At 34.4% G+C, this 72,089-nt stretch overlaps 1 pseudogene; it reads right to left on the bottom strand.

Moving 5' to 3' along the window:
* Positions 1-35,408: 35,408 nt before the first annotated feature.
* LOC112860797 (protein SET-like) lies at positions 35,409-50,996 on the bottom strand (annotated as a pseudogene).
* Positions 50,997-72,089: the final 21,093 nt, after the last annotated feature.

Here is a 72,089-nt window from a genome sequence, read left to right as displayed (position 1 = left end):
AGAAAGTGAGAGTTCATGAAAGTTGTGCTAATTAAGTATTAAAACTGGTACCCTGGAGAAGACAGAATAAGTCCATTGATCTGTATGTAGTTGAATAAAATGAGTTTCATTGTTCATTGATCAGGAAAGGGTCTTCACTTTATATCAAGTAAGGGTTTGTAGTCTCAGAGTTGCTCAATAGACATGTTCTTTACAAGCCCCAGATGATTAATTCTGTGGCAAAAAAAAAAAAAAAAAAAAAAAAAAAAAAAAAAAAAAAAAAAAAAACAACCCACAGTAGTCAGTTTTGATATTTCCTAGACAAGGACTGCTGTGAGCTGTTTGTTTAAAGTAAGCAAAGTTTTCCTTACAGTCCTTTTCCTTAATCTCTTTTGGCTGAGATAATAGAATGATGACACAAATGACAGACAAATCACGGATTATTTGGTCAACATTTCTATCTTGCTTTTAGATTTTTAATGCATAGTGTTGTGTTTATGTAGAAAATAGTCTCCTTTTCATGCACAGCCATCTGATATACAAACTTTACATGATAGCAACTCAATTACAATATGTAAGATCCTAATAACAATACATTTGACAACAGCAACAATTACTAATGTCCTTTCATTTAGTGATTGTTATACAACAAGATCCTGCCTGAGTCCTTGAGATACTTAATACTTCTTCCAGAATACTTAATTGCTTGAAGCTTGTTGCAGGAACATCAGCCAAGAATAAAAGAAAAAAACAAATAAATAAAAAACATAACATGAAAAACAAAAACTGCCTATGACTGTTAAAGCTGAAAGAACCTAGTGAACTTGTAGTCATAAATAGTAACAGAGTGTTGAAAAGTAGAATCATCTATATAATACAAATCAAATTATAGGGATTTGCTCACTAATCATTTTAGAGTAACAACCGACAGTGGAAGCATTGACAAATATTTAGTGCCCTTTTTTTTAAGGAAATTCTATTTAAATTTTTTTATTTTTTAATGTTTATTCATTTTTTGAGAGAGTGAGAGAAAAAAAACATGAGCAAGGGAGGGGCAGAGAGAGAGGGAGACACCGAATCTGAAGCAGGCTTCAGACTCTGAGCTGTCAGCACAGACCCAGACATGGGCTTGAACTCACGAATTGTGAGATCATGACCTGAGCCGTAGTTGGAGACTTAACCAACTGAGCCATCCAGGTGTCCCTAGTGCCTTTAAATGGTATCATAAGTTTTTTTTTCAACAAATAAGAATATTTAGAGCTAGAAAACAAATTTGTCCTAAAACAAATCAATCCGTAGATATTTATTGTATCAGTATTTTTACAGGAATATAAGTATAATTTTTTCAATATGAAAACAATGCATTCACTAAAGCATTACGTGACTATCAAGTTACTTCTGTATAATTAAGTTAGAAAGACTGTGTTGTCTTGGTTGATTCATAAATCAAAGTTTCCATATAAAAATTAAAATAACATTATAGAAATAACCATAACAATAATTAAGAATCTTAGAATTTCTTACAAAGAAGGATCCTTTCAGTTTCACTTAAATGATCTATAAGCACAGAAAGAAGTGTATATGAAGAATATACTATATATACAAGTTCATAATTTCTTTTTAATTATAAGTCCACTAATTTTTGTCCTGATACTATATATAAGTATATAAACACACACACACATATATAAACAGTCTACGTATAGAGTCTGTATACTGACTGTACACACACACACACACACACACACGCACAGAGTCATCCTGCACAATTTCAGGATAAAGTTATTGAAAACTTCTCATTTCAATCTTAAATAGAATTAACCTCATTAAAATAATATACAAAAATTACATAAATTCTACCATTTTGATTTAAGCTTTACATGCAACCAATATGGGTATGTAATATATAAGAATATTGTCAGAAAACAATTAAAAATATAAGTAAAATATTATAGAATATAAATATATAATATAAAAATAAGTAAAAATGATTGTAATATATTTGTTCACATTCCTTGATAAGTTTTGATATTCCTATAAATTTTCTTTAGTAATAGACACTTCTTTAAAACCTTTCAAGATTTGGGGGCATCTGGGTAGATCTGTCAGTTAAGTGTCTGACTCTTAATTCTGGCTCAGATCATGATTTCATGGTTCATTGGTTCAAGCCCCACATCTGGCTGTGCACTGACAGTGCAGAGCCTGCTTGGGATTCTCTCTCTGACCTTCCCCTGCTTGCTTACTCTCTCTCTCAAAACAAAACAAAACAAAACAAAACAAAACAAAACAAAACAAAACAAAAAAACCTTTCAAGATTTTAAAATAAATCAGATATTTTAGAAATTGAAGTTACCCTCAAAGAGTATGAGTATCACAGATTATTTTGTCATTGTTATAATTCAGTTTAGTTGAACATACACGCTTGCATTTTTAAAACCCTAAACATTTATGAAAGTAACATTTTCTTTCAGGATAAAAAACTTAAGATGTTAATTTTATTTCTGTTTTGTATGAGACATTAAACCAAGTATCTCATAAACTAGAATTTTAATTAAGTAGACATCCTTATACCATGATAAAATCATGGAGAAGTCAGAACATTAACTTTTAAAAAATCATCTTGATTAGATACAGTTTATAGAAATGTTCACATATTTTTACATATACAGTACACAAGTTATAATCATTAAAATTTTTTTTTAACGTTTATTTATTTTTGAGACAGAGAGAGACAGAGCATGAACAGGGAAGGGAGAGAGAGAGAGAGGGAGACACAGAATCGGAAACAGGCTCCAGGCTCTGAGCCATCAGCCCAGAGCCTGACGCGGGGCTTGAACTCACGGACCGCGAGATTGTGACCTGAGCTGAAGTCGGACGCTTAACCGACTGCGCCACCCAGGCGCCCCATAATCATTTAATATATTGCATCTTGTCTCTTAGTCAAGAGATAAGTCACCAAGGTGTTACCTTAACTACAGCTAAACTTTTTGTTTTGTTTTAGATTTTTCCCATAGTTGAAGACTCAACCAGGCAGTTTCTTAGAAGAAGCAAAACACTAAAATCCGTAATTAATTTTGAAAGTTCTTTAGAAATGTTTATGTTCTATATTTAAAGTACATGAGTATTTACAACCTTCTATAAACTTGCAGAAGTTTCTATAAACTTATAATTAACATCGGAGCTACCATGAAATTTAAGAGATAAACAGTTCACTTACTTTTTTCTTCTACTTGGTGTGATTTAGACTTCGTCTGGGTATTACTAAAGTGTACATATATATCGACAAACTTAAAAACCAGTTAGAAAGGCAAACTGTTGTAGAATTGAAAGGAAAGGATGGTACGGATCAGGGTGGTGCTGTTTCAACGTGCGGTGCCTATGTTCACCCCACACAAGACAAGAAGTGATTCCTTTATTGGCCAAAAGACAAACTCAAGAATTCCCTGGAAAACAATTACAGGAAAAAAGAAAACACACTCAGACTGAAAGCTCAGTGTCAGATGAGTGGTGGTCCAAATTATAAAATAGGTCATGAGCTATACTGATTCAGAGTTAGAATTTGTCAAACAATCTCAGTTGAAATAAGTGTAGGGAAGGCTCAAAAAGGACTCAGGTCTCAGTCGGTCACCACTGGACTTCTCACCCACCGCACCGGCTCACTGAAGCCCTAAAATGAGCATTCAGGAGGCACGTGTAAGCATTTGTTTCCATTCGCAAGTCAGTCAGTGAAGGCAACTAGACAATTTGGTAAGACTCCTAGAATGTCTAAGAATAAAACAAAGACCAGAGATAAAATACTATGACTACCAGTGCTGCTACTACTGTTACTACTGCTGTTACTACTCACAATAATAATAATTACAAAGCTGAATCAATTAACTTGCCAAGCAAGGGAACACACACCAGTTAAAAATTTTACTAGGTTGCTGAGGTGGATAATCAGGGTTTTTTAAGTAATTAAAAAAAAAAAAGAAGGGTTCATGGTGGTTGTGCTAATTAAGTGCTGAAACTAGCACAATGAACAAAATGAAATGAGTTCATATATCTGCACTGTCCATTAGCCAGGAAAGTATCCTTCGTTTGGTCTAATAAGTGAGTGTTCTTTCAGGTCACTCAAATCCATGCCATTTTGTCAGCTTCAGCTGTTTACAGTCAGATATAATGAAACACAACACTCAGTTTTGTTATAGCTTAGGGAAGTGTTCTTGTATATATATTTAAGTATGAACTGAACTTTTTAGTATGCATCTCTGTCAAAAAAGTTTGAGCACCACTGGTTTAGATATTGGCAAAATGATTTATTTGTCATATATATACTGGCTCTTCTCTAGACCCTGAATGCCCAGAAAGTTCACTATTTTAAAATCCCAGGTTTCTTTAAAGATTAAAAGAAGAAAAATCACTGAGAGTTTTTTGAAGAGTTATTTGCTAAAATTAGGTTAGTGTAAATGCAATGTTTTCTTTCCCTTGCTGATCTGTTTGTATTAAAGAAGAGAGATATAAGAAAATGAGCTTCTCATAAATTATTTCATGAGCAAAATAAAGGAGAATGGCCAGATAACGGCTATCACTGTTGCACATTGTTAAAAGGAGCTTTACTAATCTTGGGATAAGAAAGATGTCTCAGGTGCTTATCATCAAATTCAATTACAAATGCAAAGCCAAGGAGAAGTTTATAACTGCAAAGCTAAAGTCAGGTATACATCATTTTGAGGTATCTGGGTTGCTTTTTCATGGGTCTATACCTAAGCTTGACGAGACAGGAGTAAAATGGAAATCGTGTATTCATGGGCAAGGGCACATACATTAAAAATAATGAAATTGGTCTGCATGGAGTAGCTTAGCTAGCAGATTGTCACAGCATGTTCCCTCATTAGGATATTTCCTTGAAGCTTAAGATTGTTAACATAAGCAAGGCGGAAATATCCAGGTGATAGTGGCTAGACATAGGTATTCATCTTCAAACTAAACTGTTCTTTGAAGAATGATGTGGTCCACAGAAATTCTAATACTTTTGAATACTCTAAATACCGGTCCCAATAAATATTACCGCAAACTTTAAATGAGCACAGTTTGCTCTAGCTTACCTACACTGAACCTTTGAGAGTAGTTGTTTTCTCTTACGTGCAGATATTTGGATAAGCAATGTCTAAAGTACTCTTTCCTTTTGGAAATTATTTTTGCTTTACTTAGATCCAATGTCTGGTTTTGCAGTCAAGAGATACTCATATCAATATCATACTTGTCACAAATCTCGATGTCACAGAATTGGCCACAGATCTCAAAATTCCTTTTTAGTCCTGAGTACTTCAGTATTTTTATGTTTTTGAAATACTTCAATAGAATTCAAATAATTCTGATAATTTTACTTTGCAAAATATGATTTTCTAATATTAGCACTCTGACATATTAAATCTAGGAAGAATTTTCACCCCCACCATTGATTTTAGAGAATTTGATTTTGATTATTTTGTGCATCAGTTCACTTGGAAATTACTTACTTTTTGATGTGGTAAGATCCATGTTAAACAATATCATAGACCTCTATTGATATGAATGCTTTGTCTCTTCCTTTAGAAAAAATTTATAATTTACATGCTGGAAATCTGACATACACTTGTTATATTCCTTTTTCTGGCTGTTACTGACTTTTGAATTACATTTTATAATTGATTATTGGTTATAGGGAGCTTACTGATACCTTATATACTTATTTATAACTACCCACCTTCACAAACTCTCATTGTGAAAACTTGTTTCTGGTTAATGTTCATTTTTCACTCATTTTACATTGGTTAAACCTCTTTATTTTATTAAGGCCTATACTAGAATAAAAATGACGTGACATCTTATGTTTCCCTCAAATTTAATGGGATGGCTGTCACAATTAAACTCTAAGTATAGTGTTTACTGTTCAAAGTAAGTATTTTGAATACAGTTCTTCTTTTATAAAGTATTCATATTGAATTTTATTAAACAAAGTATTCTGATGAAATTGTTTATGCCTTGAAAAAATATATTTGATGGAATGCAGGATGGATGGAGAAACTATTTTTCCTCTTTTAGATTTGAATAAAAGACCATGGTTTAGGAAGGATAGTAAAGTTGTGTCTTTAGATTTGATATTTCCTTTGAATACCAGACTCATAAACAAACTGCCTTCTCAGCACCACCTCAGAAATGCCTATTAGCCACCCAGAATGCCAATTTGATCTGATCACCTCTGAAATCCGTGCCTATCTTTCTCAATTAAGTGAGAGATAACCCCATGATTCCTGTTGCTAAGGGCCAAATGTTAGTGTGTGTTACTTTTTCTCACATTATATTTTCATTTATCAGAAAAGCTGCTGGCTTCTTCTTCAACAATAAATCTAGATTAGACCACTTCTCTCTATCTCTAGTTTCCACCACCTTAGAGTCAGTATTGTGTCTTTCCTAGATTCCTGTGAGATCTCCCTAACTGACTTCCTTTTTACCATTCTTGACTCCCAAAGTCCGTTCTCAATTTTGCTGCCAAAGTGGCTTTCAAGTTATGTTACATCATGTTACCACTCTGTTCAACACCGTCCAGTAACTTCTCCACTCATTCAGAGTGAAATTCAAAATCATCGTAATGCTATGAGATACACCCTCATCCATTATTTATATTTATCTAACCTTACCTCCTGCTATTCCTGATATTCTCTTGCTCTTCCCTGAACTTCCTAGTTTATTCCTATCTCAGGATCATTCTACTTACTGGTTTTTTTCTACCTACAGTGTTCTTCCTCACAACATGAACATGGCTCATTCCCTCATAGTCCATTTTTGGTCAATAGTATCTTTTCATTGAGGTCTTCCCTTACCATCCTATTTTAAATTGTAGCCGTTAACAATCCTATTTCTCTTTTCTTTCTTTCTTTTCCTCTGTTATACATATATCTAACATACTTTTATTATATTGATTGCCTCTTTTTCAAGGTAAAAATGTAAGCACCATGACGCCAAAGATAATGTTATTCATACACTGTATCATCCTAAGAAAGAGAGAATTGTTAATAAAAATTTGTTGAACGGATAAAACATTGTGAACAAATGAATGATTAAACAAATGAATGATTTGACTGTTGGTGACCACCAAGACCAAGTGGATCAGCGTGGAGAAATGAATGGTATGGGCAGGAGAATGGTGTCCAATGTTGTCAGCATTGCAAAAGCCAGACCCCTCACCTACTCTGCCCCCAGGTAGAATCAGCCACAAAATGAGTAGAAAGGTGAAAAACCTGAATTATCAGAGGCTTACTTTGAAATTGATGGGGAGAGGGGCGCCTGGGTGGCGCAGTCGGTTAGGCGTCCGACTTCAGCCAGGTCACGATCTTGCGGTCCGTGAGTTCGAGCCCCGCGTCGGGCTCTGGGCGGATGGCTCCGAGCCTGGAGCCTGCTTCCGATTCTGTGTCTCCCTCTCTCTGCCCCTCCCCCGTTCATGCTCTGTCTCTCTCTGTCTCAAAAATAAATAAACGTTAAAAAAATTTAAAAAAAAAAGAAATTGATGGGGAGAAATCTGATGTGACAAATTTTACAATAGGATAGAGTAAGTTCTTTTTACTTGAAAAAAACCCATGCTAGAGACAGAAACCAAATCTTGTAAGGAAGAATAAGGAAAATTACATTCATTACACACCTGTATTTTGTGATTTCAATGTATCATATTTACTGTATGTGAGGTTCATTTCTGATTTCAAAAAGTTTAAGAAAGCTGAATATTTATACCATGGGCGTATTTGAAAACCCAGGACTAAAACTGAAGGGTTCATCATATCAAGAGAATGTCTGTCTTATACACACAAACACACTCACACAGTGTTAGCTTGATTGTGGTGATCTTTACGTAATGTATACGTATATCTAAACATCAACTTGTGTACCTTAAATATATACAACTTTTATATGGCAAAGATATCTCAATAAAATTGTTAAGGAAAAGAAAGAAAGGCAGCTGTGAGTGCTTGCAAGAATTTTGACTACTTAGTGATATTGCTGTGCAAATAGTGTCCCAGTCAGAATTTACTGTACATTTCAGGAGAATAGATTCTGATAACATTGACTGTGAAAGTCTATTATTCTTGGCTGCTTTAAATATTTGTCAAGAGAGACTGCAAAAGGAAAGGAAAACAATGCACTATTTTAGAGTACGTTGATGAATCTAAAATTATCAGTCTCAGTGGGACACAAAAAGTTATAAAAAAGAAGCATCTTTCCAGTTTTTAACAACAACAACAACAATTCTGACTTTTAATTTCTATACTAAGTGAACAGGGCCAAAGCAAATATTGTACTGGACATAGTTAAACAGGCACAAGAGACTTTATTCAATGCTTTTGCAGTAGGGGAAATAGGCCAGCATTCAGTGTAATTCTACTGAAACAAGGGTCACAAAGTTTGTAAGAGCTAGGGTGGTGCAATCATAGACCATCTGTGTTTGATAACTGGCTTTACCTAAAGGAAAAGTAAACTTTCTTATATCTTCCTGACAGGAGGTAGTTTTACAACTTGACCCAAGGCAGCCCTACCATGGAAACTGGGAGATAGGTGCACTAACTCTTACATTTCAAAAGGATGGCTCCTGGGTGCTTCAGAAAGATGCTCCGGGATGGTAAAATTGGCAAGAAGCTGGAGAAGATTTACATCTCAAAGGTGCAGAGAAAGAATTGACAATTGCAAGTATTCTAAAGTAAATGATCTGAGAAAAGGGAGGTCAGTGGCCTGGAGACAGGAAGAAGGCAGTCTAAAAGTTACTCAAACGGAGGGGAACATTAACACTTAACACTGTCTTGGTCAGCATTTTAACGAAGAGGTAACATCAGCTTATCCTTAAAGGCAGAGCAACCCTGCCAGCCCAGCAAACTGGCATGCCTTTATTATCTTGTGGTTTGTAACTGACTAGAAACCATATGCTATAAATATTTTATTTTTTCACAATAGTGACATCTCAGGATGACAACTTTTACACTTTGAACGTTATAGACGGTTTCCTTTGTTGATTTTTGTTTCCACATGACACACTCTTTAGTAACTCAGTGGGATAAGAAATAACTGGACTGCAATGAATGACCCCAACCTGTTAACTCCAGCCTTCATTTATAATGGTGGGTAGGTTTGGAGGATATGCAAGAAGGTAGAGAAGAAAAATGTATTTGATCTTCATATTTTTCCTTCACACTAATGACAGTCTATGTTAGAAGGGCTATCATCAAGAGAGTTTTCGTAATTCACTTCAAGCAATTGCCTGTGGTGGCTTTACATTTTATTAGATTGAACCCATCCTGTATCTAGACATCTTTCTTTAGCACATGGCCAAGAATTCCACAAGGTGGCTCTGTGTCTCACTGTTGGAGCTGAGTGTAATTCCAGTCTCCATGCAAGTTTCTCATTTGTTTACACCATTTATTTCTCACAGGAGAATAAAGTCAAATTTTTCTAATCAAGTTAGAAGACATCAATTGAAAAGCACATCGCTTTTTAATGTATCTGAAACTTAGCACTTGGAATTAGGAAAAGTTGTCAATTACTGAATTAAATTGATAATACCTAAAAATAATAACAACTTTATAGTGCTTATTATGTACTAGGCATTAGCTAACTAATTTGTTCTTTACAGTAATACTAAGGACAACTTAATTATTATTGTTATTTTGAAAATGAGGAAACTGAGGCACAATATGTTAAGTAATTTGCCTAAAATCATACACTGAGTATTTGAAAAGTTGATTTTTTATCCTCAGTTGTCTGAAATTGATATATGAACCAAAGTCCATAGCTTGTTCTGCATCTCCTAAAATACAGCTACTAAGAAAACTATACATTGCAATTATGGTTTGGAATATGTCATTTTCTGAGTGTCTAAGTCATATCTAATATTTAATACCAAAGTGGAGTAGATTTTGATGACTCTTTAATAACTTATTTTCCTTTTAGGTCACAGATGGTAAAAAACACTATAAGCACACGTTGCATGCATTTGATCATTACCCCAAGACTTTTACTGTTTAACATGTTGATACCATGTAGAATGTAATTAGTGGAAGTGTTTTTGCTTCAAATGCAACTATGTAAAACTTCTATGATATTCACATATTCACTTGAATTTTATGTTTTCTTTAGCTAATTTAAATTTGAGGGGATCCAATATTTTATAAACAGTAAAACCAAACTTCCTATCATTAGTGGACACCCTAAATCCATATTTGTAAATATCACTATTTTATTTTTTAATATACTGAATGTAAAAGAAAGGGCATATTAAAAGATAAAGTAATATTTTTAAATATATAATTTGAAAATCAATAAGAAAGCTACACTTTAAATGCCTGTGACTTATAAAAACAGTTCTACTTTTATTTTGGATTGAAACGAATATGTTATTTTTAAAATATAATTCTGCATATTGTAAAATATTTTATTTGTTTTTAAAGAGCATTGCGTGATTTGCGATTCTTTCCCTAGTTAATTTCTTGTCTTGTCTGTATTACTAGATACTTCATTTATTGGCACATCCTGTGTATGTGCCTACATGTATAAAGGTGGCATGATTTTTAGTTTGTTTGTTTTGTTTTTTTCACTTTAGGCTCTAGATTAATTGGAAAACCAAGTATATTTGAATTTAAGGGTCAGAGTTTTCTGGTGTCTCTCTTAACAGTTGCCAAGGGGATTCTTCTTACTACAGAAATTTCACATTCAATCACAGCAAACTCTGGGGACATTTGTCATGATCTTGACAGGTTAGATAAACGGTTAGTTAAAACCATGGGTGAAGGTCAATAAGGACAAGTGTGAAGTGGCTAAATTAAAAGCAAAATACCAGTTACAACTCTACTCATTATGGAAAGCCTAGCTAAGTTCAAATACAGCAGAATCACTAATGTCAGGTTATGGAAATACAAAAGTAAATTTTGACTCTACCGTAATAGGCAATTAAAATCAAAACTCTATTTTTATACAGGGTTATTTTCAGGACCTATTGTCATCATCCTATCATATTTATGGTAGATTGAATAGTATTAATAAATAAAATGAATTGAGGAAACAAAAACCAAAGTACAAAAGAAAATTGAAAGAGTACATGATAAGTGAGTACTATGAGTAAATTCAAGGTGAAGTGTTAGTTTCTTATTTCTGACTTACAAGTTTTAGGAGCAAGTAGAACATAATCATTCATTTTACAAATTTTAATATGTATTAATCACTTTTACTAAGAGCATGTAATAGTCTCTACATTCAGAAAGTATAAGCTACTGTGGCACATTAATTCACCCATTAATTTAAAAAATATTTTGCTCTTTCAAAGTATTTCTATAGGGAAAATGGGAGACCAATTGTTAATAAATATACAAATAAATACATTTATTTTACATAACGATTACAACTTTGAAGACCATTTAAATATGGAGATATTATTTGCAGATGCTGGTGGGGTGGGAAGCACTGGGTATGGTTCTCAGAGAAGGTCTTTCTGAGGAGCGAGTGTTACTTCTGAGATCAAAATTATAGGAAATATCCAGATATTTGAACAACTGGAAGATAAGAGGTTCAGACAGAAAGTTTATCCACAGCAAAAAGACTGTAAGACAAAGAAGAATTCGTGTTGAAAGTAGATGAAGGAGCAATGTGGAGGTAGCAGTGTGAAAGTTGCCCAGGACCACAAAGTGGGGTTCAGAAAAGTAGGCAAAAAAATTCAGTTAATCAAGAGTCATACAGACAGTAGGAAAGTGTTTAAATTTTATTCTCTGTCTGAAACACTGTTCAAAAGGCACACAGATCATAAAGGGAAATTGCTCTGAAAGGTCCTAGTTATTTGGACCTATGTAGAAGGTTAGGTAAAATTTTCCTAATAAGAATACTTGAGTTGGTAATTTATGAGAAGCAGTCAATAACAAAGTGAGGCACAAAGTTTTTGTTTTCTGAAAAGGATAAACTAGTAAAAGTTTCAGGCTTTTTGGGCCAAGAAACAAAATTTAGGATGCTTCCACAACAAGGGAGATGACACATTTCTACAGATTTTTATTAGCAAAACCCAAAATATAACAATTGAGTAGACTTCTTTTGTAGTACAGGTCTACTAATGGGAACAATGGAGTTCTTTATTGGGGAGTAACATTTTACTTAAGTGGGATTCATAATTTATTTTGCCTGTTACCAAAACTGGTTGTAAATACTTGTATTACCTGTTAATACTCATCTATAATGAGATTTTACATACTTCATCTTTGAAATTTTTTTAACACAGAGATACTGGCAAATATTGATATCGGTCCACAAGCGTATTATTTTAATTGAGCTTATGCAACACTTGGAAAGCATTTAAAGTATTCTATTAGGTTTTTCTCTTGGTATTTGCCTTTTAGCATATCATTATATTGCAGAATAATCACTCCCAAATGAAGGTTACGTGGAAGATTTTCAACTGTACAGTTAAATAGATTTTGAAATATGGAAATTTCCTTTAAAGTTAAATAAATTAAAAAAAAAGCAATACTGGGGCGCCTGGGTGGCGCAGTCGGTTGAGCGTCCGACTTCAGCCAGGTCACGCTCTCGCGCTCCGTGAGTTCGAGCCCCACGTCGGGCTCTGGGCTGATGGCTCAGAGCCTGGAGCCTGTTTCCGATTCTGTGTCTCCCTCTCTCTCTGCCCCTCCCCTGTTCATGCTCTGTCTCTCTCTGTCCCAAAAATAAATAAACGTTGAAAACAAAATTAAAAAAAAAAAAAAAAAAAAAAAAGCAATACTGGAACTATAGTTTGAACTCGACAGAAAATATATCTGCTCCAAATTTGTATAGCAATGGAAAATATGCTTCTTTGACTTGTAACAGCAGAAGTGTGTAAGCAACTTGACATTACTTAAATAATTCAAACTTTAGTTGTTGAAATAACATTACAGCAGAAGTTTTGCATATAAGCACTTTCTTGCTTTGTAATTTTCAGATGAATTCATTTAGAAATGTTATCTGCAAAAATCAGCAGCAAGAGCTAATTTCAAAGCCATTCAATGTAGGGGTTGAGGTTGGTTCTTGTTCAAAATAATTTCATACTTGGCTGTTGGCTCAAATAACTACTACAATAAAACTTTATGGCTATTGAGTAAACCATTGTGTGGTAGGTCAGGGTATTCAGCTTCTATTTCTGACAAACATTCATGGAATTCACAACGGTCGTCCATACGAGTGAATGAAATGAAATAAGGATATATACCAATATATACGCAATGGCAGATGAATGCACTAGACCCATGTGGTATTCACAGATAATACCCTAAGATGTATTTTTTTTCCTTTGCTAAGAGAGAACCTTAATTTTTTAAAAAGGCAACAATGTATCCAGCTTAAAAAAGAAAACATATCTCTCAGATTCTTTGCAGCTAAGAATAGCCAGGTGACACAGTTATGCCAATGAAATAGAAGTAAAACTCACTGGATAAGGTTTTTTTTTCTCTCCAGCTTTTTTTTTCCAATATATGAAATTTATTGTCAAATTGGTTTCCATACAACACCCAGTGCTCATCCCAAAAGGTGCCCTCCTCAATGCCCATCACCAACCCTCCCCTCCTTCCCACCCCCATCAACCCTCAGTTTATTCTCAGTTTTTAAGAGTCCTCTCTTAAATATGACAAAATTGACTGGCATGTACCATTTTGAACTCTTTCAGTTCTGGAACACAGATGTAATGTTGAGATGGAGGAGTCTTGCTAAGACCATGAGGCAACAAACTGCAGACAAAGGAGGGCTGAAAATAATTTTATAAAGAGTCTCAGATTTTTGTAGTAAAAGGGCTTCTCTAAATATCTTGGCCTACTTTCACCCAAAGAAAAAAATGCCTAATTTATTTAGACCATGTTTCATTCAGAGGAGGATAGGGTGGAACTTTCCTCATGAGGAGGATAGGATAGAATTGACTAAAATTGACACATAGTCTGAATTCGGATTAACTTTCCTACCTACTGTTTCTGCCAACATCATTGTATTTTTGTATCACAAAATACAGCTTCTGATCAATTAATTCCATTTATAATGTAGGAATCAAAGCTATAGAATTATTTACAAGAAGAAAGACTGTAAGATTTTGTGATCTGTGTAATTATGAAGCCACTGGACTATCTATAGAGAAGAAAAGTTGTCTGTTGGAGACCCAATTACTGAAATATTTGCAAAGTGGAAATTCCATAAAGTGTCACAATTCCGGGGGCACCTGGGTGGCTCAGTTGCTGAAACATCGACTTTGTCTCAGTTCATGATCTCACAGTTCAAGCCCAGCGTCAGGCTCCGTGCTGACAGCTGGGAACTTGGAGCCTGCTTAGGATTCTGTGTCTCCCTCTCTCTCTGCCCCTCCCCCGTTCACACTCGGTCTCTCTCTGTCTCTCAAAAATAAATAAATGTTAGAAAAAAATTATTTTAAGTGCCAGAGTTCCAGATAGATGATCGTTGGAGTGATGAACGCTGGTGTGTATTGCCTGTTTTAATGTCACCAGCTTTGCTGTGATATTGTACCATAATTTTGCAAGATGTATCATTGGGGGAAACTGGGTTAAGGGGACATGAGAAATCTGTATGTTATTTCTTAAAACTGAATGTGAGTCTACAATGATCTCAAACTTAAAGTTTAATTTTAAAAGGAGGTTTTGAAAAATACTCCTTTAGTGATAATGAGTTCGTCAGAGGCCGGCATACTGGGGTAGATTTGCATGGGTCTTTGACTTTCTGTGATACCATAGTACTTGGCAAAGGAAAAGCTTCAAAAACTTTATTTTCACCTTAGTAACAAAAAGAGCAATTTTTATCTTCTCAGACATCAGTTTTCAAAGAATAATGCCTTCCTGATTGAATATTTACTTTTTTCTATTCCAATGTGAATGTTATATATTTATATATGTCCCCCTTTTTATGTGTATATAGATGTGCTTATCGAACTGTATTATATTTTAAAACATAATTATCTGATTTGAAGAATCGTAAATCATATAATGCAAAATTTACTTAATCTCAGATGTTATAATGTATGCATTTACAGTATTATTTAACTAATTTCATCTTGATATGCAGAAAACAGATCCTACCTTAAAAAAAAATTTTTTTAGGGGCGCCTGGGTGGCGCAGTCGGTTAAGCGTCCGACTTCAACCAGGTCACGATCTCGCGGTCCGTGAGTTCGAGCCCCGCGTCGGGCTCTGGGCTGATGGCTCAGAGCCTGGAGCCTGTTTCTGATTCTGTGTCTCCCTCTCTCTCTGCCCCTCCCCCGTTCATGCTCTGTCTCTCTCTATCCCAAAAATAAATAAACGTTGAAAAAAAAAAAAAAGTTTAAAAAAATTTTTTTAAATTAATTTATTTTGAAAGAGAAAGAGTCCATGAGAGGGGCAGAGAGAGGGGGAGAGGAAGAATCCCAAGCAGACTATACACTGTCAGCCCAGAGCCCCACATGGGGCTCAAACTCAGGAACCATGACTTCGTAACAGGAGCCAAAACCAAGAGTTGGCAGCATAACTGACTGAGCCACTGAGGCACCCCTCAGACCCTACTTTTTAATACTTGATCTCATTGAATTTTGGTTTTCACAGTAACTTTAATGGTCAGGCCCACCCTAAAAAAATATCATATATTTAGACTTTTTCACTATTAATTTTAGGAATTAATGGAACTAAATTAAATTTAGGAATTATATGAACTATTTTACCAAATCTATAGCCATACTTACTTTATTAGGACATGTGTGCTCCCTTCTTCAATTAAATTTATCAGATTTATAGGGTATGAAGAATTATTTATTGTTCTGGTGTCAAATGTCGAAGGGTAGATTATGTCACCTTTTCATAAAAAGACTTTGTTAAAACATTAATGATTATAACATTTTATGAAATATACTCATATTTGTTTATTGTATAACCTAGCATGTGAAGGCTTTGCAGAAAACTCAGGGAGCCTGGGTGGCTCAGTCAGTTAAGCATCAGCATTTGGCTCAGCCCATGATCTCGAGGTTTGTGAGTTCTAGCCCTCCATTGGGCTCCACAGTTCAGAGCCTGGAGCCTGCTTCGGATTCTGTGTCTCCCTCTCTCTCTGCCCCTCCCCTGCTTGCGCTCTTTCTCTCTGTCTCAAAAATAAACATAAAAAATAAAGAAAAATATAATTGCTCTTGTAATGCTTATCAGATAACAATATCACAGATTGTGATTTGGATTCTGATTTATTTATCCTTTAGATCTGCTTACAATGTACTTACAAAGTTTCACTACAATTGATGAAATTGAGCAAATACTTTGCTCACTGGTTTGTTGTCTCATGGAAGTTTTTCTTTCTACCCTCTTTGATTTTTTGCCATTACCAGTCAGGAGAAGAAATGTTGATATAACAGATGAAGGTCAAGAATATAGAGTAGCCTATTTACTCATCTGCATCTATCTAGTTTTATGACTGCTTGACTCTTTTTTTTTTTTTTTTTTTTGCTAGCATCTGGAATGTTAAGCACTTGAACTATTTCTTGCTAGAATATCATACCTTCCTTCATCATGTAGAGATGGAAAATCTAAGGCAAATATTGTTCTGGTCCATATGAACATATAAATCTATTTTCTTTTTCCAGACTTACACTTTTCTTTGGTTTTATTTTTCTTCAACATGAAATCTTAATATTTTGAGGCAGAGATTCAGTTACAGGCCTAAAAGGATATTATTACAAAAATAAGCGTATTCTAGATCATATACCTTCATACTCAAGCAAGAGAAGTCTTGACATCACATTGCCAATGAACCGGAAAATACTAAGTTTGTCTATGTATCTCTTTCATTCGTCTATGATCACCTATCATAGTTTCTAAGGAATAGCTGTCCCAGTGCCTATTTCAGAATAGTAAAATCACTTAGTTACAGTCATATACACATGAAATATGAAAATAATAATATAGGAAAAATGGACATACTGTCAAAGAATAAGGCAAACTCTGCTACACAGAACGTTGAGTCTAATACAAATCCAAGAAAGATCATGTTGAAGGAGAAAATTGCTGTGTTGCTCACTGAGGGGGAATGATCAGGAGTTTTAAGGTGGAGTTTGTGATGGTTATGCTCTTTATGGATTTAAAGTTGACTTCTGCATTGACCAAAGTGAATCCATAGATTTGCACATGGGAGATTAAAACTATTTGTTTTACTTGTTTACTGAACAGGGATACTTGTATATAAGCTTCAGCTAGTGAGAGAATGAGTTGTAATGAAAACCAGCAGTCAGGTTTCATATCTCTTACGCAAATGCAGTAAGTGAAAAACATTCCTTTTAAAATAGATGTCATTTACTTCACTGGATATAATCTGTCAAACAAGCACATTTCTGAATACATGTTCAAATTTAGATCAGACATTGACCTCCATAATTATTCAAATATTTTAAAGCTGTAATTCCAAATAGTTCCAAATACTCCAAGGAATATTTTATTTTAGCATCATGAAGTCCCTCCAGTATTAATGACCATACCAACATCTTGTGTTTCAAACTGCAATATACAGATATGGATTAAAAGTAATTTATTAAGATACGTAATCCCCATATAAATTAGGTATTTCTTCTAGCTTCATATATTTCCTCTTATATTCAATAAAATTGCCATGATAGAATATTATGTTTAGAAATGCAACAACATCCACATAGTCATTAAAATTATTTTATTGAAACCATCTTAAGCAATTCCGAAACAACAGCTAATTGTCTATGTAATTAATGTCCTTAATGAATCTACTTAGTCTTTAATTTCCAATAATGAATAACAAATTTTCAAACATTTGCTCATAATGAAAGTTATTCCCTTGAGTTTATGGCTTCGTGATGAAGGTAGCTAAATCTTTTTAATTCATCCTCTGAGGAAAATAAGTAGTAAATCTCTGGGGAGACTCACCTGCTAATATGAATTACTTGTATTGACACAATTCCATTTCTCGGCACTATTGTTCTGTAAATTCTCCTTTGTGATTTTTATTATCATGAAAAAGTATTCATTGTAAGTCAATAGCCATGCTGAAAACTAAGCTAAATAGAAGGTCAATGAATACCTAAATTTGATGCAATGTTAAATGTCACTCATTTTATGCTGGTGAATATACTATGTCATGAGATTTGGCAAAATGGGATGTATGTGCTCTATAAGTTGTTTACATAAAATTACTTTCCAGGTTTCTTATTTGCAAATTATAGATATACTATTTCCTACAGTTCTCTTGGTGAGATTGTGCTGACAGACAGAAGAGCTCGTTCCATAGCGGCCAGTTAGACTAGAGAACGTTAGAGAATCAGAGTCTAGGTAGGAAGTCAAAACTAACAACCTTGAGTTTATTGCTTTATGAGTCTATAGGAGATGATATAAATAGTAATTGAAAGCATATGGGTATATACATTAGTAGATAAATTGATGGATTTCTTTCAAAATAATTTAACTATTTTCAATGTGGTTAACCAATTGAGAAAAAAAATATTTTTACGTATAAGTTGTATAATCAAAGTAATTTATAACTTCAAGCCAACCCAATAGATTTTAAGATACTAAGGGTGTTAAAATTTTTGTTCATTCAGAAGTGTTTTAGAGAAAAAGCCTTACAGTCTTAGACTAGGAGATCTGAAAAAGATTTGACTCCTACCCATGGAAGGCTCATTGGATATTTGGAGTAAGGTAGCACCATTGAAGTCAGTATCATAAAAGTTTCTAACATGTGCACAGAGATGATTAACTGCAGGACTGAGCCAGAAAGTAACTAAATTCTGTGGACTGAGATTGCCACCTAGATGTGATCATAATAGACTTTGTTTAAGACATCTAATGAGCAAAGAAACCAGTTTCCAGAGGAATAAAGATTAAATGTTGGCACGTAGAAATAGACAAGCAGCTAGGGAGAGAAATGAGATGGAGAGAAAGAAAAGTTTGACAGTGACTTTACAGCTCAGAATGGACTATTACCTTCTATCTCCAAGGGATCCCTCTTTATTCTTTTATATAAATCCACATATTTACATGTATGTATATTCACATGTATGTGAATATTTCACTTTGGACTCTGGATATTGGTTCCATTAAACTTTTATTGTGGTCAAACCAAAGTTACAATCTGAGAAAGACTACTGGGTGTGTAGGGAGTTTGTCTGGAAGAATCTGTAGAGTCCACATGCTATCATTTTATTCATAGTCTTTGCTTCTGGAAATAAAAAGCCTTAACTTCAGTTTCTAATGTGCTATAGAATTCCCATGAGAACATTACAAAAAATAAATTAACCTTTGCTAATTTTCTTTTTTTCCATCATAAGTTGGATAGCATGCACACAGGAAGAAACTGATTCCAAACAAAACACTTAGACTATCTCTATAGTGTTTTTAGAAACCTTTTTTAACAATTGGAACTAAAATTAATGAAGAACTTTCTCTTTCTTTCTAAGAAGATTCTGTCCTTCCTAAGTTGGTAATTTTTATTCAGATGATATTGCATTTTGATTTTTTTCTACTTTCCCCAAAATGGAGATTGATTTTTGGTTGGCTGAAAAAATAGCATATGATTCTAAAGTATAACCTTAACTTGTTATTTTGATATGAAGAATACCTTATGTTGCATAAGAGCTATTTTTGTTGTTCCATCTATTCAGAGACAATTTTCGTTGTTCCATCTATTCAGAGACAATTTTCGTTAGTAGTAAAAATAGCTCAGGATAAACCAAGTACAAAACGTAGTTTTTTTTTTCCCCCTAAAATTTAAAGTCCTTATTAAGAAGGAAAAAAAAAAGACAAAAGGTTGTTATTGAAATCTTAGGTACATACTTATGTTTATACTAATGTCCTTTAATTACAAGGTGCCTCAAATTACACAAAAAGACATTTACTTTCAAAGGACATGATAAGGTAATAGAAGGAAAAGAACGTCTTAGATATATTTAGCATAGTCACAGCATTCATTTCATTCATTTATTCCCATTCATCCAGTCATTCAGTCAAATTTTCATTGAATAACTATCATGTTCCAGGAAATGTGGTAAATGCTGGAGATATAGTACCATGAAATAACCAGCCCTCATAAACAGACCAGACTTTCAAGTTAGTACTTGATTGAGGATTCTGAAAACAAGAAGAGGATAAGGGGGAACAAGTAACTTACTGTCCTATGTATTCATTGGCAGGCATGGGGGCTACATAACTTTTCACTGATGATGCCTCTGTGATGACAACAAAAACATGCCAAGACTAAGCTAAGGACATTTGTGCTATAGACAGAAGTGGGAATGCTGGGTCCTAGATGACAAAAAAGGATGTTTTTGGGAATTATGTACTTACTGCAAAAATAGAAGACATGTTTTTTTAAAATATTCAGTTTTATACAATAGAAATTCAAGAGTCAAGAGTAAAAAGTAAGACCTATAACACTAGAAACTACTGATAATGTTATTTAGAAACATTCAAACACACGTTAAACCGCATTTAAAACACCATCAAAACTATGTTTTTAAAGAGTTTTTATCAGTGATGGATTTCAAATTCAGATATAGATAATGCTACATAAGATAAATATTTCAAAGGCCATATTTTATTTCCCTCCCTTCCCCTCCACTGCCCTCCCCTCCTCTCCCCTTGCCTCCTCCTTCTTGCCTCCCCTCCCCTTCCATTCCCATCCTATCCTATTGTAATTTTGAGAGCTCAGCTAATCTTTCCATGCCATCACAATAGACATACAGCTTGATTCTGAAACAGTAGTCAGACATTACTTCAGTAGTCATGAATGCTAGAATTTTATGAATAATGAAAACAAATCTGACTTTTATAATCTTAGGATATCTTAATGGATTTTGGTATCTTGCATTAACTTTTGAGTAGGATGTGTCAGGTTTCAATATCAGATAAAAAGAATACTGTTTGATAAATGCTACGAAAAAAGTTCCCCTTTCTTTTTCAAGTAATTGTTTAATTTCCTTCCAAGGTTTCATAGCTTCACCATGACAATCCACAGTCAAAAATAAATGGCCAGGGCATCACCAAAAAACAGTATAAAAATGAGCTTGTCTACTGGGACATGATTAAAGTTTCAACAAGGGTATCTTATTTTGTTGAAAGTCATTGACATTTAGTGACATGTGACATAATGATATGCTCCCAAATAGTGTAAAAGTTGCCAGATAAGTCTGGGTAATTGTAACATCTTGTAGCCATGATATATGCTCTACTCCAAGTCTATTATAATTGGGAAATACTATAAAGAAGGAGGTAAGCTTTGCACAGTGGCAGTAGCGTAGCCAAAGTGGTTTATCCAAGGTGAGATTATTGCTAAAAGAAAGAGGTAATATATTGTGAACTGTGTGCACTGAGATCTAATTCTTAATTTTGAGGAATTGAATTCACATTACCATTATGAAATTTTGATAATTAAACAGAGTAATTTACTTATAAGTAAACTGCAAATGAAATAAATTGAATGCCAGCATTAAAACTGTATCAAATATTATTAAATGTACAGTTGGGAGAATATTTGTATTTAAAATAACCACATAAATTTTGTTCACAATTTTATATCTTGTAGTATAACTCATTACATTTGTTTTGGAATCAGTAGTTAGACTCACATTTATGTGTGCTTCATTATTTTAAGAGGCAATTCTTGAAACATTTTTATGGAAATCAAGTTTTATATACTAAATAATATTAAAACAATTATATATTAGGATAAAACAGCATATGTTATTTTTCTTTTATAAAGCAACGTATTCTTTCATTTCAGTATCAAAAATCCCTGAGAATAGAGTGAAATAGCATTCTTTAAAAAGTAGAATATAACCCCTTAGTGTTGAATGGAATCTAAGTATTTTAGATTAGATTTACAACTGTAAGAATGTTTTTTCTTATATATCATCCATTTCTGTAAATTAACAGGCTTTCTTAATTTAGAAATTATGACATCCTTTTAATTGTGTTTTGTTATACAATACTTCTACAAATTCAATGCAATATAGAATGAGTGGAAATTAATATGGAGAAAAATACATCTTAGTTACAGATTCTGCCAATGATAGCTTAGAGGGTCAAATACTGATAAAAGACATATATTCCTAAAAAAAAAAAACAACAACTGCTTTATCCAATCTGCCTGAGCTAATATTCATATGGTCTTCATTTCTCTCAAAGGGTTATTAACATTTTAAATGATTGTAGATTTAATTTTAACAGGAGAGCAGTGTGTAATTAAAATTTAAAATGCATTATTAATTCTAATTAGGTTTGTGGTGATCTTTATTTTATAGACGATAATGCCATTTTAAAAGACACTGCTTGGGCGCCTGGGTGGCGCAGTCGGTTAAGCGTCCGACTTCAGCCAGGTCACGATCTCGCGGTCCGTGAGTTCGAGCCCCGCGTCGGGCTCTGGGCTGATGGCTCAGAGCCTGGAGCCTGTTTCCGATTCTGTGTCTCTCTCTCTCTCTGCCCCTCCCCCCTTAGTGCTCTGTCTCTCTCTGTCCCAAAATAAATAAACGTTCAAAAAAAAAAAAATTAAAAAAAAAAAAATAAAAGACACTGCTTCCAAATATAAATAAAGCAAGCGTTTCAGACATATTGTAAAGTCAAATCCCTATCTGTATCATCTATCTTCAAGGAAGAGGAGGTATGTTTTAAACACAAAGCACTGCAGATAAAGTAGGAGTGTGATACTAACTCATTTGTAATCAGAAGACTAGACCAAATATTAACTTAGAAAAAGAGATTGACTCTTTCGAAGCAAAACTTTTTTTTAAAGGTCAAGTAGAGTGGTCACTTTCATGAGAGCTCTTTCTCTCTCTCTTTTTAAATTTTTATTTTTTAAAAACATTTATTTTTGAGAGAGGGAGACAGAGCACCAGCGGGAAAGGGGTAGAGAGCAAGGGAGAAACAGTAGCCAAAGCAGGTTCTAGGCTCTGAGCTGTCAGCACAGAGCCCAATGCAAGCCTTGAACCCATGAACCATGACACAGTGACCTGGTTTGCTTAAAAGCAAACTTTTAATAAAAACTAGAACATAGATATTTAGTTTTGCCCTAAAGGCACTATTGCCCACATCTCATTTATATTAAGTGATTACTAAAAATTGCATATAATATGCATAAATAAGCAATTTCATACACCATTAATATATCCTTATGCAAAATATTATGATTTTATACATTTATTATTTTAAAATGAGTACTTTTTAGACACTTTGAGATTTTATTACCAGAGATTAAAATGCTTTATTCTTTCTGGATTTACACAAAAATCATAAATATCATTATCAGTTCACATGATCCATAATTTATAATCCGTCTGTACTTTAAACTCTCAAAATTTCTTGTTTATTTGAAGATTGTTATTTAATTAAAGAAAATCTTCATTGTATTCTTTTAGAGACCATATTGGTAAACAGTCTGAAATTTTTCACTATGAAAGAATTTTCCTTGGTTATCATATCATCCACTACATTAAGTAATATTTGGTGTGTGTTTTTTTTCCTCAAGCATAGGAAAATATATTTATTTATTCACATAAAGATAGTTATCCTGCATCTCATCTAATTTTCATGTAAGCATAATTCCATTTTTGAGCCAGGGTCTACATTAAATGCAGGACTTACAACATCAGAAGAAAACACTCATGCCCAATACTTCTCAGTTCTTAGTGTGAATTAAAAATAATTATGTAGACAGCAAACTACTCTTACTCTTTTTTTTGGAGGGGGTGTTAAGAAACAAAACAGGTAAACATAAGGGAAGGGGAAAAAAAAAGGAAAGCAAAACCGTAAGAGAATCTTATAGAAAACAAACTGAGGGTTGCTGGAGGGGGAGGTGGGCAGGGAATGGGCTAAATGGGTGATGGGCATTAAGGAGGGCTCTTGTGATGAGTGCTAGGTGTTTTATGTAAGTGATGAATCACTAAATTGTACTCCTGAAATCAATATTACACTATATATTAACCAACTAGAATTTAAATAAAAATTTGAAAACAAGATACATTCTGAGTACTTATGTATGATGCAATGTGAAACATAAATCTGTTACTAATAAAAGGGACTGAATGATCATTTTCTCATAAAAAATACTTTTAAATTGGAAAATGCACTTGTTTTGGAAAATGTTACTGATTCTTTCCATCAAACTTGATGTGGCTTCCTTCCTCACTTTGCTCAGTTCTGTTTTCAAATACTTCTATTTCAGTGAGAACTTTTCTCTCCTTTGCACATAAAATATCCTTGTCCCATCACTTAACACTTCCTTAATACACTTCATCTTTAATTCTTAGAAATTTTAATTGTCTCACAATTCCTTCCATACTTATTTGTTCCTAGGAACTTTTTCTCTTACTGATAGGAATGTAAACTCCATAAAATAAAGACTATGTGCCTAGTCTGCATCTCTCTCCCTACTTAAATGATTAGTTGGCACATAGCAAACAATCAGCTCACATATGTGAATGCATAAATAGTGGAAGTGAATGTAGATGAATGTAAGCACTTTCTCATAAAATTTTAATCCAATGACAGTAGTTTCAGTAATCCTTTGCATTTTAGCATCTTTAGTATAATTTTCCCAGGAGAAATTGACAAGCTGAATGTTAGGCACGTTTAATATGACCTTCAAGAGTAACATCTGATTGGTAATATCTACTATCATTTGGATGTATGAGTATGAATAAAAGGAATGGCGTCTATGCCAGTGAGACCGATTTGGAAATTACTATACTAGAAAGGTTAATTGAAACTAAAGGAGTTGAGGGGCACCTGGGTGGCTCAGTCGGCTAAGCATCTAACTCTTGATTTTAGCTCAGGTCACGATCTGATGGCTTGTGGTATCCAGCCTTATGTCAGACTCTGTGCTGACAATACGGGGATTATTTCTCTCTCTCTCCCTCTCTTTCTGCCCACCCCCTCAAAATAAATAAAAACAAAAAACAAAAGAAACTAAAGGAATTGGTATGACTGCCAGGGAGATTATATAAAATAAGAAGAAAGAATATAGACAATGTTAAAGAACACCAATATGTGTGTTGTTGACAGAAGAGAGGAGAATGAGGGGTTGATTCATTCTGTCCATGGAATTTTCTGCAGGATGGGAGCTCCCCACACTTTCTGCTGCCAGGAGCCAAAAGGTAGCCACCATGCCTTTCTTGTTCCTCTACTATCAAATCCAGAGACTTAAATGCTTCTTCTGTCAATGAGAAGAAATAACGAAGTTGAAAAACTATTAGGGGTTATTATTATGTAAATCAAAGAGGGAGACTTTTTCAGGAAGAAAGGGTGATCAAATATTGTGGAGAAATGGCAAAGTCAGAAAATTGTTTCTTGATTGTTAAAATACTAATTGGTTAAAATTAGGACAGGGGCCATTTTTCGTTTATGTCATTTTTTTCCCAAGTTGGTCCTGTTGGTGTGACTGTATGTTATGTATCTCTTTCATGCATGTTCTCTTTAAATCATTTCTCTTACCAATGAGCTGGCTGATACCGGTTCTGGTGAAAACAAACCCAAAATCCATGATCCTCCTGGGCCCTCCTTTTTATAATAATTTCAGTTATTTTGCCTTTTCTGGGTTTAGACATTTACAGAAATTCTGAAGGGCTAGAGGAAAAGTTATATTAAGTAGAAGGAAGAGTATATCTATTTTGCTAGATTTAATTGTACCTTGAACTTGCTAAATTCTTCCCTCCTTTTATTTCACTTACCAGCCCTCATAAGACTTTCTCCTGTGCAGACACTAAGGTCCACTTTCCTTTTGCCCTGGGAGTACAATCCTGTTCCTAAATTCCAACTGCTTCACTATTGCATACAGTGAGCAGACCAGCCTGTTTCCTTTCCCATTCTCCCTCATTCAATTCTGTTAAACAAAGAGTTTATTTTCATGTTAGGTATTGTCTAATGTTATGTGGGTTTTTTGTTTGTTTGTTTGTTTGCTTAGTTCAAATTCATCTGAATCATGAGAGACATGATGTGGGTCCAACAGAGAAGACTGAGTTCACAGCATACTACCTGGAAACAGTATTAAAATAATTTCGATATTTAAGGAAAATATGAATTTATTTTATAGCAGACTTCTCTCTCCTCATTCTGTAAATGAAAAATGTACTGTCATTTGGCTTCATCATTTTCCTCCCTCTCCTCTTTCCCTCCTCTCCTCACCATGAATGCTTCCCTTTATTATATACACTTGGGCTTAAATATTCCTAGGACAAAGAAATCTTTCTAAAATAACAAAAAGAAAATATGTTTGGAGGCAAGCTGCTGTGATAATACCAGTCGAGAGCAAAGGTACTAATGACCATTATAACACCAGTGGAATCCACAAACCCAAAAGACATCAATAATCTTTATTTACAATGTGCACTAATTGCAGAGTATATTTGAAAAGCACAGAGCATGTTAAATTCTGCTTGGGTGTCAGCTAGAATATGAGAGATACTACTGGTCATTTGGAGTAATAGAGGAAGCAGAGGGCACGAGGATACAGAATAACCTGGATACCAGTCCTCAAAATACTCTTTGGGGAATCTCAGTGTTGTTTGTATGACATTTAAGTAAGGCTTGCATTTCCACAGAAAGTGGATCAAAGAGTGAACAAATATCTTTTTTGTCAGCAATTGTTCTCATTGACCTAAGAATGGTATACTCTTAGGCAGCTTTGTTACATCTAAATCAGTTAGAGTGTTGGATGTGTTGGGATAGGGGCCAATTTAATTTAGAGGTAAATACAACCATTTATATAAGCTGCTTACACACACACACACAAAGATTTTCTTCATGATATTTATCTTTCTTAAGTTTCATACTTTTATAACATTATTATTTTTTCCACTTGCAGGTATGAGAACCGCTGTTTAGGTTAATAACCTTTTTTTTTCTGTTACCAAAATTACTAAAAAATTCTGTTTTCATAAAATTTTTAAACCAGAAAATATATGTAATATATATACAAATAAACAAATATATCCCAAAATATAAACAAGTAAACAAACGATAGATGTTACTGTAGAGCACAATGAAATAAATCTTAAGAAGTTCCCAAGGGGCGCCTGGGTGGCTCATTTGGTTGAGCATCCGACTTCCACTCAGATCTCTCAGTTTGTGAGTTCGAGCCCACATTGGGCTCTGTGCTGACAGCTCAGAGCCTGGAGCCTGCTTCAGATTGTGTATGCCCCTCTCTCTGCCCCTCCCATGCTCATGCTCTGTTTCTGTCTGTCTCTCAATAATAAATAAACGTTAAAAAAAAAAAAAAAAAAGTAAAAAAAAAAAAGTAAAAGAAAGAAAGAAAGAAAGAAAGAAAGAAAGAAAGAAAGAAAGAAAAGAAAGAAAGAAAAAAGAAGTTCCCAGAAAGCAGGCACCAGGATGACTCAGTCCCCTCAGGTCAGGATCTCACGACTTGACTTGGTTCCTGCATTTGAGCCACATTGGGCTGTGCGCTGTTAGTGCAGAGACTGCTTCAGATCCTCAGTCCCTCCCTCTCTCCCCTGCTCATGCTCTCTGTCTCTCAAAAATAAATAAAACATTTAAAAAAGAAGTCTCCCTGCACCAAAAAAAAAAAAAAAAAATCCCAGAAAGCATGTGACATACAGTGCACATTGAGATCAGTAAAAGGCATGTTGTTGCATAGTTGGCAATGTCTTTTTTTTTTTTAAGTTTATTTATTTTGAGCGAGTCAGAGAAAGCATGAGTTGCGGAGGGTGAGAGAGAGAGCAAGAGAGAGAATCCCAAGCAGGCTCCTTTCTGTCAGTGCAGAGCCCAACATGGGGCTTGAACCCATGAACTGTGAGATCATGACCTGAGCCAAAACCAAGAGTCCCCTGCTTAACTGACGGAGCCATCCAGGCACCCGCATAGTTCACAATGTCTAAACAAGCTATCATGCTCACAGTAGTCATAAGAGTTAACTCTGAATGTTGAACCAAAATAAAACATATTCTCCTTACAAATGTTGTGGCATATATGTATATTTTTCATTGATATTGTTTGATATTTTTTCATAGTGACTGAGCCATCCAGGCACCCCAATAGAGACATATTTAACAAGACATTTGTAGACTCTGAATACGTGCATAATGGAGGAAGTGGGTGTTATACTAGAATGTATAGAAAGGGCACCTAACATAATTTGGAGGCTTGGGAATTTATTCCCAGTATATATAATATCTACCTTGATCATGAAATGTACATCATAGTTTGTCAGGTGATTACTGAACGAAGTTCAGGAGGACCAAATCTGATATGAAAAAAGTGGAAGCAAGAGAGCAGATTAAGGTCAGGCAATTTAAAAAATGTTGTCATGGCCAATGAAATGAGACAACAATGTCCCTTCTGGAAGCACAGGAGGGACCACATGTATTTTAAAGCATAATACAGAAAAAAATACTCATTAGAACAATAGAATTTCAAGACATAAGAATCATGAACTGTTGAGAATTTTAGATAGTTATATCTAATTTTCATAGCATATTCACGCATTCAGAATGTTTCATGTCAGTGTAACAAACTCCATTCTTATTATAAAAAGGATTTTCAATGTCAAAGAACGTTCTCCTGATGAAGTTGATAAAGGTGAGCAAAAGTTTTGCAGGTAATCTAAACCTACTTTTATAAAAAAAGTCAATGTATAGTCATAATCTGTAGTCTTTATTCATTAGCTATACTTTTTATATAGCAACATTTTCACAGATTATAAATTAACTGTACACATTGAATTAAGTTCTTTGCAGAAATGAGGTACACTTTTTTTTTTAATGAGTCATGAAGATATTTTCAGGTCACTTGTAGATGTGTGGTTTGTTTTTGGTTTGCAATTGGGATGACAAAGCTAAGATTTTGATTTTAAATGTTTTAGAAACTACTCATTTTATATTTTTATATTTTTATAATCTTCCAAATTTTCTTATTATAAATGGTGAACTGGACAAGTGTTTTAAGTCTGCTTTTGCTAATCCTACCAAAATGATACATTAATCTTGCAAAGGCTTTTATCGCAAGGAGATGAAAGCATTAAAAAACTGAGGTTGAGGAAAAAAAAATGTTGAACCCAATGAGAGAGTGAGAGTCCTGAAAATCAACTATTTTTCCCCCAGGAACTTTTAGTGGTTCCATGATTATAAGAACCAAATACCTTGAAAGGGGAGTGTTAAAATAGCCTCAAACCAATGGATTGGTGAAATCTTTTAAAGAAGCCCCTAGATTCTCTAGGCATCTTACATTTCTCAGGGAAAAGACTGGATATTTCTTTTCTGGAGAAGCTGAAAACATGGGAGTCGTGGACTACATTCATATATATTGCAGTATTGTGTTTGCTTTTTGTCATTCAATTTTGTTTATTGGGTTGAGGGTGTTTTTTTCTTTAAGTTGGGGAGCCTGACTTGATCTTTTTCTTTATAGTTTTTGAGTCATCATCATGGGTAAAATATTATTTATCCATTTATCTATCAAAATACACAGGTTGTTTCTAAATCGTGCATATTATAAATAATGCGCAATGAACATGAGGGTACAGATTTCTCTTAGAGGTAGCAATTTAATTTCCTTTGAACATATACCCAGAAATTAGATTCCTGGATCATATGCTAATCTATTTTTAAATTTTTGAAGAACTTCCCACTGTTTTTCATAGTGCCTGTACCAATTTACATTTGCACTAACAGTGTACAAGAGTTTCCCTTTCTCTATACCCTTGTCAACATTTGTTATCTTTTGTATTTTACATAATAGCCATCTAATAGACATAAGTTGTTGGTTTATTATTGTTTTGATTTGCACTACCTTGATGATTAGTGAAATTGAGTATCTTTTCATATACCTATATGTTGGCCATTTTATATGCCTTCTTTGGAAAATGTGTATTGAAGCCCTTTGCCCATTAAAATCAGCAACTATTTATTGTATTTTTTTTTTTTTTTTAGAGAGAGAGAGAGCATGAGTGACAGGGAGGGGCAGAGAGAGAGAGAGAGAGAGAGAGAGAGAGAGAGATTGATTGAGAATCTTAAGCAGGCTCCATGCTCAGCACTGATGTGGGACTCAGTCCCACAACCCTGGGGTCATGACCTAAGCCGAAATCAAGAGTTGGAAACTCAACCAACTGAGCCACCCAGGCACCTCTAATTTTTGTATTTTGACATTGTATCCTGCAACTTTACTGAATTCATTATTCATCACTATTAGTTCTAAATTTTTGATGGAGTCCTTAGCTTTCTATATACAAGATCATGTCTTCTTTCCAAAAAGACAATTTAACTAATTCCTTTCTGATTTCAGTGACTTTTATTTATTTTTCTTGCCTAATTGCTCTGGCTTGAACTTAAAGTATTATGTTGAAGTGATGAGAGTGAGTACACTTGTTCCTGATCTTGGAGGAAAAGCTTTTAGCTTTTCACCATTGAGTATGGTGTCAGCTTGGGTTTGTCAAATATGGAATTTTTTATTGACATTAAAAAAAAATATTTCATAGTTGCCCCATATATGGTGCCACTGGTGGCTTATTATATGTAAAGAAAAGAATGAAAATAAAAGAAAGCCTCACAGTAAGTCTCATCATCATGAAAATTCAGAGGACTGAGAAAGAGAAGATAGTAAAACTTGGGGAGAAAAAACAACTTCTAGTATCAAAATTACCACAGAATTCTCTATGGTAACTCTGGAATCTGGAAGGAAATATTTAACACAATTGTAGTGGAGGAGGGTGAAGAAACATAAATAGACATAGGTTTCTATATAGCATTTGAACGGGTAGAGTGACAACACCAGTAGACTGTGTTTATTAGTGTATCTGTTTGTATAGATTTTAAGTGGTTGTTCTATTATTATCGGCTAGTATTATTGGCTAGTAATTAAATTAGTAATTAAATTAAAAGAAAATTAAAGTTGAAGGAAGTTTAGGTAGTCCAAAATAAGGTAGGTAAAAGAAAACAGAGAAACAAAAACTAGAACACACAGCAAAACAAGCCGACTTAAATTCTAAAGTATTAATAATTACATGAAATGTAATTTTATTAAATACCAATGAAAAGAAAAAGATTGGCAGAGTGAATTTGAATACATACTCCAAGTATCCACAAAATAAACTCAACTTCAAATAAAACAATATAATCGAATTGAAACTAAAATGATGGAAAAAAACGTATAACATGCAAATAAAATTTAAAAAAAAGCTTGAAAGATCTTCAAATAAAGTAGTCTTCAGAGCAAATAAAATTACCAGAGACGTTAAGGGATATAATATTATGATGAAAGGGACAACCCTTCAAGAAGACATAGCTGTTCTATATATGTACCAAGCATTCAAGCTGCAAAATACAAAGCAGTTTTATGTGGATTCAGCTGCTGATTATATGCTATTTAATATAGACAATCAAAAATTTATAATATAATTATTGATTGTATCCAAATATTCAAATATTTATATAATTTTCCTCATGCATTAATTATGTGGTAGTGTTGTTTTATTCTTGGTGCTTGATTTTTTTAAAAAATAAAAGCAAAGCAACATTTTCAAAGATCTCTGGTGTTAAGCTGTCACCTGATTTACAGTAGTTGCAGAATTCCTGGACAGTTAGAAAGCTTTTTCAGTAAAGGTACCAACTTCAGAAAATGATGTGAAATAAGTGCTTTTAAGAGCTAAAAGCAGCGGCCACATGGAACAAAAGAATGAATGGTGAGGGTTCTGTATGATGTTCATATTGAAGTTCTATTCTTTTATAGTTCAACAGATCAAATGTGATGAGCCACTTGTTACTAAATAAAAGGACATGGGGCTTTCACTTTCACAAAGCCAAAGAATCCAATTGGTCTTTCTTTTATAAGTACTACGAGGGATTAAATATTTGGATTGAAAAAAAAAAGAAAAAGAAAAAAGAAAAAAGCGACATCCTAACTTCTGCCACCAGCTATGGGTTGTGAGTTACTAATGCCCTACATAAAATAAAAGGCACCTAAAGGTGCTATAGTATTGTAATTTCCCATTTTGTCACCAAGAGATGAAGTTCTCTTAGATAAAATATGAATAAGGACACCTGATTTTTTTCCACTATCTTCTGATTCTGAATTTGTCAACTGAATAAAGCATACTACAGTTTCCATTATTATCTCTGTGAGATTAAATTTCCTTAACTGTAATAGTTTATTCTTCTAAGTTCATGTTTTCAAATCTTAGAATTAATAGTCTATATATTATCCTTTATAAAATATGTAATAAATATTACCAAATATCTTTGTAAAATATCCATGTTTTTGCCCTCTTTCTCTATTCCTCAGTCCAGCATCCTCTCTGACCTCCTTGCTGATTCTTGAACACACCTTATAACCTGACAAACAAGTAAATATCACTCTACTTCCAATACTCTATAATTGTAACTTTCTCCTCTTCCCAGTATTCCTGAACTCACTTTCTTTGCATCTTGTCCTACAAGACACTTACTATCTTCAATATAAATTTTTATAATATATTTTTTTTTATTTTTTAGTGTTTTATTATTTATTTTTGAGAAAGAGAGATAGAGTGTGGGTGGGAGAGGGGCAGAGAGAGAGGGAGACAGAGTCCAAACAGACTCCAGGCTCTGAGCCAGCACAGAGCCTGACACGGGGCTTGAACTCACAAGCTGTGAGAGCATGACCTTAGTCAAAGTCAGATGCTTAACCGACTGAGCCACCCACATGCCCCATTTTCAATATATAATATTTTATTTATTACGTCCATTTTGCTTATTGCATATTTCCCACTAATGGAAGGTAAGTTACTTGAAGGCAGGGGTGTTCATCTATCTTGATCACAGATACAGATCTAAGTCTCCTCTACAGTTCCTGGCATAGGATGGGTACTCATAAAATACATTTGAATGAATGATGTTGTAAAATATAATATACTCATTTGAATGGATTATAGGAAAATGTTTCACTTAGAGTCCTGCTTCGTATTTTGCATAACCTGCATCTGTCATGTCTTCTGTAAACAATAATGTGCTTAGTGTCTTCTCCTCTTACTTAACTTAATATTTTTGTTACTTATCTTCCCATAAACTGCAAAAGAACAAATGACTAACATAGCTTTCTTAAATATAAATAATAATATATATGGCCAAGTCACATACAGTCTCTATCACAACTTCAAGAGCTGTTTAAAATGATAGAGCTATACTGTATATTTCAAGATCATTTGCAGATCTAAGGTTTGGGATCATTTATATATACATTTATATGTAATGCAAGTATTATAAATCTATGATATATAATTACAGCATGTAAATAAATATATATTTATAATTTTGATTAAAATACTCACTAAAATATCTTTATAAGAGAACTATTTCATCTATAGCATCGTACTGGGTATCTATTTGAGATGAAATGTTTAAGTATGCTTCCATTCATAAACTCAGCATACATGTATTGAGTATCTACTAAGTGCTGAGCATTTGACTATGGTACAGAAGCACACAAGACAGGCAAGACTGCTATCCTCATGAAACTCTTATTTGGAGGGATTAAAATAAAAATATTTGGAAATAAAATAAAAATAAATGGAAATTTCATTATAATAATATAAAATTCAGATACAAGAATCTTTTTTTTCCCAAAGGAGAAATGGCTAAAACTAATGTTTCTAAGGAGACATGCTATTAGTAGATGGATTTTTGAAGGATAATGTAATATATATGTACATTTTATTAGAATAAAATGACACAATATTTTTGCTTCTTTACAGATAGTGTTGTGGTTATTTAATCACTTTAAAATTTCTTTTTGAGATTGCAATATTGTGCTGCCTGCTGTCCAATGCCTAAAAGAAATTGCTTCATATATTTTGTTCAGTTTCATTTTTGATTATACATCGAGGGTTATTGAAATACCAATTATTCCATCATAGCCAGAAGAAGAGGTATCTACTTTTTCATAAAATAAAATTTTATGTGATATTGTTTTTGTAGAAAAAAGTGTACAATTTTTGAAAAATGTTTCAAAACTACCAAGTAGACATGAAGAAGCCATGTTATTCTGACAAGTAAAGCCACATGAAGTACATATAGTTTCATAGAAAGGTGACCTGAGGCAGGACAGATCCAGTAAGAGACCATATGAGAAGCAGTTGAAGTTATATAAACAAGCAATGATTAGGATGTCAAAAGGGCAGTAGTTGTAGGAATGAAAAGTAATAGCATGTTCAATATTGTAATATAAAAATGTAATATAATTTGTCATTTCCAGTATATTTCAGCATTTGCGATATACAAAACTACAGTGATTTGGAAATGCCTGGAGCAGGACTGTGTTGTCATAAGACTATTTATATTAACACAGAGCATGGAATTTTAAACCCAACTAATAACCGTGACAGTTCTAAAGTCCCTTAGGGTTCCCAAATTGTTAAAAATGTTTCCTCAGTCCTTATGCTATTCCATGAGTCTATATATTGCAATTTATCTTTATAGGCTAATTAGAGAAGTAAGATTTACAAAGGACCAGAGGTCAAATCAATGTGGTAGAACACTATAATTTGTTTCACTGGGTCATATTGGTGAGTTGTGATCAAGAGTGAGAAAATTATGGTTGAAACTATTTTTGGTGACAGATTAACACTCAGAGGATTAGAACTTTAGATAAGCCACTCTGCTAAAGTAAGCAAGTGAGCAGGTCATTGACCAGTACATAATTAATGTTATAGGCTACAGGTATTGACAAATGAAGATATGAGCCCATTAGTTTCTGAGAAATTACAGATCCAGGGCTCATGACTTTTACTCCAGATACTATCACAATGCCCAATTCATAGTTTGAATGCAGTACATTGTTGCTCACTATCAAATGAATGCTCTTTCTCTTCTAAAAAACAAAACTAAACAAAAACAAAAAGACAAAAAGGTCTAATGAGAGATGCGAATCACATTGTTAGAAAAGGTTCACATTTTCCTAATAGCTGTTCTCCTCACTGGATATTCATGTAACAAGTACTAGGTCAATTGGATTATATTTGGGATTACTCAAACTTCTTTGTGTGACCTGGTGATAGCCATTCTTAGTTAAAATGATGATAAGGTTGTGTGTTTCATGGAATGAAAAGGTCCCTTCTTTGGAATAGCTATTAAGCCTGGCAGTACAAGATCAGTGAATTCATGGTCGTGAGCCCATTCCTGCATATCTTTTTTCTGTAAAGTAGGTCCTCTGTGCAATTGAAGTATTATCTGATGCCAATAGGTCAAATAAATCTTTGGATACACTGAGGCTGTGCATATATATATGTATATATATGTATATACATATATATGTGTGTATATATATGTATATATGTATATGTATATATATGTATGTATATATGTGTGTGTGTATATATATATATATATATATGTATGTATATGTATGTGTATATATATGTATATATCCAGATACATACATAAACTTTGAGAACAAACCAGTGGTCATTTATCATCAAGCTGCTGTTGGTTTCCTCAGGAGATGATGCCATAGCCTGCAACTGTTTCTCTTCCTAGCAAATTGAACACTGGCTTAGCTATAGTGAGACTAGCAGTGGTAATACGAAAGCATGAGCCAATGCTGTTGGATGCTGGCATTGCCTTCATGGCTGCCACCATGGCAACTTCCTTCATGTGCCTGCTATGCCAGGCTGGCAGTTGCCAATTACAAAGGCTTTCAAAAGTCCCTTTGCTGGGTCATTTTGGCTTTTTAGTGGATTGGTCCTTTTTCAGAGGTGGACACATTCTGGTTGAACATAATATGTGACACACTTTTACATCATTTGCCTATGTATAAGACCTCTTTTTTTTTCTCAATATTGCAATACTTTATCGATCCAGGATCCTGAATAACTTCTCTGACATTTTCTATTGTCTGTGACTCTATTTTTATTCTCTCCTGAGGCCACTACTCTGTCCATGTAGAGTGGATGACCATGTTCACAGTCTGAAGTTATGCCCACTGAGAAGATTTTCCTTTGTCACTACTTTTCAAGGCTAACCATTATAGTAGTATAATTCAATTGTTATTGATTTTGACTTGCACCCTCATACTGAGACAAACCATCAATAAACCAAATAAGGATTTCTTACCCTTTTTTGTCTAATCGTAAGAGAGCCCCATAGACACAAGATGAAGAAAGGACACTGGTGCCACAATGGTGGGGATCATGGGCGTGTAGGCTTCCTGCACATGTGTCTGACTTGTTTACTCTACCACTCATTGTAATGCATTACACATATAGCACTTCACTCATTATTAGTGTTTCATTGATGTTTATGGACTATGCAGATAGTTCATATCTCTTCTGACTAACTGATGGCTAAGATGGAAGAGCTAACAGAGCACTGGAACAAAACTGCAAGTTTCATTTATTCCATGTGGATGTGAACTGGTTTTATTTATATTTTCTTAGAGGGAGAGAAAAGAGTAAATTTTTCAGATCAGCCACACATCCTATGACTGAGGCTGTATCAAATTTTAGCAAAGGTATTTGAGGTTTGGACTACAGTTAGGTTGAACTTGCAGTAGTATACAGACATCATCCAGTACCCATCCAGCACCAGTCAGACTGGTGAATCAAAGGACCACTATCCTTGCCCCTTGTAAATTATTGAGGGTAACAATTGTGTTTTCTAAGCCACATGGGATGCAACATAAAATTTTTGAATTACTTTCTTATCCATGAAAGAGTAGTTTCTGAAGACTTGCCCTAAAATTTCCTTCCAAGATAATTCTTCGGACTTAAGAAACGTAGTGATAAAATGGCAACCATATCCTCAAGATAAGGTCTGTAGCCAGCCCCTTGGCCAGGATCTATTTATTACCTCCCCTCCCCACATATTTACCAAATATACTCCATATATAATAGAGAAGGGGCACAATGACATGATAATGCTTTAGGTCTCCAGGTGCTAGTGTCAACACAGACCCTATTTCTAACATACCTCAACCTGTTTGGCAATCTACTCCCCAGTCCACAGTTACCAGAGGAAATGACTAAGGGATTCTTTAGTGAAGGACTAGTGTATCCATTTTGTGTGTAATAGATAAGGTTTTGCACAGTCCTTTCTCCTGCATAACTATCTCTTCCAGCAATGGTTTCAATGTCTGATAACTGGCTTAACACTTGAATCTTGGCAAGGGGTCATGACTCTTAAAAGGACTAAATGTTTTCAGCCACCTGAGCTCCCATCCTTGATTTCTTCTGTTAGCACAAATTGAATAGTAACTTGTTGGCTGCCCACCTGTCTTTTTCCTGAGGAGGTTGTGTTCCATAGCATATGGTTGTGAACTGCATTCATTATCCTTTTCATGCTACATCCTCTTGGCTATTACTTAAACCTTGTCAGTCATTATTATGATTGGTTGTGATCACTTCTCTTCTGGGGGTGAAACACTTAAGCCTGGCCTCTATTTTCTTGCTATTAGTGAGACAAGTTCTTTTTTTCTTTTCTCTTTTCTTTTCCTTTTCTTTTCTTTTCTGACATACATAGATGTTATATACATATAAATGTTTCTTTATTGATGCAAGATTCCTGACCAGTATAGAGTGATGCATTTATTAAACAGAAACCAGTGCAGAAACTACTACATACCACCTGTCTAGACAGGTTTTGGTTACATTGTACCTATTGATGGAATAGTCCATCTAGTAAAGTTTTATATGTCAAAAAGCTTTGAATTTGAGCAAGGTGTCCATTAATTCACCTCTGAAAAAGTTAAGTGGCATTTAATTTTGGCTAATATATTTTATAGCATTAAAAAGCTTATGCTTAGCTTAAGCTAAATTTCTCAAAATGTTATTCTATGCACAATAGCCCTTAGCAGACAGAGTCTGTCATTGCATCCAAATTCACACAGATGAGTCTCATTTGAGAAATATATGCTAAATAGCTGGTACTTCGAGACAAAAATACTTATAACTTGAGTTTCTTATAGTCAACACAGACTTCTTCCTCTGAGTGTCTGTCTTGGCCACATTTCAGAGTGAAAGTGAAGACATACCAGCAGTGTCCCTGTGTAACTTGGAATTAAATCACCAGATCTGTCTGATGGTAAAGGTGGCACTATTACCAGGTAAATAAAGGCCCATTTAAAAAAAAGCCAATTTGATGGGGCACCTGGGTGACTCAGTTGGTTAAGTGTCTGACTTTGACTTAGGTCATGATCTCACTGTTTGTGGGTTTGAGCTCCGCATCAGGCTCTGTGCTGACAGCTCACAGTCTGAAGCTTGCTTTGGACTCTGTCTCCCTCTCCACCTCCCCCAACATGCTCTGTCTCTGTCCCTGTCTCTCTCTCTTTCTCTCTAAATAAATAAATAAAAAATTTTAAAGCCAATTCAAGATACAAATCAAGGATGGATACACTACATTCAGAACTGAACTTTGATGGATCTGGTATCCTAACTAATGTGGTAAGTTTTAGAAACTGGTGGCAAATTTTACCCATGATGTTCTCAAGCTGAGAAGACATTAATCCATTGATTCAAATCCCTTACTGCATCCACATAGCTCTGAGGTCATCCTGCAAATTGGGAATCAAAAACTACAGAGTTAGGGTAACAAAGTTTGACAATATGTTATACAAGTCAAATTTGCAAAGACATATTAAGTATATCTGTTCTGAGAGGAAAGCATCAAATTCTTTGTGTACATTTTGGTAGTTTTATTGTAACAAAGACCTGGTACACTTCTAACGTTTAAAACTGAGCATCATCTTTCCTATCTAGTGAAACAAAAAAAAAAAAAAAAATTAAAAATAAATAGGAACAAAATTACGGTAGAGTATGTCTATTTCAAATAAGATTCTACAGATTCTACTGATTTGTCAATTGGGTGGCAAGGTTCATGTCATCATTAAGAGAGAATTTGATTTCAAAATTGTCATTTTAAACTGCAAGGATGTCAAACATCATAATTTAACATGCCAAAGAAGAAACCATGTTTTAAAAATGCCCACTTAAACCACCCAAATATCTCAAACCCACTGTTTGCTGACCTTCTGTAACCCCAGTTCTTAAGTTTTTTTTTTCTTTCTTTCTTTCTTTCTTTCTTTCTTTCTTTCTTTCTTTCTTTCTTTCTTTCTTTCTTTCTTTCTTTCTTTCTTTCTTTTCTTTCTTTCTTTTTGTAACCAAGGGAAAGAAGACAAATACACGTTGGTAAATGATAACTGTCCATTTTCACATAGAGAGGCAGTGTGATTTCTGGGCCCAATACACAGAGGAAAGAGAAAAACAGAGTTCTATGCACTACTGTACAGGAGCCTCGTATCCTCCAGATTCCAGCAGAAATAAGGAAGCAGAGGGATTTCTTTTTTCCCATAGAGCAGGGTGGTGTAAATTCCATAGTTTTTAATTGAGACAGGAAGAGATAAAAACGAATTTGGAACAGGAAGGGGTAGAGATTCTATTCCCACTCTATTCTGCTCAAGGTATACCCCACCCCTAAATAAGTAGAGAACCATGATAAAATGGAAAGAAAGGAGACCTCAAAAATAGAGTCACAAGGCACAAGAGGAAGAAGGAATGAAAGAAACAAAAACAATTGTGACTCATTTCTCTCATCATTCATGTCAGAAACTATATAGTAATGGATTTGGCCAAGTAACTCTTTGATGACCTCTCCTAACTCATTTGCACCTGCATCAGAATGGTCAGTAAACCAGGGTAAGAAAGGCTCTGGTTCCTCATGCTGTCTCTTCCTGCTGGCTTTATTTTGTGTTTGACTTGAAAATTTTGGTCAGGGGCACCTGGGTGGCGCAGTCGGTTAAGCGTCCGACTTCAGCCAGGTCATGATCTCGCGGTCCGTGAGTTCAAGCCCCGCGTCAGGCTCTGGGCTGATGGCTCGGAGCCTGGAGCCTGTTTCCGATTCTGTGTCTCCCTCTCTCTCTGCCCCTCCCCCGTTCATGCTCTGTCTCTCTCTGTCCCAAAAATAAAATAAACGTTGAAAAAAAAGAAAATTTTGGTCAGATCCTTTCCAGATTTCCATTTGATTTCAGCGGACTTTGAACATGGATTACTACTTTCATTCATATGAAATTCTTTGGAGAGAACTTTATTTTGGAAGTAAGGGTTTTCATCAAAACAAAAATCTATTCTGTAACCTGATTTAATATCTCTAAATTCTGTCACTTCTACTCTTGTATAAAAGTGCCTCCCCAAGCAGGCAGACAACATCCAGCTTGTGGATGTTGACAAATGCGATTCCCCCCAAATGTGGGATTATGGTGCTTAATTCCAGCCTCTTCTGGGGAAAAAGAAAAGAAAAGAAAGGAAAAGAAAAGAAAAGAAAAAAGAAAAGAAGATTGTCAGAGGTTTTTTTATATTTTTGTTTTACTCTCAAAATCTCCTTACTGGCTTGTTCATTAAATCTTTTTCATTTGTATTTCATCAGTATGTTCACTTGCTTTTTACTGTTCTTTTTCTGAGGTCTTTATTCCAGTGTGGCTGGAGCAGAGCTCCTTTTTAGCGACCCTGATGGCGGTGCCTACGTGGTGCTGTTCTTCATGGGGGTTGAGAGAAGTGCAGCAGGGAGGGGACAAGAAGGGAAGGTGAAAAGGGCGGCAGCTTCCCTGAGCCACACTGCAGCGCGTGAGACTCGGCCCCGCCTCCTCCCAGGCGCTGGCTGCGCGCGCAACCCTCCCAGCCTGCCCTGCGGCGCAGGGAGGAGCACCGCGTGCCGCTAGCCTGGTTCCTGCTTTTGGAGGTTTGGCGACAAAGTGACAGCTGGCCGGTTTGGCTCCTCCCCTCACTCCCAGCGCTCTGGCTCTCCCTGTTTTTCCTCTCCTAGGAACCACCTCCTCCTCACGGCAGCAGCGAGGGGTCCTGTGTTATCTTAAAGTAGGTGTTATTTCTCTTAATTTTGAAAAATTAAGTGTTTTTATCGGAGTAAGAAAACTTAATATGAGGTCTACCTCTCAACAAATTTTAAAGTGTACAGTGCAGTATTGTTAACTATAGGCATAACATTGTGCAGTATATTTCTAGAACTTATCTTGAATAGTGAAACTTTATAGCCTTTGAACAGCAACTTCCCATAATCCTTCTTCCAGCCCCTAGAAACCACCATTTGTTTGTTTCAGAGTTTGGCTATTTTAATACTTGATACAAATGGAATCATTCCTGATTTGCCTTCCTGTGACTAGCTTATTCCACTTAGCATTATGGCCCATAGGTTCATACATGTTGCTGTAAATGGTGGGATTTCTTTTTTGTGTAAGCCTGAATAATATTTTGCATGTAAATGCCACATTTTCTTTATCCATCAATTCTTCCATGGTATCAAAAGTTCAGAAACAGCACAAAACCAGTGAATCACCAAAATGGAATTTGTTGAAGCTTATTGCGCACACACCAAAAAGATAGTTTGTGAATTGAGAGTACTCAAGCCAAAACATGGAATAAAACTCAGGGGTATGTTGTTATAAAGCAGCTTATATAGTGAGAAGGCATTAAATGTTTATTCTTTACAGAGATTGGTTATAATATTGTAATTTCCCAAAATGATAGGTAAGTTGGTCAGTAATTACCTTATATTAACCTTGGGAGACAGTGTAAGTTTTGCCCATGATTTCCAGAGGCATAAATAAGAAATGACCCAGGTCAAGCTAGTTTTGTAAAGTAAGTTAAATTATACTTTGTATGACTAAATTGGTTTTCTCTGCTCATAGAGTTTTCAAGTTTGTTTTGATTTTAACAGTGGATATTTGGGTTGTTTTCATACCTTGGCTATTGTGAATAATGCTGCAGTGACCATGGGAGTGCGGGAGTTGAATTCAATTCTTTTGGATACATACCCAAAAATAGGATTGCTAGAGCAAATGATAGTTCTATTTTTAATTTTTTTCAGGAAGCACCATACTGTTTCCCATGGTGGCTATACCGTTTTATAATCCACCAGCAACATACATGGTTACAAATTTCTCCACATCCTCACCAACACTTGTTATTTTTTTATTTTTGATAATAGCTGGCCTAAGAAATGTAGAATGACATCTCATTATGTTGTTGATTGCCATTTCTCTGATGACTAGTAATATTGAGCTTCTTTTTATATACTTGTTGGCCATTTGCATATCTTCTGCAGAGGAATGTCTATTAAGATTCTTTGCTCATTTTTTAATCAGGACGTTTGGCTGGTTTTTGTTGTTTTGGGGGTTTTCTTCTGTTTTTTGTTTGTTTTTGCTATTGACTTGAGGTCTTCTTTATGTGTTTTGAACATTAACCCCATATGAGATATATGGTTTGCAAATATTTTCTTCCATTCCATAGGTTGTCCTTTCCTTGTGTTTGTGGTTTTCTTTTCTTTGTAGAAGCTTTTTGCTTTCATATAGTTTCATTTGTCTATTTTTGCTTCTAATGTCTATTCTTTTAGTGTCACATCCAAGAAATCATTGCCAACAAGACTAATGCCATAAAGCTTTTGCTATGTTTTCTTATAGAAGTTTTATACTTACAGGTTTAATGTTTAAGTCTATAATCCATTTTAGGGTGCCTGGGTGGCTCAGTCAGTTGAGCATCCGACATGGGCTCAGGTCATGATCTCTTGGCTCATGAGTTCCAGCCCCACATTGGGCTCTGTGCTGACATCTCAGTGCCTGGAGCCTGCTTCGGATTCTGTAGCTCCCTCTTTCTGTGCCCCTTCCCTGCTCACTCACACTCTGCCTCTCTGTCTCTCTGTCAAAAATAAACATTAAAAAAAAAAGTCTTTAGTCCATTTTGAGTTGATTTTTTGTGGATGGTATAAGACACCGATTTCATTCTTTTACGTATGAGTATCCAGTTTTCCGGCACCATTTGTTGAAGAGACTTTCCTTTCTCTCTTATGCGTTCTTGACACTCTTGTCAAAGAAGAATTGACAGAATATGCCTGTCTCTGGAACAGTCCATGAACTTGGGGCATTCTCTATTTATTTGTGCCTTCTTTAATTTCTTTCAGCAATGTTTTATAATTTTCAATTTACAAATCTTTTACATTCATAATTATATTTACACTGAAGTATCTTTTTCTTTTCAGTGCTATTGCAGGTAGGATTTTTTCTTAATTAAAATTTTTTTTTAGGATTTTATTTTTTATTGTTGAGAGAGTGAGCGAGCGAGCAGGTGAAGGACAGAAAAAGAGGGAGACACAGAATCCAAAGCAGGCTCCAGGCTCTGAGTTGTCAGCACAGAGCCTGACGCGGGGCTTGAACCCACAACTGTGAGATCATGACCTGAGCCAAAGTCAGGATGCTCAACCAACTGAGCCACTCAGGTGCCCCAGATTTTTTTTTTAATTTTTAAAAATTTTCCTAATTTTCTAATTTTCAGATAGTTGGTTTTGATGTATAGAAATGTAACTGATTTTTGTATGTTGATATGGAATCCCGTAACTTTACTGAATTCATTTATTGATTCTAACCCTTTTTTTTATTGAAGTCTTTAGGGTTTTCTATATACAAAATCATGTCATCTGCAAACAGAGGTAATTTGACTTCTTTCCAAATTAGGTATAATTTATTTATTTCTCTTGCCCAGTTGCTCTAGCTAGGATTTCCAGTACTGTGTGATACAGAATTAGTGAGAAGGGGTATCTTTGCTTTGTTCTTGATTTTAGAGAAAAAGCCTTCAAGTTTTCTACATTGAGTATGATGTTAGTTGTAGAGTTTTCATATATGGCCTTTATTATTTTGTTTTAATTTTCTTACATTCCTAGTTTGTTGAGAGATTTTATAATAAAAGTATTGAATTTTTCTCAAATATTTTTTTTGTATCTTTTGAAACGATCATGTGATTTTTAACCTTCATTCCGTTAATTTGCATTTGCATGTTTGTTAATTTGCATTTTTTGAAGCATCTTCACATCCCAGAGATAAATCCTATTTGGTCATGGTGTATGATCCTTACAATAGTGTCAGTGAATTCAGTGTGCTAACATTTTGTTGAGGATTTTTGCATCTATGCTTATAAGGGATGTTGGATTTTGTCGTCCGTCCTTCCTTCCTTCCTTCCTTCCTTCCTTCCTTCCTTCCTTCCTTCCAGTGTCTTTGTCTGGATTTGCTATCAAGGTAAATCTGTCCTCACAAAATGAGTGATAATATTTACTCCTCTTCATTTTTTTGGCCAAGTTTGAGAAGGATTGGCATTAAATCTTCATTGATGTGTTTAGTAGAATGCAGCAGTGAGATTTTTCTTTGTAGGGAGGTTTAACTAGTGTTTCATTCTCCTTACTCATTATTGATCTGCACATTTTTCTTTTTTATTTCTTCACAATTCAGTCTTGATAGGTTGTGTGTTTCTAGGAATTTATCCATTTCCACTAAGTTGTCCAATTTGTTGGTATACAGTTGTTCATAGCAGTTTCTTGTGATCCTTTTATATTTCTATGGCATCAGTTGTAATGTCTCTTTTATTTCCAATATCTTTTGAATTTTCACCCTTTTTTCCCAGTTTGGCCAAAAATTTGTCTATTTTTTAATTTATCTATTTTGTAAGCTTGATATTTTTCTATTTTTCTGTTATCTGTTTTATGTCTGTTCTGTGTAAAATTTTCTTATATTAGCTTTAGGCTAGTTTGTTGTTCTTTTAGTTCTCCAGGTGTAAAGTTAGGTTGTTTATTTGAGTTTTTTTTTAATGTGGACATTTATCACTGTAAACTTCCCTTTTAGTACTGCTTATACTGCATCCCATACATTTTGATATGTAATGTTTTCATTTGTCTCAAGATTTTTTTCTAATTTGTCTTGTGATTCCTTGTGTGTACTGTTGGTTTTTCAAGAGTGTGTGGTTTAATTTTTACATATTTTGAATTTTCATGTTTTCTTCTGCTGTTGATTTCTAGCTTCATTTAATGGTAGTTGGGAAAAGATTCCTGCTGTGATTTCAATCTTTGTAAATTTGTTAAGACTTTGTTTTTAACCTAACAATGATCCGTACTGAAGAATGTTCCATGTGTGGTTGAAAGGAATGTATATGCCCCTGCCATTTGGGTAGAATGTTCTCTGAGCATATCTGTTAGGTCCATTTGACCTATAATGTTGTTCAAGTTCTCTATCTCCTTATTGGCTTTGTATCTGGATATTCTATGCATTATTGAGGGTAGTGTCTTGAAGTGTCCTATTATTATTGTGTGTCTGTTTCTCTTTTCATTTCTGGTAGTGTCTGCTTTATATATTTAGGCGCTCTGATGTTGGGTGCATATATATTTATAATTATAAATAAATTCATCTTCCTGGTGAATTTACCTTTTTATCATTATATAATGTTCTTTGTCTCTTGGGGCAGATTTTGACCTAAAATAATTTTTTTTTTTTCTGACAGAAGTATAGCCACTGCTGTTCTCATTTGTTTGCAGTATTGATGGAATTATTTATAAGTGTTGAATTTAACATATTTCTACCCTTGGGTTTTGGAAAATGTCAAGTTAAGGCAGAAATCACAAGGAAAAAAGATACTAAGTAGATCGAGACAATGTGATAAATTAAGGATTAGAGAGATATCAATTTGAGTGGAATAGGCAAAATAATCATGATGGAAGAGATCATAGGTAGCATACAAGAGAAGAATCCTGCTTCATAGACGAAAGGATAAAACAGCTCAATGGGGAAATGCATTAAAATTCTATTACCATTTTGATTAAAAAGCCTATCTATTTATCTTTTCTTTGGCTATTTACCCTGACATTTAATTTAGCATAAGTTTAAAAAAGTAATACCAATATGGAAACTGACAGCTACTTTTTTGCCTGTGTTATCAGAACCCAAAAAGCTTTGTTGTGAAATATCATGTAGTACCCCCTTGGGGAATTCTGTCTTCATATGGCTTATTTATGTTTGTGCATGCTTTGAGTTACAGATGTTCAGCACACACACATGCACTGAATAAATGCATTATCATAAAACAGCAAAACTATTCTTACTCGCAGATAGAATTGACTGCTTGTTGTTACTGGTTTCAGATGGGTACTATGCAAACCTTTGTAATAGCCCCTTTGATAATTTAGTAAACTTACTCATTTGAATACATTCATGTACCCAAGTACTGTTAAAGTATACTGTATTTTCCTGGAGGGCAAGACCTGAGTCCCATCATTGTGGTTTTCTTAGAAATGTCAGCATATTGCTAAATCAATGAGTGCTTATTAAATGAATGAAAAGAAAGAATGAATAAAATTTTAGCTGTGACATGAAAACTTTGCCTTTTGTAATTTTCTTAAACTTTCTAATAATGCATTATTATTTTAAGTGGGTTTTACACTGGAATGAAAATCATTTGGCCTGCATAGGAAAAACATAAAAGTACAGTCCAGAGTAGAAGGAAATTAAATGTTCATTTCACATCTGTAACATCAGTCGTGTTGTCAGACTGTGGTAGTATTGAAGTGGGTAAAACACATCGCTTCTTGGCCTTTTGGCTAAGATCAAGTGAAGTGGGTAAAACAACAGTTTCCTCAGGTATTCTCCAAAATATGTCCACTTTTTTTTTAATGTTTATTTATTTTGAGAGAGAGACAGGGGAGAGGAGCATTAATGGGGGAGGGGCAGAGAGAGAGGGAGAGAGAAAGAATCCCAAGCAGACTGTGTGCTGTCAGCACAGAGCTGGAAGCAGGGCTAGATCCTACGCACTGTGAGATCATGACCTGAGCTGAAATCAAGAGCCGGATGCTTAACTGACTGAGCCACCCAGGCATCTCAAAATATGTACACTTTCTAATTTGCTTTCTACTATCTCTTTTTCCTGTATACTAACCTAGAGCAATATATTCTTGTTGGCTGAATTGGTATTTATAGTTTTGAATAATTTAGGAAACAAAGAGGTGGACTATATGACATTTTAAGCTGCTTCTATATCATATTTCCAAGAATGAAAAAGACAAGTTATGGAAACGATAAAGAGAAAATAAAACTTTTAAAATATTTTTAGGTTTTCATGTAATCTTATATTTTTAGAAAAGAGAAATGAATTTTTATGTTGAAATAAAACTGCAGTACTATTACAATATTTGAAATAGACCAGATGTTTATTTGGTTGGTTTATTAAAATTTGATTACTCATGGATATTATCACTGATAATTTGGCTTTCTATTCTATGAAAAAAAATTTAATGAACTGAAAAGTTTTCATTGAGCTTTGCAAATTGCTGGGAGTTGGATTCTCTCTAGAGACCGTGTCTTATCACAGCACATCAACTGAAAGTGTAAATATCTAATACACTGAACTGTCTACAACCGCACAGCCTCAGCAGTGTTAGGTCCAGGGCAAATTGTTAGAGAAATGGAGGAAGAATTTAGATAACTTGAATGGGATATCGTTTGGCATAGGACACATCACTCAGTTCACTCAAATATTTTAAAAAATACATTCAACAATAAATATAAAGGGTATATAGTTTTATAATTTCATGTTAACTTATGTTTTAGGAAAGAGAAATAAATTTTATGTTGATAAAACAGCAATGCTATTATAATATTTGAAATAGACCAGACATTTGTTTTGTTGGTTTTATTAAAATATACAAATTTGAGGAAATTACACAACACACTCTTAAAAAATCAGTGTGTCCAAGAAGATATCACAAGGGAAATTAGAAAATAGAGACAAATTAAAATGAGAACACAGCATCCCAAAACTTATGGGACACAGAAAATGCAATGTCAAAGAGGAAACTTATAGCTATAAAAGCTCACATTAAAAAAGAAGACAGGTCTTAATTTAAGGTGCCTGGGTGGCTCAGTCAGTTAAGCATCTGACTCTTGGTTTCGACTCAGGTCATGATCTCATGGTTCCTGGGTTTGAGCCCCACATCAGGCTTCATTCTGACATTGCGGAGCCTGCTTGGGATTCTCTCTCCTTCTCTCCGCCCCTCCACTACTTGCTTTGTCTCTCAAAATACGTAAATAAAACTTAAAAAATAAATAAAAAAGACAGGTCTTAAATCAATAAACTATCTTTGTAACTTGTGGACGTAAAGGAAGAGGAACAAACTAAATACAAAGCTAGATAAGAAGGAGGAAATAATAAAAATTAGAGCAGACTAGGGGCTCCTGGGTGGCTCAGTTGGTTAAGTGTCCGACTTCAGCTCAGGTCATGATCTCACGGTCTGTGAGTTTGAGCCCCGCGTCGGGCTCTGTGCTGACAGCTCAGAGCCTGGAGCCTTGAAACAGGAGCCTTGATTCTGTCTCTCTCTCTCTCTCTGACCCTCCCCCATTCATGCTCTGTCTCTCTCTGTCTCAAAAATGAATAAACGCTAAAAAATATTTAAAAAAATTACAGCAGACTAAAATAGAGAAAACAATAGAGAAAATCAACAAAACCAAAACTTAGTTCTTCAAAAATATCAACAAAATTGACAGATTGTTACCTAGATTGACAAAAAAAAGAACACTTAAATTACTAAAATCAGTAATGAAAATGGAGGCATTAGTATCTATTTTACAAAAATAAAAAAATATATATGAGATTATTTTCAAAAACGGTGCCAACAAATTGGATGACCTTGATGAAATGGAGAAATTTCGGTAAATACAAAAGCAAGAAAGCCTGAGGGCTCACACTTTATTTTAAAGTTAATACAAAGCTATGGTAATCAAAGCATAGTGGTACTGAGCCCAAAATTAACTCTTGCATATGTGGCTAAATGATTTTTGACAAGGGTACCAAGACAACTCAATGGAGAAAGGACAGTCTCTTCAACTGGAGAAAGCTGGATATCCACAGTGTAGAAGAAAAAGGCTGGATCCTTACTTAAAGTTACATACCAAAATTAACTTAAAATGCATCCCAAGCTCTTTTTGTAACACCTAAAACTATAAACGTCTTAGAAGAAAACATAGGGGAAAAGATTCACAGCATTGGATTTAGTAGTGATTTCTTGGATCTGATACCAAAGGCAAAGGCGCACACACACACACACACACACACACACACAAATAAATAAATATAATAATTAGACAAAGCAGATTAATGAAAATTTAAACAGATAATATCAACAGAGTAAAAGCCAACCTACAGAATGGGAGGGAGTATTTGCAAAGTAATAATGGGAATATTTGCAGAGTAATAATGGGACAGAATATTTGCAAATTGTATATCTGATATTACTATTCCGAAAATACAGAAACCCCTAAAACTCAACAACAAAAAACCAAACACCTGCATTAAAAAATGGACAAAGTACGTGACCGTAAATTTCTCTAAAGAAGATATGCAAATACACACTAAGCACATGAAAAGATGTTCAATGTCACTAAATACTACAGAAATGACAATGAAGACTGTAATGAGATACGTCTTCATACCCATTAGGATCGGTACTATGAAAAACAGAAAATAAGAGTTGTCAAGGATTTGGAGAAATTGGAAGTCCTGTGCACTATTTATGAGAACCTAAAATGACACAGCCACTGTGGAAAACATTGGGGTGGCTCCTCAAAAAAGTTAAAAATAAATTTACGGAATGATTAAGTGATCCCACTTGTGGTATATACTCAAAATTTGAAAGCAGGGTGTCAGAGATATCTGCACTTTGATATTTATAGCAGGTGTATCAACTGTAGTTAAAGTGTGGAAGGAAGTCAAGTATCTGTAGGTAAATAGATAAGCAAACTGTGATGTATGCATACAATGGAATATTATTTAGGCTTTAGAAGAAGGAAATTCTGACGCACTACGACGTGGAGGACCCTTGAGGACATTAGGAAATAAGTCAATCACAAAAAGACAAATACTGTATGTGTCTACTTATATGAGGTACATAGTGTAATAAAATCATAGTCAGAAAGTAGAATGATGGTTGCCAGAGGCTGAGGAGAAGGGCGAATGGGAAGCCATTGTATAATCTGTATAGATTTTCAGTTTTTTGAGATGAAAATAGTTTTGGAGATGGATGGTAGTTGATGGTTGTACTATAGTATGAATTTACCTGATATCACTGAATTATACACTTAGAAATGCTTTGATGATGAATTTCATGTTTTTGTATTTTATCACAATTTTTTTTAATTGAAAGAAAAAGATGATTAGGGAAATTTGAGTAGGGAATGGTTATTAGGTGAAATCTACAAATTAATCATTGTGTTAGAAGAATATAGAACAATATTTTGGTTATGTTAGAAAATATTATGTTTTAATGATGAATACTGAAGTATTTAGGAGTGAAATGTCTTGGTATCTTTAATATACTTCAACACAACAATGAAATAAGATAATTGTGACATAATGTCAGCAACTGTTAAATCTAAGTGATGTGTACAGGTATTTATTATACTGTGCTCTCTATTTTTTGTTTAAACATCTCCATAATACAAATTTTAAAAAATATTCCATCATTTGTAGAGTTTATATACTCCATGAGTTTGTCCTTTATGTGTGTGTGTATGTATTATATGTTCATAGAAACAACATGTTCAGAAATAAAACATGAGAGAAGTAAATACTATTTCTTATCACTCAAAGACAATTCTTGCTAATACTGTAACATATATCTTTAAATTTTTTTCTGTGCTTATTTGGTTATGAACAAAACAATTTTTTTGTGGTAAACTCTTTGTAAATATCATTAAAATGTTCCAGTAAACTTCCTTGTAATTATTTTCTGGTATATGGATAGAGAAACTCCCTGGAGTGGGATTGTTGGCTTAAAGAGTATGCATATTTGTGGGGCGCCTGGGTGGCGCAGTCGGTTAAGCGTCCGACTTCAGCCAGGTCACGGTCTCGCGGTCCGTGAGTTCGAGCCCCGCGTCAGGCTCTGGGCTGATGGCTCAGAGCCTGGAGCCTGTTTCCGATTCTGTGTCTCCCTCTCTCTCTGCCCCTCCCCTGTTCATGCTCTGTCTCTCTCTGTCCCAAAAATAAATAAACGTTGAAAAAAAAAAAAAAGAGTATGCATATTTGTAACTGTAATTGATGCTACCAGGTATATTCCTAAGAATGTTATAACACTACATGTATTAGTTCTTGATTTTTAAGGATGCAAATATTACATATTCTTGGTATTCAGACACATGATTTGCAGTGAAAACTTTTCAGTGTACATAAGACACTAGTGTTTCTGCCTGTAACAGATGCTGTTGCATTGCCCAGACGCCATTTACCGGGCCTGGACACTAATTTCCCTGCAGTAATAGCTGTTGCCTGTTAGTAGCTCACATCTGCACCCTACTGTGGAGGACGGTGTTGGGCTGATAAGAACTATATTATTCAGAGATGCTTGAAAGATAGACTCTCTGGCAACCTTCATGGGTTATGGGCCGCAGTGGTCAATGACCAACCCAAAAGGTGATAGCCGTGCCAAACACGATTTTCTGGATATGATGGCTTTACGTAATTCACATAGGAGTATTGTCCCTGGATTTAGGGTGATGCTGGATATCTCGTAAAGTCACATTTTTGTTTAATTCAGGGTGGGTGAACTTTACCTCTATAGAGAAAAATAGTAAATATTTTAGGCTCTTTAAGCTATGTGATCTCAAGCTACAGGTATTATAACATTGTAACAGTGGCATAGAAACAGACATACAGAGCAGTGGAATAGAATAGAGATCCCAGAAATAAACTCATACCTATATGGTCAATTGATCTTCAATAAAGTTGTCATGGGAAAAGGATAGTTTCTTCAAAAAATGATGCTGGGAAAACTGGATACCCACATGCAAAAAAAATGAAATTGAATCCTTAAATAGCAAACCTAAAATTGAACCCCCCAGAAGAAAACATTGGAACATAGGCAGAAGATTTATGATACTGTTCTTGACACAGATTTTTTGGATAAAATACCAAATGAAAGACAAAAAAGGCAAAAATAGACAGTGGAACTGCATTAAAGTAAAAAGCTTCTGCACTGAAAAGGGAACAGTCAACCTATGGAAAGACAACCTATGCAATGGGAGAAATTCTTTGCAAACCATATGAATTGCAAACCATACCACAAGTGTCCGAAATATTTATGGAAGTCAATGGCAAAAAAAGCAAATAACCTGATTAAAACATGAGGAAAGGAGTTGAATAGACATTTTTTTTTCCAAAGAAGACATATGAATAGCTAGCAGGTATATGAACAAAAAGCTCAGCATAACTAATTGTCAGGAAAATACAAATTAAAGCCACCAGGAGATATTATCTTACGCCTGTTAGGATGGCTTTTACCAAAGCAAAATAATAATCATAATCATAATAATAATAATAATAATAAGTGTTAGGATCTGAAGAAATTGGAACCCTTACATACTCTTGATGAGAATGTCACATGGTGCAGCTGCCATGGAAATCTGTGTGGAAGTTCCTGAAAAAATAAAAAATAGAACTACTATGTGATCTAGTAATCCCATTGCGAAGTACATATCCAAAGGAATTAAAACCAGAATCTGGAAGATACATCTGCATTTCTGTGTTCACTGCAGCATTTTTCACAACAGCCCAGATATGGAAACAATCTGAATGTCTGTAGCAAACTAATAGATACAGAAAATTTGACATGCACACTCATGTACACACAATGGAATTATATTTACCTTTGAAAAGTAAGGAAATCCTACCATTTTCAATAACATAGATGAACCTGTAGGATGTTATTCTACATAAAATAATTTGGCTATAGAAGGACAAGTACTGTATGACTCCACTCGGATGAGGGATCTAAAATAGTCAAACCCAGAAACAGAAGGTAGACTGATGCCAGGGAGGAGACAAAGATAAAGGAGTTTTTCAGTAGTGATAGTTTTAACAGAGGTGGAATTTTTTTTTCTACATTTCATTTATAAATCTCTTATTTTCCAATGTGAGCAGCCACATGCTCAAATAAGCAAACATTATTTATTTGGTTGCCTTGGATTTATATTTTAAAATATTTGTATGTGTTTTTTCCTGTTATATTGAGGCATGTAATGAGATGACAGTTGCTATTCACAAAAAGATAGACTGAATTCTGGAAGACATCACTACCTCTTCCATGAGTTGTTAATGTAGCATGAGAATGTACATACAGTTCAGTGAAATGCCATTCCATATATCTTGTATATCCTGTATACACATATCATAGTTTTGTGAGATTAGTTTAGCTCAGCAAACAGCACTTTTCCTTTAAAAAAATGTTGAACATAGCTGCTAAGATAAATTAATATTCTTTACTAGTTATAAGATTTGGGCAGCAAGTAGTAGGTTATTGGACCAACAGTGGCTCCCTTACTCAAGATATTCCATTATTTCACATTACAAAATATCTGGAGGAAGGGAGCTTGTCTCATGTTTATAATAAGGCTGCTGCAGCTCAAGTTATCATGTCACACATTCCATCTTGAAGGTCTAGGCAAAAATGGTTTTTTCTTTTCATATAAAACTAGTCTTATGTTTTTCATCTTTTTATCATAAATGAAATCTGTTCCAGAATTTTTCTATAGAATTATTCTTAGGACTCATCTAACTTGGTCACACATATCCTATCACTTGTGATTAAAATACATCAAAAGATAGTGGACTAAAAAGATGGGTTCAGAGTGAATATGCCTCTTCCTCATTTAGAAGAAAAGGTTAACATGTTACTTTAAATATTAAATTGAAAACGAAAGGTCTAGAGTAAAATTGAGACAGGCATTTTTATAGTTAATAAATTTTGAATCCAGAGATTTAATCATTCTTCCCACCTACATCCCCCAAAGACTTTAATCCTAGTGTCAGGTAAATATAAATAGTTAATTATACATCTAAAACTTTCAGAAATATTTCTATTTAACATCACAATTTATTAGGATAAATGATTTTGATGTCATTTTATTGCTACATGGCAATATATTGAATTGTTAAATACAGAGGTAAGCAGATTGATGAAAGTCTTCCAACTTAAACATTAATGAAAATTAGAGAATAAGGCATGGACTCTAATTCCTTAATATAATCCTATATAATTCATGAATAAATAAAGCTCAACAATGGCTTCTTGAGGCAGACATAAGTTCATTAAAATATTCTTTTATAAAACAATATCTGTGCCAAGGCACATATCAGGGATTAGCTTTAGTTAAGGCAATTTCCCAAAGAGTTGTTTGCTTTCCTTCACAATATTTTATATTTTAATAGAGGCACATTGCACACAGAGACTGAGAGAAATTTCAGTAACTTAAAGTCACAAACTAATGGGTAGTAGAGATGATGTTAAAATCTAGGCATGACTCATTCACTCTTTTCTGAGTTTAAATTAGAATCCTCTCTTTTACCAGTATATTAACAATAAAAGTTGTTTTGTTATTAACTCTAAAGGAAAAAAGCCAGAGATATCTATTTTATCTTTTAAATCACCATTTCCCCCCCTAACATCTCAAAATCTTCAGAGAGTGCTTGATGTTTTAAAACAGTGGTTTTTAAATAATGTTTTTAGGGCTAGCAGCCTCAGTATTCCCTATAAGAGTATTCGAAATGTAGATTCATGGCACCCAACTTGCCATACTGTAACCTGAGTTATCTGGGGGTGAGTCAAGAAATTCTTGTAACAAGTTCTCCATATGATTCTTAGGCATTGTAGAATCTGAGAACCACCATTTTAGTGTGTATGTTTTTAAGTAAATTTTATACTGACTCAACAATATTTTTAAGCTAATTTTAATTTTGGTACCTTAATGAAGATTTGACTACAAGTATTAGTTTGGATTTATTCTTCAGAGTACAGTGAAATCCATCTTCTATCATGAGACAATTAAAAACTGTTTATTATTTCTGTTGGTAGTTTAGAGAATGGAATAAAATAATGCCAAGAAAATAGATTAACTCAAGAACTGCTCGATTGGCAGTAATTTTCATATATCATGAAAAATTAGAACAAAATTTACTCTTATGCAATTATTATACAGATATGTGTGTTTGTATATAAGACATATATCCACTATTTGATATATATATATATGTGTGTGTATATATATATATATATATATATATATATATATATACACACTCCCTTATTAAATATAAAACAGTAATGATTGGCTTATGTAGAATTTTGTGTTTACAAATTGTTTTGGTTTGATTGCAATGTGTTTAGGATTAACATTTTACCTTTGATGGCCTTTGTGGTCTGATTAGATAAAATTTCTTTGTTTTGCTATTCCTTACACATTTAAAAATGCTACAAGATATGCAAAATTAGTGTTCTTTTACATGATTGCTAGCAAAGTTATTTGTGTTATAATGACTATAACTATTAAAGCATAAGGAACTTAGAGAAAAATCTACTCTGTTTTCATAATTTATAGATAAGGTAATTTCAACTTCATTGAGTTTGAATTATTTTCCCAGGTACCTTGAAGAGTTTAATCACATTGACTACACTATAAGTTCTCTTGTAAAAGAAATCATTTTCCACTCAGCTTCACTGGGGGACTAGGGTCTTTAAGGAAAAGCAGTGTTTATGTGTGCATTTACAGCTTGGGGCTCAGGTTGGTTGTCTGAATGCAGGAAGTTTGCAGTGTGTTAAGTCTGGACTGATTTTGATCCATGAATTGACTTGTGGAGAAATGCTGAGTTGAAATGAGTAAAAATAGATTATTATAGGCCACCTTTTTTTTCCCCCTCCCATGAATAAATGCTGCAAAAAGCCTGATTGAGGGAGATATATGGGGGTATGGGAGGATAAGGAGAGAAGGAAAGAGAAGCAAAAATACACGAAGAAGCTCGTTAATGGAAAAATAGAGCACAGATTCAAGAATTTAACCACAAGTGCATTAACTATAGAAATTGACTTAGATCTTGAATGATCTCCCAGCTTAAATACTAATTAGAATTTTATTTAGGAAAATTCCTGCTATTCATAATACAGTTCTATAAGCACACTCACACCATACCACCATTACTTTATCAAGTCTCAGTGGTTCTGCGTTTTTTAATGAAAGGATTCTAAAATGCATATCCTACAGATTAAGGTAGGAATAAGTCACAAATCTACTAGTTATTCTATAATTGGATATACTTAATGTCGTATCCGTTACAAGGACTGTTATTACGACAAGATGTGTAAATATTTAGACAGTCATTTTTCTAGGGAGAAGAGCCATATATTTTATTACAATGACAAATATTAATGACTAATATAAAACACGTTATCTGAAGGCTATTTATCCAATTTTGTATCAGCATGTCTCAGATTCTGTTTCATGGATGTCCAAACTCAGAATTATTTGTACTGCTTGCTTAGAATGTAGGTTTATGGCTTAATCTCCTATTTAATGGGTCATGGTCTGGACAGGTGAGGCTGAAATCTGTAACTTCATAAACTCTTTGTATATTTTTAGGCACAAAATATCTTGAAAACCACATGAAAATAAAGTGAATTTTTCTATATGTATATCATCAGCATCAACCTTGTGACGACAGAACATTTTTGTTTTGTCAGTTATGCTAAGAACACTTATGAGATCTATCCTTTTAAATTTTTTTAATCCTCTTAAATTTTTAAATGTACAATAATGTATTTTTAACTCTTTGGCACAATGTTGTACAACAGCTCTCTAGAACTCACTCATCTCACATAACTAACACTTTATACCCGTTGAACAGAAGCACCTCATGAGTTTGAGGTAAGTGTGATACTCATTCAGTGCTAACGTGTTTTTGTGAAGCAATCTGTGTCAGACAGAAGTCACTAACAATTTCGTTTATATTTGACAGGGTAGAAACCTAATCAAACCCATGTTAGCACCCATAAAATTGGTATTGATTGGTGCCGATTGTGTGAATAAATGATCCTTAAAGAACTCAATCATATAAGAAGTAGAGCTCCACAGTGCTTATCTGTCTTTCATTTACAATATCCAGAATGCCACTAGGGACATACCAGGACACATTTTTCTTGGATACTTAGTCTAATAATTTTCCTTAGAAACTCACTCTGGTTTAGAAAATGTAGCTGACCCAATGCTTGATTGTATATAGGTACGAAAGAGGTTTCTATGATATTAGTTGATATCAAGCAGCTTGGAATAAGGGATATGAGCTGGTGACAAAAATATAATAGAACATATAGACTATTGTAAAAGTGAACTGGGGACTGTTTTATGTACATGTAGCAAAAAGTGGCTTCATTCATCACTGTATATATTAAACTATCTGTAAAATATTTGCTAGTTGATTATTTTTAACTGATTATTTGTTTTAGTAAGCTTGTGTTCCTTGAAAAACTAATGATAATTAAGAAAGTCAGTAAGAAATAACATTTTTACTTGTAATACTTTGTATTATCTTTGCCCTTATAAATTATGCAACATTAACTTCAGTCACATTTGAGAATGTTTTATTTACAGATAAGCTTGAATAGACTAATTCATAAAAAAAATAAAACTTTATTCCTTATAATTGTAAGCTCATGTGTAACTTATTCTTTGAGAGGCACTATAAATTCCCACTTGTGATAGCAACATTGTATTTTAAATATGTGAAGTGGCTGATACTTTTATTTTGTGAATTCTAAGGCAACTATTCTCTCCATCACCTAAAATGTATCTCACTGTACTCTAAATGCGTGAAGTTTTCAATTGCATACCTTCTTTAATAATAATAAAAAAACCCTGATAGCTCCCCTAAAAAGTAAATATGTAAAATAAGGAATAAACATGTATCTAAATTTTTGAAGGATTGTAGGAAAGCATCTCTTGAGTTCATATTGTGTTAATGGAAAGAATAACAATGATATCCTGGAAATGGACACTGTATGGAATAAAGGAGTGATTCTGGTTTCAAATACTGAACTCTTGAGTGTACTTCAAATACTCAGCATTAATTACCCTATACATTAAATAAGAGTAAGAATAGGGCCTCTTGGAATTGTTCTAATTATACAATTCAGAATAAATAATATGAATTACTGATTCCTAATAGCTGTTCAATTTTGCCACTTTCAGGAGTATCATTTATATCAAGGTTTAGCAACCTTCTTCTGAAAGGATTAGGTAACAAATATCTTTGATTTTGTGTGCCATATGCTGTCTTCACAACTCTGACCATTCATACAGAAAAGCAGGCATGGCCAAAATGTAATTGAATGAGTCTGACTGTGTTTTAGTAAAACTCTATTTACAAAAACCAGTATTAGGCCAGATTTGACTTGTGGCCTTTAGTTTGTTGACATCCAAACTACAGAGTAAAGTGATAACCTTTTGGTTAATTGGTATTAATGGAAAATGAATACTAGGGAGTTGGTATTAACTTTTAACAAAATCTCTAGTAGCTCTTGCATGCCAAGAGTTTGGATCTCTCTCATGAAATAATTTCTATCATAAATAATTTTTTCACTGCTAGCATAGTCATAAAACTTGTATATTTAATGAAGCAGGAATAAGCATTAAAACACTGAAGAAATATACATATTTCTATATATATTTATATTTTATATGTGCATCATTATAATTAAATAATATGTTGTATTATACTAAGTAATGTGAGATAATTACATATTGTATTATTTTATACATATGTATAAATACATATTGTATTTATATAATCATAAGTTATGTTATATGCTTTATATATAATTATATGTGTGTGTGCGTGTGTGTGTGTGTGTGTGTGTGTGTGTGTGTGTGTGTGTGTGTGTAAAGGAAAAGTTGAATGTGATGATCAGAATCTTAAACTCAGTAAATTGGAATGGTAATACATATTTATTATTAAACAATATATTGACAATATAAAAACAAATACATGGTTAATATAACTAATTGTGTAGGTAGAGGAGAAAGGGAGGTATCACTTAAAAGAGCATTTATGGGGGCGCCTGGGTGGTGCAGTTGGTTAAGCGTCCGACTTCAGCCAGGTCACGATCTCGCGGTCCGTGAGTTCGAGCCCCGCGTCAGGCTCTGGGCTGATGGCTCAGAGCCTGGAGCCTGCTTCTGATTCTGTGTCTCCCTCTCTCTCTGCCCCTCCCCCATTCATGCTCTGTCTCTCTCTGTCCCAAAAATAAATAAACGTTGAAAAAAAAATTAAAAAAAAAAAAAGAGCATTTATGAAAAAATACATATAGTCTGATATAATTGCTAAAATAATGAATTTTTGATTAGGACTAAATAAAGAATATTAGAATACCTGCTCTGTAATTTGGGTTCTGCTGCTTGAGCCAACATTTCATTCATCTGAGACAGTTTCCTTATCTATAAAACTAACTTGAGATACCTGCTTCATTATGCATTAACGGGTATCTCACTTTTTCTTTTTATGCAGCAAACATTTATCTTGATCAAAACTCCTGGCTATTTCTACCTATCCGATTAGGACAAATATAAAATTTACATATTGGTTTCTTGATTATAGCTCTTCATGTACATCTCAGACCTGTACACTTGTTCATATATAACATCAATGTGTTATAATTTTCAGTGTATAGGTGTTTCACCTCATTGGTTAAGTTTATACCTAAGTTTTTATTCTTTTTGATACTATGGTAAATGGGAGTTTGCTTTATTTCTTTTAGATAGAAACATAACTGATTTTTGTATGTTGGTTTTGTATCCTGCAACTTTACTGAATTCATTTATTCCATCAGTCTTTTGGTGTAGTCTTTAGGTTTTATTCTATATAAGATCATATCATCTGAAAATAGAGACAATTTTACTTGCTCATTTTAAAATTAGATGTCCTCTATTTCTTGTTTGCCTTATTGCTCTGGCTCAGATATTCAATCCTGTGTTGAATATATTGGTGGGAGTTTGCATCTTTGTCATATTCCAGATCTTAAAGAAGAAGCTTTTGACTTTCACCATTGTGTATGATGTTAGCTGTGGACTTGTCATATATGACCTTTATTATATTGAGCTACATTCCTTCTGTGCCCAATTTATTGAGAGTTTTTAATCATAAAACTGTGTTGGATTTTATCAAATGCTTTTCGTGCATCTGCTGAAATGATCTTATGATTTTTGTCTTTTATTAATGTACTGTATCACATTGATTGAATTGCATATATTCAACTATCCTTGTATCCCTGGGAAACATCCCATTTAATGATGAGGTGCAATTTTTTTAATGTGCCATTGAATTTTGTTTGAGAATTTTGCATTTATATTTTATTGATAATTTTGTTGACAATATATTCATCAGGAATATTGGCCTGTAGTTTACTCTTTTTGTAGTGTCCGTAACTGGGTTTGATGTCAAGGTAATGCTGGCCTCATAAAATGAGCTTGAGAGTGTTCCTTTTCCTTCAGTTTTTTAGAAGAGTTTTAGGATTGGTATTCTTATTTAAATGTTTGGTAAAATTCATCAGTGAAACCATCTGGTCCTGGGTTCTTTGGTGTTGTTGGAAGATTTGTTTTTAATTACTGCTTTAACATCCTTACTTATAATTGGTTTGTTCATATTTAGTTTTTTCATGGTTCAGTCCTCATAAATTGTATGTTTCTAAGAATGTATCCATTTCTTGTAGATTTGTAGATTGTCTAATTGTTGGTATATAATCGTTAGTATTTGTTTGATGGTTTCTTTCCACTGTGCAGGAGATTTCTTTTCTTTTTTTTTTAATATAGTCCCATTTACTTATTTCAGTTTGTTCCCTTGTCTTTTGAATCAAATCCAAAAATATATCACTGAGACCAATGCAAAGGAGCTCATCACCTATGTATTCTTAGAGGAGTTTTATGCTTTCAGGTCTTACATTGAAGTCTTTAATCCATTTTTAACTAATTTTTGTATATGGTGTAAGATAATGGTCCAGGTTCATTCTTTTGCATTTATTGCATTCAATGCATTCAACACCATTTATTGAAGAGATTGTCTTTTCTCCATTGTATATTCTTGCCTCCTTTGTCATAGATTAACCGACCGTATATATGTATGGGTTTATTTCAGGGCTCTCTATTCTGTTCTTGTGATCTATATATCTGTTTATTTTGCCAGTATCCTACTGTTTTGATTACTATAGCTTTGTAATATAGTTTGAAATCAGGGAGCATGATACCTCTGGCTTTGTTCTTCTTGATGTTGTTTTGGCTATTCAGGGTCTTTTGCAGTTCCATGCACATTTTAGAACAATTGATTCTAGTTCTGTGAAAAATGCCATTGGATTTTTGATAGGGATTGTATTAAATATTTAGATTACTTTGGGTAATATGTACATTTTGACAATATTACTTCTTCCATTCCATGAAATGAAATATTTTCCATTAATTGTGTCTTTTCAATTTCTTTCATCAGTGTCTTAGAGTTTTCAGAGTACATGCTTTTCACCTCCTTGATTAAATTCATTCTTAGGCATTTTATATATTTTTTGATACAAATGGAAATGGGATTTTTTTTAATTTCTCATATAGTTTGTTATTAGTGTTTAAAAATGCAACAGACTTTTGTATATTTTGTATCTTGTAACTTTACAGTATTCATTTATTCTAACAGTTTATTTTTTCTTTTTCTGCTGAGTCTTTAGGGTTTTCTGTATGTAGTAGCAGGTTATTGGCTAATAGTGACAGTTTTACTTTTGTCCGATTTGGATGCCTTTTATTTATTTTTCTTGCCCAATTGCTCTGGTTAGGATTTTTCAATACTACATTGAATAAACGTGGGTATGGGCATACTTGTCTCATTCCTGATATTAAAGGTGAAGCTTTCAGCTTTTTACAGTTGAGTATGATAGCTGTGCATTTGTCATATATGGCCTTTATTAGGTTGAATTATGTTCCCTGTATACCTACTTTATTGAGGGTTTTTGTTATAAATGGTTGTTACGTTTTGTCGAGTACTTTTTTCAGTAGCATTCTGTTTATTCTCTCTTTTGGTAGTTTTTCCAGTTTTCTTATTGAAATTCATTTCTACCATTGTTATTGGAAAAGATACTTGATACAGTTTCCATATTCTTGAGTTTATTGAGACTTGTTTTGTGATGTAACATGTGATCCATTTTGGGGAATGTTTTATGTGCTCTGAGAAGAATGTGTATTCTGCTTTGGGATGGCATGTTCTGTATGTATCTATTGAGCCCATCTGGTCTAATGTGTCATTTAAGACTTATTTTTCCATATTGCTCTTCTGTCTGGATGATCCATTCATTAATGTAATTGGGGTGTCAGAGTCTCATACTAGTACCGCTGTCAATTTTTCCTAACTTTAGAGCTATTGATATTCTATTAATATGTTTTGGTCCTCCAACATTAGGTGCATATGTATTTATACATGTTATACCTTCTTGCTAGATTTGACTCATTATCATTATGTAGTGCCCCCCTTTGTCTTTTATTATAGTCTTTGTCTTAAAATCTGTTTTGGCTGATAGGAGTATAGCTACACCACCTTTCTTTTTGTTTCCATTTTCATGAAATATCTTCTTTCATCCCTTCACTTCAGTTTGTGTGCATCTTTACTTCTGAAGTGAATGTCTCGTAGGCAGCATGTAGGTGGTCTTTTTTTTTTTTTTTTTTATTCAGCCATTCTGTGTCTTTTGATTGGAGAATTTAGTCTATTTACAGTTACAGTAATTATTGATAAGTATGTATTGTCATTTTTAAAAACTGTTTTCTGGTTGTGTTTGTAGTTCCTCTCTATTTCTTCTTCTCCTCTTTTCTTGAATCCTTTTTCAGTGTTATGTTTAGATTGCTTTTTCATTTTCTTTTCTGTATTTACTATGTTTTTGCTTTGTGGTTATCATGAGATTGACAGATATCTTCCTATGTATGTAATAGTCTATTTCACATAAGTCAATAATAACTTCAATTAGAACATATTCCAAAACTACATTTTTACTCCTTCCTTCACATTTTATGCTTTTGATGACACTTTTTACATCTTTTATTTTAATGTTTTCCATAATAAATATTGTGGTTTTGATTTTGATATTTTTGTCTTTTTAGTAGCTTTCTAGTAGCTCTATAAGTGATTAATTTACCACCTATACTATACATTTACCTTTTCCATGGGATTTTTACTTTTTTATTAATTAGTGTCATTTCTTTTCAGCTTAAATAGGTCTCTTTAATATTTTTTGTAAGTCCAGCTTAGTAATGATGAAGTCTACGTTTCGCTTGTCTGGAAAACTTTTAATCTCTCCCTCAAATCTGAACAATAACCTTGCTAGATATAGTATTTTTTATTGGATTTTTTTTTCTTTTAGCACTTTGAGTATGGTATGTCACCCCTTTAGGCTTGCAGCATTTGTGTTGAGAACTCTACTGATAGCCTTATGGGATTTCCTATGTACATAAAAATGTGTTTTTCTCTTACTGCTTTTAAGATTTTCTTTAACTTCTGACATTTTAATTGTAATGTGTCTTATTGTGCCTTTCATTGGGTTTATCTTATTTAGGATCCCTAGATCTGGATTTCTATTCCCTTCCCCAGGTTAGGGAAGTTTTTAGTCATTATTTCTTCAAACAAGGTTTCTTTCCATTTCTCTCTCTTCTTTTGGGACCCCAGTGATGCAAATGTTACTCTGCTTGATGCTGTCCCAGAGACCTTTAAGTTATCTTCATTTTTTTAAATTCTTTTTTTCTTTTTGGTTCCTATGTATGAGTTCCAATACTTTATCTTACTTTTTGCTCCTGTCCTTCTACTTTATCCAGTCCACTGTTGAACAACTAATGTATTTTTCAGTTCAGTTATTGTATTCTTAAACTGTTTGAATTCTGTTTGGTACCTTCTTATGTTTTTTCTTTCTTTGTGAAGTTCTCATTGTTTTGATCCATTCTTCTATGTATCCATAAGATACTCAGAGTTCATTGAGTATCTTTATGACCATTACTTTGAATTCTTTATCAAGTATATTACTTATCTCCATGTCATTGAGGCCTTCTACTGAGGTCTTGTCGTATTCTTTTATTTGGAACATATTTGTTTCCTCAGTTCCTCTTCTAGAGAGAGAGAGAGCGACAGAGAGCGAGAGACAATGAGAGAGTGTGCGCCTTGTAGATCCTTCCTGGCCACCACACCAGGAGATCTGTAGGTATTCCCTCGGAGACAATTTCAAAAATTGAGGCTGCAGATGTATAAGCTCCTTTCTGGGAAGTCTCATTAAGATGTAGCTAGCCCGGTGGGGGCATGCACAAGGATGGCGTCTCCCTTCCTGTGTTCTCCAGGAGTGCCTCCTTAGCCTCTAGATGTATGGGAAACCTGAAGCCTGTCCCTCAGGCTGAATATTCAAAGTGAGTAAAAATAGGCCTTTTTCACAGGAAGCCTGGGGTTATGTTTCATTCTACTCTCCGCAGTGCCGTGTGGGTGGTGGCTGGCCAAGAACTGTCTTCCCAATTGTTACAGGCCTCTGGAGCTCAGGAACGCCAGCACTCATGGCCACCAGGACCAGTCAAAGTTTGTTCCCTGTGTATTCTTGCTGGCTTTAGTAAAATAGCAGGAGAGCATGGTGGGCAGGGCACACTCCCCAATTTTAGAAAGACATTAGGGAAAATGCCCTGACTTTGCACATTGGTGGGCTTTGGCAGTACAGCTAGAGAATTCTTTGTTGTGTGCATGGGCTTTAAGCTTTAGGGGGTTGAGGGGGAGTGTCATAACTACCCACTTGCTCACAGACTTTAGCTAGGGAGCAGGAGAGCTCTGAGACCATTTGGACTCACCCACTGCAGCCAGAAAGTGAGGGAGTGCTGCAAATACCCATAGTCTCTTGCCTTGGCAAGTGCTACCACTGCTCATTCTTGCCCATCCCAGCAAAGCAGGAAGAAGATGCCATATCCAAGCTTGCCTGCCTGTGTTAGCAGGCTATGTAAAGAGTGAAACGATGGTGTCCACCAGCATCTCTGTCTCCATGGAGCGTCTCAGCTGATTCCATCCCTCTAGATGATGTACCCAGATCAGCAAATGAATCTCCCTCACAGATAATCTTGGTGATTTTCAAACTACTGTTTTTTTTCACTGTGTCTCAGGGCAAGTGTGACTGCACACAAACTCTCCAAAGGGGGAACCTCAGTTTCCTCTAGCACTTTGGGACTCCTAGATGTCAATCTCATTGGTTTTCTAAGCCAGATATTCTGGGGGCTGGTCTCTCTCATGAAGATCCCAGGAGGTTGGGTGCCGAATGTGGAGCATCAACCTCTCTTTCTTCTGGATGAAGTACCTCGCTAATGAGATCCCTCCCTATTTTGTCTTAGCATGATGGGGGTGGGTTTTTTGTGAGACAGTGTCTCTGCCTGTCCTACCCATCTCAGTGTGGTTCTTTTGTTATTTGTTCTGGAGGAGCTGTTTATCTAGTTTTCACACCTTTTTTTCAGAGGGAAATCATATATATGTAGCTCTAGATTTGGTATGTCTATGGGAGGAGGTGAGTTTAGGATCTTACTGTACCTCCAGTATACTACACTTGGACCCTTCTCTTTCATGAATTACTGATTTTCTGTAGTAGTATGTTTTGATTTTTTTAACTTTTTGGGTGTCTACAGTGGTTTTTTGGTTGTGGTTACCATGAGGCTTATATAAAATATTTTATAGATGTAACAGCCTAATTTAAGCTGTTAACAACTTAGATTGTACACAGAAACTGTATCTTTTATCTCCCCCAAGCCATTTTATGTTTTTGATGTCATAATTTACCTTTTTGAATCATGTATAATTAACAAATTATTGTAGCTAATAGTTATTATCAATATTTTTGTCCTTTAACCTTTGTAGTACAGTTGTAAAGTACTACCATATTGCCATATTAGTATACTCTCAATTTCACTGTATACTTAATTATACCAGTGTATTTTATGTTTTCTTGTGCTTTCATGTTACCAGTAGGCATCCTTTTATTTCAATTTGATCAACCCCTCTTGGCATTTCTTGTAAGGTGAGTCTCATGGTGATTAACTCCCTCAACTTTTATTTGAAAAATTTTTATTTCTCCTCCACTTCTGAAGGACATATTTGGTGGGCAAAGTGTTCTTGGTTGGATGTTATTTTATTTCAATACTTTATATCATCCTATCTCTCCTGGCCTCCAAGGTTTCTGCTGAGAAAGCTAGTGATCGATAGTCTTACAGGGGTTCCCTTGTATGTGAGTTCTTTTTCTCTTGCTGTTTTACAATTCTCTTTCTCTTTGAATTTAGATGATTTTATTATAATGTGTCTTGAAGAAAAATTGTTGCTGTTAAAATTTTGGGGTGGATCTATGACCTGAATGAAAGTGCATATCCATAACTCTCCCCAGATTTGGAAAATTCTCAGCTATAATATCCTTAAATAATATGCCCCCTTTTTTTTCTCTTCTTCTTAAGGGACTTAATGCATAAATCATTTCTTTCAATGATAGGCTTTCTTCATTCTTCTATATTATTTTTCTTTGTTTTCTTCTGATTGGATAATTTTAAATAATATATCTTTATGGGTTATTTTTTTCTGTTTAAATCTTTGATGTTCTCTATTGTATTTTACATTTATGTCATTGCTTTCTTTAGCTTCAGAGTTTATGTTTATTATTTTTATCTAAATTTCTCAAGTTCGTGATTTGTTTTCTCGATTTCAATGAAATGTATTTTTGTTTTCTTGCTGCTTACTGAGATTCCTGAAAGCAACTGTTTTTGTGTCTTTATCAGGCAAATCACGTATCTCCAGGTTTTGGTGTTGGTTACTAGAAAATTACATAATTTTTTTTTTTTTTTGGTGGTGTCCTGTTTCCACGATTTTCCATGATTTTTGACACTTGTATTACTGTCTTCACATTGAAGAAGCAGTTGCCTCCTCCAGTCTTTACTGACTGGCTTCAGGAGAGATATACCTTCCGTCAGCCCTGTCAGAGATTCTGAAGCATTCTCAGACCTTTTCTATGGATGTGCCTGCTCCAGACTTTTTATTTCTTCCTGAGGAGGAATTCTTTTTTTTTTTTAAATATGAAATTTATTGTCAAATTGGTTTCCATACAACACCCAGTGCTCATTCCAACAGGTGCCCTCCTCAGTGCCCATCACCCACCCTCCCCACCCTCCCATCCCCCATCAACCCTCAGTTTGTTCTCAGTTTTTAAGAGTCTCTTATGTTTTGGCTCCCTCCCTCTCTAACCTCTTTTTCCCCCCTCCCCCATGGTCTTCTGTTAAATTTCTTAGGATCCACATAAGAGTGAAAACGTATGGTATCTGTCTTTCTCTGTATGACCTAGCATAACACTCTCCAGTTCCATCCACGTTGCTACGAAAGGCCATATTTCATTCTTTCTCATTGCCACGTAGTATCTGAGGAGGAATTCTTCAGAGTGTGTGCTTGCAAAGCCAGGTTGGTTGCTGACAGTCTCTCATTTGTTTTTCCCAATCCTGTAGTGTTGAGTTGACTTTATGTGCGTGCTCACTAACTGTTTGCAAAGGCCACTCTCAGTACTGTTGGGGACATGCACATGGAGCTGGCCATGGGGTAGGGATATGTGTGGGTGAAGTGTATGGAGTACTGGGGTTCCTGTGGACCACGTTAGTGGGCAGATATGGCACACCCAGTAGTCCATGGTCTGGCTTCCTGATATAGTTGTGGCTGGTTGCTCACTCACATGCTTTTACTTTCCCCTGTGGGAGAAATTATGAGCTGAGATGGTCAGTCTTGGCACTGAGCTGTGCCGCCTTTGGGGAGGGATGGTGCAAGTAATGTGAAACTCTCTTTTACCCTTTTTAATGCATTCAGTCTCAGATTTTTTTGCTCCAGCTGTGTGATAGAACTTCTCTACTGGACTCATGGACCTCCACAAAGGCTCTCTTATTCTTGGGTAGTTGTCAGAATTGCTATTCTTTGAGGGGAAGATGATAGAAAACTCTTGTACCACCATTTTGATGATTTCATTTCTCTACTTGATTTTGACTCTATAAATTTAACAATGGAAGTATACTCACCCATTGTTACTATTACCCATGTCAATGGAGAAGAAAAGATGTGTTAGTAGTGTGGACATGGGCGAGTAGAAGGGGATAGGGAATATTTCTAATAAATAGTAAATTTTGAGCAAATACATAGTTAAAGGAAGCTAAATAGAACAAAAACACTAAAATCTCAGGTGTAAAGGACCTTAAGCAAGAGGTATCCTGATACCTGTCCAAGAATATCTGTCCAAGATACCTGTCCAAGATACCTGTCCAAGATATCTGTCCAAGAATATCACCCTTTGCCAATTAGGAGTATAACCAATTCCTTAGTGGAGAAGATTCAGAAGCTAATTTTTATATAAAGTTATATTAAAATATGTTTACAAAATTTGTGTAATTGTAATTAATAATATCTGTGTTTCATTCTTATGCTATTTCATAATATATATGCTATGATAAACATATTTCCAAACTATATTGCTATATTATAGTTTATGTAAAAATATATTAAAAGTTAATTTGTAAATATGTATTAGGGATACTTTAATACTTGATATTTATTTTGATTGAATATCATTTTAAGTTAATAATTAATATTAAGGATAATATGGTTGGTTCCAACACAGTTGACTAAAATTTCTGCAGTTTTGCTATTAAAGAAAAAAGGATCCATAATGAATGTATATCACAGTCAGATTCTTAAGTGCTAAGTTGCTGTTTAAGGGCACTATGATGTGAAAGCTTACTCTGGTTAATTAATAAAAACTCTAGCAGCTATTCAATAAAATGAAGAAAATATTTATATTGAACAGTAATAGGAAGATAATACGAGAGTTACATTTTAGTACCTCAGGAACATTTTAAAAGCATAAGAAAAGTAAAATTCCACTTAAAAGCTACTAAAATTTACATTCGTATTATTTGTATATCATTTCGTTTTTCAAGTTGTTAACCTTACTTTAAAAAGCTACAAATCATTTTTCCTAACACAGACAACTTGATTTACCTCAGCATACCTACAGATACTGCAGCTTTTCTGTGAGAAATAACCAAATAAATTTCCAAATTCAAGAATCCCTAAAATTCAGAAGTCCTCATTATTGACATTACACCTCAATTGCTGACTCATTTATTGCACTATTTCATGCTGAGCGGTTACTCTGAAGTTTGTGCCAGTTCAGTTGTTATCCATCTTAGTAATGAGTTCTGCTAAAATCATTTCCTTATTGAGAGTAAATTGTCCTATTCAGAAATGTCAGTCACGAATATAAAATTTAAAGTACACTTAAAAATACAGTGTAACTAGCAAAGATAGTTAATGAATGTTGCGCACTTGTAATAATCAATTCATATTAAACCTGAAATTCTTTGTAAAACATGCATGATCTTTAAGGATGATGGTAGGAGATTAAAATAAACTGGCTTTAAATTCTAAGAAACAGCTCATTACTCTGGTTATTAGGGCTGAAACCCTTTGAGATTATAGTTTTTAAATACAGGTAATTTTTATCTGAGCTCAAAGATAAAAAATATGTATATCAGTCTCTTTTTACACACTACTTTAAAATTATATTCTTCTCTGCCTCCTATTAAGTTATTAATATATTTAGTTAGTATTAGAAGTACAGTTAAATTTTCTCTCCGATGGCATCTTGATATTGTTTAAGAGGCTATTACTACTGGACTTCTATTTCTTATGTTATCCTTATTTCCTTTATTGAAATGAACAGCTAATTAATAACCTTATTTTACATTTGAAGGGGAAACTCATTAACTGAAAGATTCCTGTCTGAAATATTGGTCTTTGAAAATATTTGCTTTGACCACATTTTTCAAATTAATTTGGCACTTTCTTCCTCTTCTCCTATCCTTTCCCACTCAGCCATGTGTGCGCATGCACACACACACACACACACACACACACAGACACAAACACACACTCACACATGCCGGTCTGCCTTTATACCTTTACATCCCTCATATAACTCCATGACTCCCCTCTTTATTATTCTTTTAGGGAATACAATGTTCCAGATATTCACCAGTGTTTCTGTTTACCATCTAGAATGGTACAGAAATTATATTCATGACTAGAAGGGAGAAACACACCCCCCCCCCAAACATTTATTTTCTCTACAAAGAAGGCCCAGAGCCTCTATCCACAGTCCAACAGTTTTTACTTCATGTCTCCACTCATGGCAGTCTCCCCTCTATTTTGCTAACATACTCTCTAACTGGTCCTCCTCTTGCCATCCTCACTCCCTATTGGAGGCTGAATGTATCCCCCTAAAAGATAGGTTCAAGTCTTAACCGCAGGTGTGGGTACATGTAAATGTTACCACGTTTGGAAGCAGTGTCTTTGTAGAAGATAATCAAGTTACGATAAACTCATCCTGGCTTCAGGTAGTCCCTAATGTAATGATTGGTATCTTTATATGGAGAAGAGAACTTCAATAGGGAGACCACTACATGGGAAGCAGCAGAGACTGCAGCAAAGCACCAACAGAGCAAGGAACTTTAAGAATGTCCAGCAACCACCAGAAGCTACAAAAAAGCAAGGAAGGATCTTCCTGTAAGAATTTCAGAGAAAGTGTGCCCAACACCTTGATTTCAGACTTCTGTCATTCAGAACTAAGAGAGAAAATATCTGCAGTTTTCAACCCCCAAGGTGTGGTATTTGTTTTGGCAGCCCTCATAAACTACTACACCTACTTTCAGTTCAGTCTCAACAGAAGAGCAGGAAGATCCTTTGTCCCCATAACATATTCTTAAGAACTCGGTGATATGTAGCGTTACATACCAAATCTTGTCCCTTCTGTGCTCAGAATGCTCTCGTATCTCCACTGTTCTCTTACAGTAAAAGCCATTACATTTTAATTTCTGTTGGGCTATATTTGATCAAGTCCAAATTGGGTCTTCTGTCTTAATTTCTAGACTTTCTGCCTTGCTCACTCTGCTTTAAGAACTGGCCTTTTTCTTGTTACTAAAATATAGCTAGAATTTCATTTTTAGGCATTAGCATTGTGGATTTTTTGTGGTTGGCATATTTTTTTGCTCAAAAGTTTATGTCTTAACTCTTCCATTCTTTGTTTTTGCAGTTTTCATTGCTTCTTTCTATACTGTTTTAACTGGAGTTTTTCTCCCAAAATTCTGTAAACTTTAATAAATTGTTTTTACTATTTCATATCTTTCCCTGCTACAATGCATTTAAACATCATTTCAATTTTCCATTTTATAACTGCTCCATCCAATACAGTAACCACTAGCCACATGTAGGTAAACCTTTTGATACTCAGATTTAACATGTGCTGTGTGAAGTGCACACAAGGTTCCAAAAACTTACTATAAAAAATACTGTAAACTACATTAGTAATATTTATATATTGATTCCATTTTGAAATAATATTTTAGATATATAGGGTTAAATAAAATAGAAAATTTCAATGTTTTCAACTTCTTAAAATGTGGCCTCTAGAAAATCTTAAATTGCATGTTTTTTTCACAGTTCTGGTCCACATTAAACTTTTATTCAAAGAGTGGTGATCTGGATGAAGCTGATCTTTAAAGGTTGGGAGGGGAGGTTAGATATGAATGACTGCTAAAGTGCTCATGCTTCTTAGGAAACACATTTATGTTTTATGAAGGAATTTCTGAATGCACTTTCACAAAGACTACATTATTTCATGGTAATTTTGGTGACAATGTAGGGTCAATTGGGGGCACATTTTAAGGAGGTCTCAAATTAGAAACTGCTTATTTTGTGAGCTCAGTTTTATGAATTGAAACAGAACAAGTGTATAAAAATAGATGTATTGAAAATGTTATGTTACCCAAAACAGAATGCATAGCTTTAAATTATATCTTAATTTCAAGAGTAATGTTTTTAATGTTTCTTAATTTGTAAAACCCTGCATTACACCATAAAACTAGCTTTAAAGTGTATGGAGTGCATGTATTATACTTCTGAAGGAGCTTTTGATCAGATGATAAAATAGAATATTAGTAGTCATCTGAAAATGTAAGGGATCAGAGGTTGGTTTTTTATATGGACAGAAAGAGAAAACAAAACCATCGAAGTATTATTTTTAAACAGTGGAAATCAGAGCAATGTCATTTCATCCTTACATTTCCTGAACTAACGCACTGTGATAAAGAGTGCATTAATTTTGGTGCACTGGTGGTGTATGGAGTTGTGCAGTGACACATAAAGAAGCACACATGGATATACCAGCAAGAGGTGAAGGCTGTTGGGCATGGACCAAAATTTATTCCTCCCTTGTTCTATTATAACCGAAGATACGGCCATCTAACACTGACTGTATTTCCAAGCCTGTCTGCTGTGAGATGTGACCTATGACTAATATCTTGACAATGAAAAGTGAGCTAAATTATATATGAAAATTTTGGGTCCAGTCTTGAAAACATTAGTTATCCACTCTCCCATATTGTGTAAACTTTTTCACAACACT

Source organism: Puma concolor, chromosome A1, assembly GCF_028749965.1.
Source record: "Puma concolor isolate L17-30 chromosome A1, mPumCon1.1.hap2, whole genome shotgun sequence".
NCBI classification, from domain to species: Eukaryota; Metazoa; Chordata; class Mammalia; order Carnivora; family Felidae; genus Puma; species Puma concolor.
Note: the sequence above shows the minus strand (reverse complement) of the source record. Positions and strands in the feature narration are given on the sequence as shown.